The sequence below is a fragment of the Vulpes vulpes genome, chromosome 7 (assembly GCF_048418805.1).
Source record: "Vulpes vulpes isolate BD-2025 chromosome 7, VulVul3, whole genome shotgun sequence".
In the NCBI taxonomy this organism is placed as follows: Eukaryota; Metazoa; Chordata; class Mammalia; order Carnivora; family Canidae; genus Vulpes; species Vulpes vulpes.
In genome coordinates this window covers 104,725,029-104,797,117 of record NC_132786.1, presented here as the reverse complement: position 1 = coordinate 104,797,117, position 72,089 = coordinate 104,725,029, and the positions used below count along the sequence as shown (strand labels likewise).

The 72,089-nt window shown below is 42.7% G+C and overlaps 1 long non-coding RNA gene across 1 annotated transcript; it reads right to left on the bottom strand.

The window, feature by feature from the left end:
- Positions 1-38,583: 38,583 nt before the first annotated feature.
- LOC140599739 (uncharacterized) lies at positions 38,584-68,811 on the bottom strand. Its single transcript, XR_012002727.1, has 3 exons — positions 68,468-68,811; positions 45,869-45,956; positions 38,584-38,963 (listed from the first exon to the last, which is right to left on the bottom strand). It is a non-coding gene; the product is annotated as an uncharacterized lncRNA (long non-coding RNA).
- Between the last annotated feature and the right edge of the window lie 3,278 nt (positions 68,812-72,089).

The window sequence follows — 72,089 nt, the reverse complement described above, 5'->3', positions numbered from 1 at the left end:
GGAAAGCACGACAGCCTAACTTTAGCTTTAGCCCTCTCCTCCATCTTGCAAATCTCCCTGGGCTTTGGAGAATCCAATTAAATCATAACATTGGTCTAAACAAGATTTAATTCAGATTATTACTCTACCACTAAAAAAGTTGTTATTTTGTATATTTCAGAGCCAGCATTATCTATGGATTACTTGCTGGTTTTTGTGATCTCTGTGCATCTACCCTCTTCTAGTCCCCTCAAAATGTCCGTAAGCAACTAGAAGAAAAGGCTGATTAACCCACTAGTGTTCTTTCACTGGTTACCATCTGTGGCTCTTTTCCTCTCCAGCCTCCAAGCCTGGTTTACATCAGCTGGTTCATCGCCACCAAGATTTTCTAGAATTCCAACAAAATCACTTGAATCTTGAAACATCTTTATAAAAGACATTAATAAAAATACTTTGCTTGTCTAATTTGGTAAATATATTTTGAATATGATAGGAAAACAAAAAGCAAAAATGCTTGGTAGACTGCAAACAATTTGAAAAGAGAAATCATATCTTTTATTCTTCATACCATTCACTGTTGTCCTACATTCATGAATTCTCTGATAAATAAGTGCTCTGTAATTGGTAAATTACCAAGAAGTTAAATTGCTTTGTCTAGACAGAGAGAATTGATTTGGGCGGATGAAGTTCTAGTTCAGATTCTATGCGCAAGTGGTAATAATATTTTCAGACATTGAAACTTGTATATAATCTACCATAGGTCTTGAACTAGCAAAAAGGAATCAACTGAAGCCTCGCAGTTGGAGGTTCTTGGAAGTTGTACAAGCTCCAAAGTTGAGGGGAGGGTGCATTTTGTACAATGGGCTTCTGGCTTTAACCAAGTTTAGGAAGGGGTTTACTGGCTCATAAGAAGACAGATAATAGCCCAGTTTCCTAGATAATGGAGGCCTAGTGTTGAGCTGTTGTTGAGCGGTGTAATCCCATGGAAGCAAATGTGAGGGAAAGGGGAGTAAGTCGGGGAAGTAGGGAGCACAAGAAGGTGAGACATCAAGCTGAGCTCTGCTGAGGTACCAGCACAACTGGCCACTCAATGGTACAAGATGGTCTTGGGAGAGGCCACATGAATTACTCCATTCCAGATGGCCTGCTGGCACTGGTGGGCCCGGGAAGGTCCGGAAGAATCACTTGTCCATGGGCTCCCATACCTCAACGGGCAAAGTTTGGTATTAACTCCTCATGATGAGTTATTTTATGTGTCAACTTGGAGGGTGTTTTTGGATGAGATTAACATTTAAATCAGTGGCAGCCAGCTGGCCTTCTGATGAGCTGCACCATGGGCTCTCCTAGGTCTTGAGTCTGTCTCAGATCAGCCCATACTGTGGATGCTGGACTTGCCTCCATAATCAGGTGAGCCAATTTATTAAATGGACATATGAATATATGTATATTCATTTTATACATACAATTCGTTATGTATTTTTACATGCAGTTCATATATACACAAGGGTGCATGCATGTGCACACACACGCCATTGGTTGTTTCTCTGGAAGATCTTGACTAATGCATACCTGTATTTCCAAACTGCTCATACAGAGGTACAGACTGGGGTTTCAGGTAGTCTCAGGCATCAGTGTCCAGAGGGTTCACTGACAGTCATGAGGTAGGCACCACTGGGTTATGCCTATAAAAGGCAGTTGCCATGGTGACTTGGGAGAAGCAAGTGGCCAAGGACTGGGAGGTAGGTCAAGCCAGAGAGTGTGAGGTGATGCGTGAGAGTCAACAGCATGAAAGGGAATGCCTAGACCAGGTTTGGATTCTTAAAAGGCGCTTACAAAGTCTCCTACAGTAGGCTTATGAGTAAGGTGAGAAAATATGTGCTCACTTTACAGTGGGGTAAATTTTCAAATAACGAGACAGCATATACTCCAGAGTACCCATGGTTGAATGCCACTATCTAGATGCATGACCTTCGGCCAGTTATTTAGCCTCTCTAGTTCTTGGTTTATTGGTTTTAGAAATGAGAACATTCTGGATTGGTAATGTCCAAGCCTTCTCTCAGCTGTAAAATTTATATTTTTCTCTCTGACTTGGATAACACTTAGATAACATACAGATCATATAAATCTGACACATTCAATGTCAGAAGCAGAATTTTTAAATATTTCATTAATAGAAATAAGGGGCCAAAATCAACAGGATGAAATTTAGCAAAACTAAATGTCAAGCCCTGCATTAGAGACCAAGCAACCAATTCTACAAGTATGGATTAGGGGAGACTTGGCTTGAGAGTCATCTGGATTAAACAGCAACAGCCAAGCCTGGGATTTCTGTTGACCTCAAAGTCTAATGAGTCAACTGCTCAATAAGAAGGTCCTAACTGGGGTTTTTTCACTGAGTCAGGGGTTGGATAAGATGGATCAGAGGGCCCGTAGTGATCTATCTGAAGATTCTAAGCTTCATTCACACTTATCTCATCCCTTTAGCCTTTGCCTCAGTACAATTACATTGTGGTACAGGGTACAACAGCCACAAGGTCAAGTGTTCCTATTGGATTTTAATGGGATTATTGAATGGCACAAGGTCACTCAGAGAGCCTCCCAGCTTTTCCTTCCCTTTACCCTCAAGGAGCGATTGTTCTGGATTGTGGCTCCCCTGCCTGGTGTATAAAGTCACCTAAACACAAAACTCATAACCAGAAGGCAGTTTCGGGAATCCTCGCTCAGCTCTTCAAGAGTTATAGGCATTAAAAGGTGGTCCCCTGGAGTGCTCCGCCACTCTGCTGACTGGAACCAAATCTATCTTAAAGTTGGAAATATGATCCAGGTGGGGATGGACTGTGATTTAATGCCACTCAAGTACTATAGGGCACACTTCTTAAAGAAACCGTTGTAAATTATTTGTGGCTAATGCTGCCGGTGGATGGAGGGCATGGTATATTCTCAAGTACAAGAGCCCAGCTTGTATCTAATAATTGTTATATCTTCTCTGAAATTTACTGCCGATGTCTCAATTTTAACAATTTAAATAACAAGATTAACCAAGCAGAACGAAGCTGAGGCAGCCTGGCGCTCTTGATGAAAGCAGGACAACTCTTATGTCTGAGCGCATTTTTACTTTGACATGAGCAGTGACACACAGAGATGAAATCTGGTTAAAGCGGCAGCCTTCTCAACTCCATGACAGCTTCTTAGGCTGAGCACAACAATTTCAAGAGAGTGCACGCATACACTTGTTAACTTTACTCAAGAAGACTGATTAGGGACAATGCTTATGAATATGATAATAAGAGGTGGGAACCGGAAAGGTAAGCTAAAGCAGCTGGCTAATTGGCATGCTGCTTTCTTCACTTCTAATGGAGCTCTCTGTAGTCTTAATCTTTGGGTGCATCAGTTTGTTTAGAAACAAGGGGGATTTCCTCCAAGCACCATATATTGATGATGATAGCACATTTTTATTTTACCTGCTGCTGACTTGCTGTTGATACTGTGAGTGGTCACATGTGATTTCCTGTAGATTATCATCTCATGACCCTTTGGATGCTCTTCACTCCCTGTCCTGAAAAAATTCCCCCAATTTCAAAAAATGTTTCATGCCCAAATTTATGTAATACATGCAGAACGAGGCCTATTCTGAAGGATAGCTGTGTCCTTGGCAGCCATACACAAGGTGATGATGGAAAGTGGCAACACGACTAGTAGAATTTCTCCCAAATTGCAAGATCTCACAGAAGAGTAAAGAGACTAGCCTGTGAGCAACAAGAGCTCCTAAAAGCCATTTAACCTTTCTGGATCACTGTTCTCTCTACAGTAAGTCAGAGAACTGGATTGTGATATCAAGTTCCTTCTAGCTCCACTGTCCTATGAGTTTATGCTCCTAATCTAAGGGCAATTAAAACAAACTCAAATTTACTTGCATTATTTTAAACTAATTCTCAAAAGTCTTAATAGGGTACAACCACTTCATTGAAGAGTTTGGCAGTTTCTTAAAAAGTTAAACATATCCCCACCATACTATTTAGTCATTATACTTCTAGGTATTTACCCATGAGAAATGAAACCTGAAGTCTACATGAAGTCTTGGACATAAATGTTCATGGCATCTATATTTATAATAGCCCCCAAATGAAAGCAACCCAAATATCCATCAACAGGTGAATGAAGAATTAAACTATATTCTATGCAATAGAATACTACTTAGCAATAAAAAACAGTGAAGTGTTGCTACACAACAACATAGACAAATCTCGAAGTACGCTGAGCAAAAGGAGCCAAACAAAAACAGTACATATAGCATAACTCCATTGATATAAAAGTACAGGAAATCAAAACTAACCTATGATAATAGAAAAGCAGATCAGCGGTTGCCCGAGGACAGGGTGGAAAGGGCATGAAGGTAGATTTACAAAGGAAACTCTTGGGGTGACAAATATGTTCTCTCTCATGATTGTGATGATGGTTCCATGGGTGCATATCTATGTCAAAACCTGTCAAAGTATACACTTTAAATACATGCAGTTTATTATGTGCCCATTATATCTCAAAAAAGTAGTTAGAAAAACAAAAAGTCTAAATATTATGTATAATCCTTAATATGAGTTCTAAGATTTATCACAAAGAATCAGAAGTGCATACTAAGATGTGAAGCATAAGGATGTTCAGTGCAGTAACTATTTATGTACATGAAGCCTAAATGCCTAAAAGAAGAGAATTGATCGAGTATATTAGGGCACATCTTTACGTTGGGAATTCATGAAGTGATTAGAAGTCATGACAAAATTGAACACCAATAAAAAATAAATGTATTATTAAAAAAATTTGAACACCAGTAAAAAATAAATTTATTATTTAAAATAAAAGAAGTCATGACAAAATACTCTCATGAAAAACTGTTCATGATCCTTTTATGTGTGAAAAAAGCAAGGTACAAAGCAACATGTATAGTATGATGGAACTGTATATTTTTTTTAAATCTGTGTTGGGGTCTGATAATTCAGCACCCTTCTCTCTTCTCCTCTAATTGAAGAGTGGAGTAAAGAGTTGGGTGGATGGAGAGCAAATTATGACCTCTGTTACTAAGAGCTTTGATTGGAAAATGTACCTTGGACCTAAGTCAGAGCGGGCTCCCTACTTTTCCTCTGTGAATTATCCTGAGCCATCGAGAACCACAGCTCCTCACTGCCAGGCAGGGCCAGCCCTGGAAAGCTTATCCCTGTGTGGCACTTTCAACCCCACGCTCTTGGTGTGTTCGGCAGGGCTGTCTGACATGCTGTAGGTTGTTGGCATCCCCTAGGCGTCACCCATGAGGTACCATTGAGTCAATTCCCCAAGCATTGTGACAATGGAGTCTTTCCCATATGTTCCAAATGTTCCCCCAACCGAGGGTGGTGAGCTGCCCCAGCTGACACCTGGCAGAGGAGTCAAGGATATGCTGAGGTGAAACTCATGGACAATGAGTAGATGGGGCACCCTTATATAATCCCCCTCATCTCCCTTCCCTCCACAAATCCCTCTTCCCAGGGGCACAGGGGAGAAAGTGAGGCAGAGAGGGAGAAGTGGAAGTACTCTGCTTGGGGCTTTGTTAGGAAAGGAAGTTCCAATTAAGTCCTAAGTAGGAACATAAGGAGAAAAAAAGGAATGGTTCCCCTTGCAATCTGCATATTTCTCTTTATTTTTAAGATTATTTATTTATTTATTTATTCATGAGAGACACAGAAGGAGAGGCAGAGACACAGGCAGAGAGAGGAGAAGCAGGCTCCGTGCAGGGAGCCTGATGTGGGACTCGATCCCCGGAATCCGGGATCACGCCCTGGGTCAAAGGCAGACACTCAACCGCTGAGCCACCAACCTGCTTATTTCTATAAAGGTAAAAGAAAGTTCTGGCAGGACATACGCCTAAGCCCTGCTGCTAGAATGACTATCTTGCCTGGCTGCATAGTGGGGCTGAGGCACACAGGGAGCATCATGGGTAATTATTTTTCTTTGGCTCTTTGTATTTTTGGTTTTCCAAGTTTTCTGAATGCATGACTCTTGCTACTTGTGGAGTGAGGGGTGGGGGAAGAGACTCTCGCATATAAGAGAAAAAGTAAAGTAAAAGGCAAAATTCCTGAGCTGTTCAGAACTACAGTGCTAAGCAGTATTTGGCCTGAGATGTCCCCCTCCCCCACTTCGTGATCCCCAGGGCACTGTCATATACTTCGTGAAGATGCCATTTGGGGACATGTTGCTCATCATCTGTGGTATTCAGTGTTGCCCTGAAAGTGTCCAAAGTGCTCTGTAAATGAGATTAAATTCCTCTTTCACCTTTCCTTAGTTGATAAAGAGAGTGGCATGAAGTAATTTTTCTAGAATGGCCTCCATTTAGCATCCTCATGGGATTGACATTCAGGCATGCCCTGGATCAATCTCCTCAAATTGACCAACCAAAGCCCTCACAGGCTTCAGTCTATTGCAAAACTAAAATTACAAGGAGTTGTTGGCATTCAACTACCTAAAATTTTTAACACCAAAATATACAGTGCAATCTAATGGTGCCACTCATAATATAATTACATTATTTGTGTTAAGATACTAATTTATAAAGCCTTATCCGTAGCTTCATCCCATGATAAGAAACAATGTTGTGCGGAAACCATCTTCCTTCTGGCCTGCTATCCTGCAACTCTACCTGTAGCCTCATTTGAAGGTAACATCACAAAGTCTGGGTTGAGGCCCTTTGAGTATAAGCCTGGGCCCCCTATCTATTCATGTCCCACTTGCCCCAGTGTTGTCCCAAATGCAAGTTCCAGCTGCCATTCCAGACTCAGTCTCTACGATGAGCCTGCCTAGAGGGAGGGGTGGGGGTCAGGCCTTTGGAAACATGTGGCTCAGAGAACAGGTCAATGACTCAGGTGGCAGAGACTCAGGTAGCAGATCAACCAGACGATACTGGGCTTGCATCATTTCAATCCAAGGGTCTCTGTCTGAGTGAGACACTTTCACAGAAGACACATAGTGCCTGGTCAGTGAGATCCCTGTGGGGTGAGCTGGCCAAAATTTCTGAAAGCATCACCTGTAAAGACTGTTCTCGGCTATTGGGTAGCTTCAGATGGTCTCTGTGGCATTGGCTACAACCACAAATGGAACAAACATTCATGTAAAGAAACTTCCATTTTTTTCTCATTGCAAAAATTCTGGATTGGTGTATGATTACATGTGTACGTGTGTGTAAGTTTACAGAAGAGCTCCCCTGTGCTACTTGACTGCATTTTTAGCAAAGTATCCCAAATTTCCTTTGGGCTCTCTACCATTTCAAGTGACTGATCTGCTACCTGGGTCTCTGCCACCTGAGTCATTGATCTCCTTCTTTCTGAGCCACATGTTTCCAAATACCGGACCCCAGCCTCCCCCTCTAGGGAGTCAGGCAGGGAAAAAAAAAAGTTAAAAAGCACACCCTGCATCCTGCCAGGCAAGCACTGGGCAACCAAGAGTGCTTCGTTTGAGAACGGAGGCTCTGGTTGGCAGGTGAGAAACATGGAGTCAAAGGTGGATGGGGAGGTCTCAGATCTTGGGGCATGCTGGGAACTACATCAGGGAATTCCCCACGATCCTTCTACACCAATCTGGGCTAAGACACACATTTCATGTTGTGATCCGGTACACGTATAGCCAGCTACAAGGGGACCGAGATATAAACATGTAACTCAAACTAGCTCCCCAAACTGCCTGCTGCAGAATAGCTATTCAGTAAGTGTGTCTCAAATGGAGAAAGCAAAACCAAACCTTAGGGAACCCTTACCTCACCAGGTGTGATGCACTCGGCTATTTTCTATTCTTTTTCATTTTTTACAAAAGTAACAAGTTGCAACCCGTTAGAGTGACGTCCCCACCACTAACAGGTAGTCTGTTCTGAAAGGAGTTTCATGCACTGCCTGCCTGGCCCTCACTGAAGATTCCTGAAACCTGCCAAGCAGAAAGCAGGGGCTTTGGGGCCCTGGAGGCACGCAGGCTGGCACGGCTCTATCTGGATCAGGCGAGGCCATCACGGGGCAGCGGGAGAGACCTATGTTCTGTGTCTCCCTTCCAGTCCACACTGCCCCACTGACCCTCACATGAAACCATTCATCAAACCCAGAAATGGAGTCAGAAGTCAGGCTGGCGATCACTTTGCTTCGCTATCTTGTCGAAGGATCAGGAAGCGGGGAGGAGACAAGGGTTATTGAAGCAGTTGTGAAAATCCTGGAGCAACGTGGCAAATGAAAAATCCACTCAGACCCACAAGCAGCACAAAAGTGAGGAATGAAGCAACTTTGTAAATAAAGGGATCATTACTTTCAATGCATTAAGACACACTTAAGACCTATTGAAAACTTCCCATTTCAAGATAAATGAAGAGCATTAGCCGTTCATTTCCCAAGCCAGATAGGCTGTTGCCGCAGCCCAGGGCTGGAGGTCTGAGGCCTGGGTCAGCGGGGCGGGCTCAGGTGGCGAGCGGGAGGGTTGGCATCGAGGACCCGGGAGGGCCGGGTGCCTGCATTTCTGCTCTGGTGAAGGTTGTAACCGCGGCCCCGTTTTTTCACTAAAGGGATGTACGCAGCGCACACCTGATGAAGTTGGGAGGAAAGTTCTACGCCAGTGCATTTGCCTCCTCCGAGTTTCATCATCCTTCACCAAATAAGCATAATTGCTCCGCGTTGAAGAGGTGCTGGGGACAGAGGCACTGCTGGTAATTGCCTAATGGGCGGGCGAAATGAGGTGTGAGGCACATCGGTGTGAAAAAGGCAATAGCCACAAGTTTATTAACATTGAAAATTAAAATAAGCTCGGCCCCAGCCAGGCAGTCCTTGCTGAAATGAATCCCATTATCCCTCTAATAACTGCACGGGGGCTCAATTGGATGCCACCCAGGGGGTAGAGAGGCCTCAATACAGGTCACCTCTCTGCCGGCTTCGGGGAGCTGAAGAGGCCTGCTTCACTGAGGACTCTCACCGAGGAAATGCAAACACCCCTGCCCGCCCCTGCATCGAATCCACGGGCGAGCGGGCAGCTGTGAGCGGGGAAGCCTGAGCATGTGCCGTTCTCACCCGGGGTATGGTTAGGGCTCCAGAACAAGATCTTTTTTTTAAGACTTATTTATTTATTTATCCATGATAGACATAGAGAAAGAGAGAGAGAGAGAGGCAGAGGCACAGGCAGAGGGAGAAGCAGGCTCCATGCAGGGAGCCCGACGTGGGTCTCCAGGATCGAGCCCTGGGCCAAAGGCTGGCGCTAAACCACTGAGCCACCCAGGGATCCCCTGGAACAGGATCTTATCAGGGCCATCTGAAGCAAGTCAGGAGTCCTACCTGGGGCTCAGCAGCCAGCCTTGTTTTGTTTTTCACATCTTGATCATATAGTAGCAAATGTGTCTAGATGCCCAGTGCTGCAAGAAGAGTTGCCTCGGCCTCAAGCACATCCAACTGATGCAGGAAAGAAGGGTCTGCCAAGGAAAATCATCAGAAAACAATCCATGCATGCTGTGGCCGATAGTCTAATGAAAATGCAGAGACAGAAATGCTGAGTGGTCAGAGAACAACAGGAGGACGCCTCGCTTAGGTCAAGTAAAGGCAGAGGGAACCTCTAGAACAAAGACAAAGGGAAGGCACTGGGTGGAATAAGGGGCCTGGGCAGGCAGAGGGCAGGCCTTGGGCAGGGAACTAGTAGACAGTAAGCCTAGGAGGATGGAGAGGGTGGCACAGGGAAAACCACAGGGGGGAGTTGGGATTTAATGCTGGATTTAAAGGGAATCTATTTGGTTTCAGGCACAAAAAAATCATGTGATTAAAGGAATTCAAATCACTTGACATTGAATTTCTTTACAATAAAAAAATATGCTTGGGGGAGGCCCGGGTGGCTCAGCAGTTTAGCGCCTGCCTTCCACCCAGGCCATGATCCTGGAGTCCCAGGATCAAGTCCCACGTCGGGCTCCCTACAGGGAGCCTGCTTCTCCCTCTGCCAGTGTCTCTGCCTCTCTCTGTGTGTGTCTCTCATGAATAAATCAATAAATAATCTTTTTTTTTTAAGTATGCTTGGGTTTCAAATTTTAATTCACCTTCAATTTCATGAATTTCATTCACTGTCATATTCAAAGCCACTTACTTCAAATGGGCTGCAGTTCTGCCCGGAAATCCAATTGTATTTCCCTTGTCCATTCGTTCCCTTTGTTTCAGAGTGAAAATTTTGTAGCTTCTTCTCTCTTCTCAAACTTCCAGCACCTCTGCTTGCATCCTGCTCTCTGCGCCCAGCTCTCCTCTCCTTCCTGCTCCTCCCACCTCTAAACCCACCAGCCTGCCTTTGCCCTGGTGCTCTGACCACTCCCGTTTCTTTTTTTTTTTTTTTTTTTTTTTATTTATTTATGATAGTCACAGAGAGAGAGAGAGAGAGAGAGGCAGAGACACAGGCAGAGGGAGAAGCAGGCTCCATGCACCGGGAGCCCGATGTGGGATTCGATCCCGGGTCTCCAGGATCGTGCCCTGGGCCAAAGGCAGGCGCCAAACCGCTGCGCCACCCAGGGATCCCCCCCCTCCCGTTTCTGTGAACACCTCCACCTATGGCCAGATCTCCCCTCCCCTACTCAAGGATGCTCCTCCCACTGCCACTGGTACACAAACAGCAGCAATTTCTCTCCTTTAAAAAAAAAAAATTCTTTCTTGTCCTCAAAGTTCAGCGCTTGTCCCAATTCTCTGCTCCCCTTTGCAGGACAATTGCTCTAAGAGCTGCCTGACTACACTGGCACACTGCACTGTTTTTCCTCTTATTCTCTCTAGAACCCACTCCAAGAAGGCTTGACCCAGCCTCTCCAAAAAAACCACTCCTGGCTCAGGTTATGGAAGACTTGATGACCCATGGTGTTGTTAGATGCAATGGTCAACTCTCTGTTCTCACCTTCTCTGAACCCTTGGCAGTTCCCAGGATGCTGCTCCTTTTCAGTCTTCATCTGATCCCTTCCCATTTTTTCAACCTCTAAAAATTATAGTGAGTCTTTGGCCTCTTCTCTCTCTAAACTCTATGCCTAGTTGATCTCATCTGGTGTCAAGGCTGGAAACACCACCTGTTTGCTAACAAGTCCTGCATTTATATCTCCAGTTTAGACCACTCGCAACTCTGGAGAGGCCTCTGCTTGGATGTCTAACAGGCATCTGGAACTTAATATTTCCAAAAGTGAATTCCGGTTCCTGCCCCACCTCCCATCCCCCTGCCCCACCCCCCACACTCCCATGTCTATACACATGCACCACAACCCCCCTTCCCAGCAGCCTTCTCAATGGCAACTCCCTCCTCCCCTTTGCTCAGGACTAAAACCTCAGCCATCCTCATCTGCTCTCACACCCTCCATTCCAATCCATCAGTAAATCCAACTGACTCTGTTTTCAAACTGTACCTGGACTGACCACGTCTCACCACCTCCATTGCCATCTCCCTGCTCCAAATCACCGTCCTTCCCAGGATGACTGCAACAGCCTCCCAGCTGGTCTCCCTGCCTCTCTCTTTGCCCTAATATAGCCTATGCTCAACACAGCAGCCAGAGCGAAAGTATAAGTCAGAGCATGACACTTCAGCGCTGAAAGCCCTTGAATGACTGCCCAGATCACTCAGGATAGAATCTGATCTTCTTACAATGGCCTAAGAGGTCCTACCCTCTCTGGCCCCAGCTACTTCTCTGGCTATCCTCTCCCTCTGTCCATCTGGCTCAGCCACACTGGTCCGCTTGCTGTTTCTCAAACACACCTTTGCACATACTATTCTTGCTGGCTACAGTGGAATTGCCCCAGAGGCTCACATGGCTGACTCCTTCAGGTCCACCAGACCCTGCTCAGCATCACCTACCTGCTCGGTGAAGCCTTCCCGATCTCCCCATACAAAGCACACACACACACACACACACACACACACACACATCAGCCCTGTAGTTCGCTTCTTGCACTTGACTCCTCTCCATTCCACTTATCACCAGCAGTTAGACCAAGTCCTACTCGGTAAGCTTTCATTGTGTCTCACTAGAATAGAGTTCACCTGGGCAGCAACTATGTTGTGCTGGCTCCTGTGTCCACGTCTAATACAGAGTAGGAGCTCAATAAACACTCACAGAATGAACAGCACTTATTTGAACCCACTCTTTTAAGCACCTGCTATATACAAGGAGAACACAAAACCCCCCTCTGCTCCAGCCATCCATTGCCAGGTGGCTCCACATCCAAGGCATGGATTAACTCCCACAGATGCCACCAAAACTTCCTGAATACCCAGTCCCGCTGGCCTACCATCCTCTGGCCCCACACCCCTCAGGACTACCAAGAGGACTGTATTTCCACCCTCTGTTCCCTTGCCTGGGAAATGAGTTTTCTGATGCCAGCTGCTGCCTGGGTGCTTCTCTCCAAAACAAACATAATCGACCGTAACCCACAGTTTCCTTCCATTAAGCTGAGGGAGCCGTGGCCAGGATGCCAAGTCTCATCTCTTCCACTTCTTTACCATGTAATTTTGGCCAAGTTTTTTTTTTAATCTCCTGAATCTCGGTTTTCTCAAAAATAGGGTAGGAAAAAGAAAGCTGACTTCTGGAGATGCCATGGGATTCAATGAAATGAAAAGTGAGTAACACTTGACACATAGCACTTGCTCACTGAATGTTGGTTTCCTTTCTCATCCCACCAAAAGGTGACCCTAGAATCACTCCAAAGTTATGATGTCTAACCTAACATTCAACTGTGGCCCTCCTGAGACATCTGGCTAGGGCCCAGCAGTGGCAGAGACCAGCAGAGGCTGGCTGAACCTAATGTTTAGGCCTTTCTTTTCCTCCCCCTCCTCCTTCACACAAGCCCACAGAGGAACAGACTGCCCTTGGCATCCTTCCTGCATTTATGGCAGACCTTCTCCGTCCTGCAAGGGTGGTGAACTGAATTCAGAAAAATGACAGGTCGTTACAAAGATATTGCATGTTGTAAAATAAAAGAATGTCCTTGTTAGAAAGCCAAATGACTTGCTTTGGGAGTAACTTTAAATGATAGGCATAGGATATCACGAGCGCAGAGTGCACATGTTACACTTTGGTTTAATACTTTAAATACACACGTGGCACTCAAATATCAATACATGTGGATGTTGGCATTAATCCTTTAACTGGAATGATCTCTGACGGTAAGTCTCCATTACTCAGCTCTATTGATTTGGGTTCAGACCGGGAGAATAGTCAGGCCAGGTCTCCACTGAGGAGAGTGGCATGGAGAGTTGGTAATTATCCAATGAATTCCAGTAATTATGCAATGAATTACAAGTTGTCTATACCAGCGTTTCCTGGAATGTTTCATTCAGCAACATACCTGTGAACTTTCCAGGACTCGATTGGGGGAGTGGGTTGGAGAGGAGGGGTATCCAGTGGGGGGACGCCTGTCCCCTTCCCACTGCCCTAGTACTTGTCCCCTACATCCCCACACCCCAATATATTCCTATAAACACAGGTAATTCACACAACTTTGGCTTCAGTCTGCCACCATCCCTCCTGCTTCCAAAGCAAAAACTCTAAAGTAAAAGAAAAAAAAGAAAAAGCTAAGGAACCCCTAACTGACTGTGTTCACTGACATCGAGCAGGTACCGTCTGCATTAGAAGGCTTAACTAAAATTCTGTGGCTACTACTGTGAAACCAGGACATTGAGACAGGTCATGGACCTCCTTAGGTATTGGCAAATAATAGGCTCTACCCTCAGAGCTCAGCTTGGTCTGGGTACATCTCTGCTCCTCCTCAAGATATATTTGATTGCCGTGCTTCCCAGATTCCTACAAACCTACTTATTTATGAGCCCACATTGGCAGGGTTCAATCCAACATGAGTTACATCTGTCTTGCTGGAAAAATCATTTTTATGCTTATTTTCAACAACAAACTTATCAAAGTGAGTGACTATCAGAAGCTGGGTAGTTTTGGTTATGAATGGGGAATGAGGGAGAAACCTTCCAAATACTTCCAAAAACCTAGCACCTGTCCCGTTTTCAATGGTCCTCTTCTTTGTAATCTGCCATAACAAGTATTCATTGCACTTTCTTCCAAATAAGATGATGACAATACTAATTGAACTCCTGAGATTTCATTTTCCCTTCTGGTCCCTGATTCATGATTAGCCAGATGAAAGTAGGATGTACCTATGGTTCTTGTCAGGGTAACCGCAGGGCAAGAGGAAGCTTGTTAAAGCTCTCATTCCTCCACAAGTTCAGGTTTTCTTCTGGTGCAAAAATGGTAGGTCCAGGAGCATTTCTCTCTTCAGCATAATCACAAAGGCACTCACCACTGACATAAGGAGTGTGGAGTCTGATGCGGTCAAGTAGTGGGAGATGTTATCACATCTACTTTTGTGGGTTTCCATGTCAATCAGGAAATTAGTTGGGCTCCCTCAGGAACCTCACAGTGGTCTCTGAGACCCTCTCAGGTCCTCAACCAAGGACCATTAACAAACGTGTTCCACTGAGCAACTCTGCAGCACTCATTCTATTGGCTATTCAGACAAAGGGGATGGAATTCATTCAACAAATGTTTATTAAGCACCTGCTATGACCAGCACTGCGCTAGAACATGGGGTACAATAGTTAAAAAGGTAGACATTACTGCTGTCCTCAGAGATTACTCTATGATTAAAAGAGCCCTGGGCTTATGGTCAGAAGGCCAGCACTTAAATCCAGGCTCTCTTGCTTTATCTCTTTGAGCCTCAGTTTACCTTAGGCAAAATGAAGGAGATAACTTTACCTACCTCCCTGCCTATCCACCTCATAGGTCAAAAAAATATATTAACATACTCTGTGAACTTCTATAGTCTACATTATGGAAAGATAAGGTATGACTACTACAAAAATTTTCAATGCTTTCTTTCATTCTGAAAAAAAAAAAAACAGAAAGCAGGGACTTAAGGAGATATTTATACAACCACATTCACAAGCACCAGAAGGTAGAAACAACCCAAATACTCACCAATAGATAAACATTAACAAAATGTGCTATGTCTATACAATGGAATATCATTCATCCTTAAAAGAGAAGAAAATTCTGACACTGGCTACAACATAGATGACCTCTGAAGACATTTCGCTAAGTGAAATACATCAGACACAAAATGACAAATATTGCATGATTCCACTCATATGGAATAACTAGAGTAGTCAAATTCAAAGAGGCAGAAAGTAGAATTGTGGTTGCCAGAAGCTGTGGGGACAGCGAGGGGAGGATCGTTTACTGGGGACAGAAAGCCAGATTGGGATGATGAAAAAGTTCTAGAGATGGCCAGTGGTGATGGTTGTACAACAGTGTGAATGTACTTAATTCACACTGAACCATACACTCAAAAATCATTAAAATGGTAAAACAAAATGCTTTCAGGAATGCAACTGTATGTAAGTGCCAAAGTGACATGCTAGCAGCTTTTCCTGGCGGAGGCTCCTTAGAACACAACATCGTGGTATATTCCCACGGCCTGGGGTCTGGTCTGCAGCTGGAAGGCTCAAGATACTGTCTTTGTCAGCACAAAGAGAACTGACCCAAGTATTCATGGGCACACAAAGGAGTGCGGCATGTGTGCATAAGACCAAAACATATCATTAACTTTTTTTAGCAAGAAGTGACTAGCAGGGATGTTCTAAGTCAATGTCCCCCACGCTCTCTGCTTTCTGTTGGTAAACGTTTGCGGAAAGCAATCTGGAGGCTGTCTGGTGAACACTGAATCAAGACAGGGAAAACTAAATGTTTAAATGGCACCATGAGGGCAGCCCGGGTGGCTCAGTGGTTTAGCGCCACCTTCAGCCCAGGGCCTGATCCTGGAGTCCTGGGATGGAGTCCCACATCAGGCTCCTTGCATGGAGCCTGCTTCTCCCTCTGCTTGTGTCTCTGCCTCTGTGTGTGTTTGTGTGTGTGTGTGTGTGTGTGTGTCTCATGAATAAATAAAATCTTTATAAAAAACAACAATAATAATAAAAAATAATAATAAATGGCACCATGAGAGGATGGGATGACCTTACCAAAGGCACCTGAATCCTTGAAGTCTATTACACACATGTAATGTCCATGGCTCCCATCACTGTATTGGAGATGCCTCTTCCAAGAAGATCAGAAACCATTCACCAGTCAGCTGACTGCTGCTCCCTGGAGCAAGGTCTGGATGGGTCCTGCTAACATCTGCCTCTGAGACCATCTTTTTGTCCTGCTTCCAGGGGTGAACAACCCTCCCCCTTTCTGATCAAATCATTCTTTCTTTGGATTTTCTAACAAAATGTTCAAACCGGTTGTATTTGAATTGTATGGGTTCTGGGCACTCTTTCAGCTCTTCAGTCAACTTCTGGGGCCTCCACTCTAGTGTATTCTGCATTGAAGGTTTAAATCTCAGAGAATAATAACAGCCCCTCTTTACACAGTTCTTGCGGACACCTCCTGGAGCCCCCAAGTACTCTTACTACTACTATTACCCATCCTTTCCAGTTTTCTCAGCCCATGGGTGACTAAGTAGAAACTAAAAGAGCTCTTTTCTGTGTAGTTGAGCTGGGGATATAAACCAGAGGTGTCTCTAACAGTGACTGATACGAAAATGATGATCTTGCTGGAGAGGGAGACCTTCCCTCTTGCAGTTCTCCTTCAGCTCTGTGTGCCAGTAATTGCCCGCTGTCCATGACAAATTGCAGGTAAATCCCAGGCAGAGAGCTCAAAATGGACTTTGGATATTTCTCTTTCTGGCAGGCTCTTGTGCAAAGAGATGAAGGGTTGCTGGCACCAAGGGTGTCTCCACTCAAATCCACCCGGTGGAGGTCAGGGATGAGGACCTCGGATGGACTTCACCTTCAGCAGACTAGATCTGCAGATAAACAAAGGAAACCACGGTTTTGAGCCTAGTCAGTTTCTTAATCCTCTAGAAGCACACACATCACTCACTGCAAATTCTTATCCCAAACTGGAATTCACTGGAAGAAATCAATTTATGGCAGCAGATGTTTTCTTTTGCTTGTCTTCTCTTAAGCAAAATAAATTGCACAACTAGCAAGATTGATAGTAATAATATTAAGTCCATAATAATGCAAATCAATTCTTAAGTGTGAGACGTGGGAAGGTAAATTGGGGAGAAGTTTGTGACAAAGGCACAGTTCTTAGGAGACATTATTGCATTACGCTATGTACTACCTTCAATATAGAGAACATGGATTTGAGGGTCAGCCCAACCTATGGTCAAATCCTAGCCCTCCTCGCATGTTGTTCTGGGTCACAGTTAGGCCATTTCATAAATCATAAAGTGGAATAAGGTTTGATGGGAGAATTAAATAGGAGAGCATGTATCAAGAACCCCGTAGAGTACTTCACACATAATATAGGGGCTTAAAAAGTGGTGGTTCCTGTCTCCTCCCTTTCTTCAAATCCTAAACAAGCACAGCCTAGCTTGTGCATTTAACAAGTAGCTCCTGCCTCAAACTTCATGTCCTTAGAAGATACAGCAAATCCATACCTTTGATAAATAGCTTTGTAATGTGCTGTGCTTGTGCTGTATAGCCCCAAATCAAACGGACAGGCAAGCATCTAGGAAATCTAAAAGAAGCAAACTTTGCCCATTCCCCTTACCCTAGAGCAATCACAGTGTCATGGGCTGAGCTGACAGGAGCTCTCCCATCCACTTCCACCAGGAGAAAAGCTCTGCCTCGATCCACCCAGCAACTAGTCATACAGGGAAGTTTGGTGTAGAGGAGACCAGGAAAGAAATCAAGAAGTAAGAGGTCACCAGCTTGCCCTTGACCTCTGACCTCATCTCAGTGCCAACTTTAGGGTGTCCCAGCCCCTTTCAGCTATCAGAGATTGAGAACTTTGGAGATCCAGATGGTGCCCGGGCTCCCGCAGGGTAGGCTGCCCAGGCACTGAGGGAGAGAGGGGAAAGTGGAGAGGTTGGGGATCTCCTTGCCCCTCTTATGCTTCCTCAACAGCCCCCTTGAAGATTATAGATCCCCCAAGACCAAATCACTTCCTTTTTAAGCCACCCTCACATTTGGAATTCCCATAAAGACAGCAATAAAATGAGAGGTCCCCTCATATTACCATTTGCAGGTGTTCCAAGATGCAGCAAGCCATTTGAATCCCCCCTTAGGCCAGTGGATTCACTCCATCTGTGCTTGCAATTCAGCCACGACCAGTATTTTCTGATGTGTGGCTTTCCCGAAATATCTGTTTCCCACCCCCCCCCTTTTTTTACATACCAAAGAAGAAAAATCAGCATTTCCATCCACATTATTAGAACCCAAAACAGCCTCTTTTCTTCCCAACCCATATCATTGCTGCATTACAAATACATTTTGTGCATCAGCCTTAACGGTTGTTGTGTTTCCCTCCTGCTTTCTCCTTTCATTATACAAGATTTCCAGTTATTCAGTATTTTGTTCTCATTAGAACACTGCTTGTCACATGTTTTCACCAGAGACATTCATCACCAAGGTCAAAGGGTGAATATCGTGATCTATTACGCTTAGAGGAATCTAATGAAAAGCCACATAATTATCCAATTTAAAGAGAAGCATGTAAAAAAAAGAAGGGGAGCGCTTGCTATAATTTAAATTGTTTTGTTTCCCTGAAGCAAAATTCAGCACCTGATTGACAGGACCTAATGATAATTCTTATTGATATGGTGATGTTAATTGTGGAGAGATATTTAATAAGTCTCATATTCTGGAGGTAAATGTGTGCTCTTAACCTGCACCTGAACCTGATTTTTGATGCAGCGTGGGGATGAGGTACAGATACAGATAAGTGAGCACAAGTGGATTTTCAGTCTTGTGTGGCAGAATGGAAATTGGAATCTTCAGAATCTATTAGAAGAACAATTCCACAGTTGCTCACACTTTTATAAATTATACTGTATGCTATAGCAAGACACAAAGTCAGGGGAGGTTCAAGAGAGGATGTGTCGTGACTTTGCACGGAAGTTTCTAGGGTGGTACTTGATGGTGGCATCGTGTTGTTTTTAATCAAAGACGCATAGCAAAGACTGGGATCCGTATTCATTTTCAGACAAAATGGACTCATGAAATCCATTCCCTGTATTACCTGTCTCCCACTCCCAGGCTTACCTTGCAGAAAATGAGACTAACTTTGAAACCTAGGTAAATTCTTAGAAGAAAATGAATTCTTACCCCATGAACAAAACCACTTGAGAAGGCCTTTTTAGGCCTTGCTCTCCAAAGGAAGTGATGGATGGGGGCTGAAAACAGCAGCTAGATCTCGCACCATCATGAGATCTCTGGGCTCTGGGAACCAGCTTCTGGTGCTGTGGATGGAACCCGGGTCAGCACTGACTTTCTGAGAGGCAGTTTCCAAATCATTACCCAGGCAAGAGAAGATGGCTCTCCAGATGTGGCTGCATGTGACTCTGTAAGCTACAGCCCATCCTCACTGAGAGTCTTTGCATTTTTTGTATTTTTTTTTTGTATTTTTATTATGTTCTAGTAAAGCTTTAAATATTAGAGCTTTAAAACTGCCTCCACTATCCTAAGACAATTCCAGCACTCAGGAACTGATACTCGTATAGCCATCTCTGGGCAAATTACAAGGCAAAAAAAACCAAAACTTACTCTAAAGACAAAGAGACTTGGAAAAAAAAAAAGTGTTGTACATCTGAAGGAGGGAACTTCAAGTCATGAAATGGAATTCAAAAAATTTTTTAAACTCCGTTAACTCAGTCTTCCATTTTCACTTATGGAAAAAGAGTGCTCCATGGTTAGCATTTTAATATGATACCCTGGTCAATATAATTATGCATGCCAAAGTATATTTAATTCCAAAATAAGCAAGCCAAAGGTGGTTATAAACTGAGTCACAGTGGGTTACTGTCACCAGAAACTAAGAGCTGTCAATTTAAAACTAGAAACGTGAGAGTTAAAATGTAATCATTAAAGAGGTGTCACAGAAGACAAGAGTAATTGTTAATGAACAAATATTTAAAATATTCAAAGCATTCCATAAGATTCTTTTGAACATAGCATCTGGGGTCTGAGACACAGCCAATGATCAGTAAATGAGCAATGAGCAAGAAATGCTGTTTTTCTTTTTGCTTCATTATTTTTGCTTTTAATACACACACACACACACACACACACACAGAGCTTGAAGTATTCCAGATATAAATTATATTGACTTTGAGCCATGTACTCACCTTAACTGAAAAAAAAGCCAAGTTAATTGGAGACGACAAAATTGATCGCAGGTTATGATACCAATGGCAGTTGAAACAACTGCTATGATTTTCAACTGCCTAGGCCAAAGCATTACATCATGCACAGGAGATTATAATTTCTCTGCACACTTCTGGTATCTCACTACCTGAAAAGCGATATACCGGCAAACTGAAGAGAGTTCAGAGAAAAGCTATAAAGATAATTAAGCAGGCCCTCAGATTGACTGATGGAAAGAGATGAAAAGAATTAAGTGTGGGTTGTGTGGCCCAGTGATGACCTGGTGGTTCTAGGAATGATATGCAGCTATCCGGAGAGACAGGATTCCCGTCTGTGATACACATTAGTCCACACAGAATCACAATGAAATAATAAACACAAAGAACCTGGTGCTGGTCCAGGTTAAAAGTCTGGGCTATACCTGTGCTGGGCAGCTGCCGACACCCACCCTGAGCTTTTGTGCCTCTCAGTGTGGGATTGGGGTAACACTGGAACTAGAAGAGGGTGGAATGTTGCTGAGGTCCCCCTATTTACACTCTAGTGTTTGTCTAACCATAGGGTCATCCTATGCCGCACGCCTAGGTCCTCGAAATGGCCTACACCCCGAAAGGGAGGTTGTAAGAGTTGGTTAACATCATGGTTAAGTCTGGGTTCAAATCTCAGCTTCAATGATTCGCAGCTTAGTGGTCTTGGGGAAGTCACTCAACTTCTCTGAGTGGCTCTTTCTTCACTTGTAAAGTGGAGATAATAATGTCCTGTGGTTGTTGGATAATATTGTTCACATAGAGCCCTTCTCAGAGTGCCTCGCCTATAGCAAGCACTCAATACACAGTAGCTATTGTTCTTGTTTGTTATAACTAGCAGCAGTAGCAGAGAAAACCCTGAAGATGGGGATGCCTGCATGGCTCAGCCAGTTGAGCACCTGCCTTCAGCCCAGGGTGTGATCCTGGGGTCCCAGGATCGAGTCCCACATCGGGCTCCCTGCATGGCGCCTGCTTCTCTCTCTGCCTGTGTCTCTGCCTCTCTCTCTCTCTGTGTGCCTCTCATGAATAAATAAATAAAATCTTTTAAAAAGAAAAAAGAAAACCCGAAGATGAACAAAGTTTTGATCCTCCCTAATAGGGATTCCAGGCCCTAAACCATCCACCTCTGGTTTGACTGGCCTGGGAGATTGTGCCCGAGTCTGAGCACATCCCACAAAACTTCACATGCTATTGACAACCTCCCCCCAACAGGCCAGTTTCCTTTGTACCTATTATAGGTTGGGGACCAAATGTCCAATTTGCCCAGTACAGTCCTGGTTTGTGCATGTGGACTAAGGTAATTATTAATAGCACCTCCTTTCACTCATAAGGGTCACAGTTATGATGAGGAATGATATGATCACCCTAGTTACAAGTCTCTTGACATTTTTTCTCTACATCTTTTCTATCCTGTGCCACCTCTTGAGTTTCATTAAGTATATTAAAGTACCTTTTCATCAGTCCTTACCTCATCTGAGTGAGCACTTTTCATCAATCCTTACCTTATCTTGGTCAAATGAGGGTTGCCCTGAATTTTACCTGAGGGTTTCCCTCCATTTATTTCAGGATCTGGTGAATGGATCCATGTTTACCCTACTCGCATGCTATCCGCATTTTAAGGTGCTCTGGCCAAAGAACCTGGTCAGCCAGCCCATCCTCAATAAGCTTTCTCTGTCTCCATTTTCATTTTAGTTAATTTTCTCTGGAAAATTCCAGTGCCACTGGAGCTCTAATAAGGAGCACAATTGAAACTTAACTTTGTGGCATTTTTTAATTGAATGGAATAATCCCTCTTCTTATTCCGGTGCTTGAAGTCAGAAAATCTAGGTTTGAGTGCCAGCTTCATCCATACTGTCTACAAGAACTCACACGAGTCACTTCTTCTCCCTGAGCCTGCTTCATATCTCTGCAATGGCAGTAATATGCAGGCAGTCAGGTTATCTACAAATGCATCTTCAAAATACCTTTACTTCTTCCTTTCCAATCAGTTTTTTTTTCTTGCCTTAGTGCACTGGCTTCCAGTACAAAGTTGAAATGAAGGGCTGAGAGTGAATATCGTTGCCGTTGCCTTATTCCCATTCTTTATGGGCAAGAGATTTAATGTTTTATCATTAACTATGATGTTATCTGGAGACTTTTCATGGATGTCTTGTATCAGGGGGATGTAGTTCTCTCCTAATTCTAGTTTACTCTAGTTGAGTCTTGTCAGGTGAGCTCTTCCTCTTTATTGAGATGATCTCATGATTTCCTCCTATATTCTATAATTTAATACATTACGATGATTAGTTTTCAAATATTTAAAGGATTTTACATTCTTGGGATAAATCCCTCGTATTGTCAGACTCAAATTGCTAACATTCTGTTAATGATTTTGTGTCTACGTTATTAGTGTAATACTATAAAAAAGGTATTTTTACTCTCTTCCTATATTTGAGAATCAAATGAGATTGCAAAGATTAACATGTTTTGAGAATTGTAAAGTGCAACCCACAAATAGCCTCCAAAGATGCTGTACCTGCTAGAAATGATGACAATGCATGGCACAAAGGTGGCCCCTGTCGTGGCAATGGCCCACAGGCTAGTCAGGAACCAGGCTCAGTGACTCATTCGTACTCTCTCACAAATTTAGTCATAACCCATAACTCAGAACCCTCAGCCCATGAGTTTGGCAAAGATGTCTCCTGAATCCCTTAAATCCAGGGAAGCCCTGATTTAAAATACTCTGTTCTGTTGTCAAACCTCATCACACCATATTTTCTTATTTAGAGTTTAGAGTAGTTTTCCCTAAACACATTAACTCATTCCTACCTTAAAAGAAATTCATCTGTCACTTGCCTGACTACTCAAGTGGACTCAAAACATTTTCCTACAATCTGTCTAAACATGGGAAATGGTAGAGCTTATGATACACACATAGTTTCGATACATCTATAAAGATATCAGTTCCCACTTGGTAGTTTAAAATCAAGTAAGTTTCCTCAATTTTGACAAAGGTTATTAAAGGTACCATAATTTTTATATCCCTTGCATAATCCTGCATGTTCTTTCTGTCATTTATTTATTCAGCAAATACCTACGGGTCTTCTGCTATGTGCTGGGCATTGTGCAGAAGATATAGCAGGGAACAAGATGGGCAAGGCCACGCCTTCCTGAGGCTAGCGTTGTTCAGGTGCTAATTTGATGCTGGAACCCTGTAGTGAGTGCCAGACAGTACACCTAGACCCCTCTTGAGAACCATGACACTCATTCACCTAGTTGCAAGGAATTTGAGCTACTTCTAACTCACATCTTAGGCTCTCTCTAGGCCTTGCCCTTGGCCAGGGGAGCTGCCTCACCAGAGGTTACTTTCCCTTCTAGCCACAACTCATGACAGGTGGAATGGGAGGAAGGAGCAATATAAAAGCCCGGTCCCCTTATCTTAATATGGGACCACCCTGAGGAGCTGTTCTAGCTCTAGAGCCTAGCTTCAATGCAGTTCAATTCCTCCTCCTGAAAAGTATTATTTCCAGAACATTCTCCAATCAACTTCCAGCACACAAATCCCCATCTCAGAGTCTGTTTGTGGCAGGAGTGGCCCTAAAACAAGCCTAAATCCTGATAATTTCTTAAATGCTCCCTCTGGGAAGAGGTAAGAGATTAACTGAATGGCTACTAAATGACTTTCTTCGAAAATAGCAAAGCTTAATAATATGCTCGACCTCAGTAGAAAAGTTCATTGAGAAAAGGAAAACTTTTTTCCATAATTAAAGCCATAACTGACCATTCCTTTGGGAAATCATGACTCCCAGCTGACATACTTCCCAAAAGTTCAATAAGCAAACAAAACCACCCACCAACGTGGAACAAGAGTTTCAGGAAAAACTCGTCTAACATTAAAGGTTCAGGTATGAAATGTCACAGACATTAACTGCAGAAGTCACTATAGCACCATTAAATGGGCAGAACTCTTCCCTGTGATGTGGGTCACAGGTTGCCACAAGCTGTGAGATGGCATTTCTGTCTCACACAAGAACTTGTATAACAGAGCGACCTAGAATCTTCACGCACGCTGCATGGTTTGTGACATTCTTTCAAGTCTGGTTTCTTCTGAAAGGCAGAGCGAAATCTGTCAACAATGTGGTGAGATACTGCAAGCCACAAGGGAAATTCTGGCCAGGAAAAGATGAATACACAACCAGCATAGGACAGTTCATGGTGTGTATTTTTTTTCCAGTGCCTGGCAGGTACCTAGTGAATGATTCCTGGTGCTGACTGCCCCCCAGTGAGGTCTTGCCCGTGTGGTATACTGTACGATAGCATAGGGTAAAAGGGAGAGCCCCTGATGATTCAACAACTATTTATTCAACAGTATGTTAAGTCAGATTGAAAACTAAGCTGAATAACAAGGAGACCACCAAATACAGTGGCATTTTTAAAAAAGATTTATGTATTTATTTAAGTAATCTCTACACCCAACATGGAGCTCTAAGTCACCAACCCTGAGATCAAGAGTCACAGGCTCTAACGACCAAGCCGGCCAGGCGCCCCAATACAGTGGCTTTTAAAAGCACAAGTTTATTTCACACTCATGTAACTTTACAAGGCAAATGGTCCAGGTTGGGGGAGCTCCACCGTGTATAGTCATTTAGGTGCATGTTTCACTTTTCATCCAGCTGCTCAAGCTGAACATGAGCACACCCTGCTCCTACCTCCAGGAAGGTGAATAGTCCAGGGGCTAGGGCTTGGTTTCTGAGCAAATGAGGCAGGAGTTATACACATCACCTCCTCTCTCACTCCTCAGGTGATGACTTGGGCACCTAGACACCCAGCCACATGGGACGCTGCTAGCATGGTCTAGCTGGGCACCAGGCAATATGTGGCTTAAATCCTATGACTATCGGAAGGAGAACAGACTCTGATGGACAACTGGCAGTCTCTCAATACCAGCTTTGACCCTGGCATCTGCCAGGCCTGGATGGATGGCAGTGAGACAGTAGACCTGTAGTGTTTGCTCCCATGGAACTCACAGTAAATAAATAATAGATAATAGATAAATAAAGAAATGATTACCAAACATAAAGATCCAAGAAGAGAATGAAGATGGTGCTGACAGGGACAAGAAAAGAGTAGACCTGAAGAAGGGTGGGTGAAGGGCAGAGGCAAAGGCATCAGCTAAGGAGGGATGTGGAGGGAGCAGCACAGGGTCCTGAAGGACCTTGTAGGCTATGGTGAGGAGTATGCTATTGGAAAGCAATGAGGAGGTGGGTTACCAGATATGATCTCTGTGGCTGCTGTGGGGAGAATGTAGCCTTCTGTGTAATCAATCTATTACTCCAAGAAGAAAATTCTAGGGTTAAGAGAGTGAATCTTTAAACACTGTCCCATAAGAATAATTTTAAGACAAGAAATTAATGTCTTGGCAGATGAAGCTTCTCTGGGTTTTCAGAGGGTCCTCTGAGGCCAGCCACATAGGACAGCAGCCTGAAGCCAGGGCTAAAAATCCAGAGATGTCAAACCAGTTTTGGTGGAAGGAAGACCATCAGGAAGTGCATTGTGGGAAGGGATAGTGCTGGGTTTTATGCCTGAGTCACTTCTTATCTCCAGTGGAAGGGCTCCTCACTTTGGATGGCAAGAATATTACCTGACTTGAAAATGCAAGTAGCTGGAGAGCAAGAGTTAGTTTGTCTTGAGGATACAGAGAGATATGAGGGGCACCTGGGTGGCTCAGTCAGTTAAGCATCTGGCTTTTGATTTCAGCTCAGGTCATGATCTCAGGGTCATGAGATAGAGCCCCATGTCAGGCTCCTCACTCAGTGCAGAGTCTGCTTGAGATTCTCTCTCTCCCTCTCCCCTAACCCCCACTCATATATTTGCACGTTCTCTCTCTTGCTTTCTCTCTATAAAGTAAATAAATAAAATCTTAAAAAAACAAAACAAAACAAAAAGTAAAAATACCTTCTCTGTTTTATTTATCTTAAAATGGAAAATAATAAAGATTTATTTGTAATAGAAATGCTACACAAATATATGTAGTGTGTCCCCACCTTTTAAAAATGCAGTCTGGCCTGTGCAACGACATGCAGACATTAATATAATACCCAAAAGGTACATAGTTCTCACTGGTTTACACAGTCTTTGCCCACATTACCCTATATAGATACTTTAGTGAATTGAATTTTCTATAAATGGCTCTTAATAAGTAAATGATACCAACTGACTAAAATTTGAAATTTGTAATAAGCCCACAATACCTATTCATGCATCATAAGCATTGAAGTCTTTCAAAATAGTAGGTAAGGGGATCCCTGGGTGGCTCAGCTGTTTAGCGTCTGCCTTCAGCCCAGAGCGTGATCTTGGAGTCCCAGAATTGAGTCCCACGTCAGGCTCCCTGCATGGAGCCTGCTTCTCCCTCTGCCTGTGTCTCTGCCTCTGTGTGTGTGTGTGTGTGTGTGTGTGTGTGTGTGTCTCTGTCTGTCTGTCTGTCTCTGTCTCTCACGAATAAATAAATAAAATTAAAAAAATAAAATTAAAAAATAAAAATAAATAGTAGGTAAGGCCTGATCATTCAGGATGCCTTGTTTTGCTGACCCCTTGGTTTATAAACTGGTGATGACCTTGGATGAAATTCTGCACATTTGTATGTAAACTCTGAAACTTTGGAGATAAAGGGTTATTTCAAATCTTATGAGAATATACATGAAAATTGTGTCTGTGTTAACTCAAATTCTAAATTAGTTGCAGGGTGAACTAATCATTTCAAGCATTAAAGCTTGGCCTTGGGATGAAATTAAAGGAGAAACATTTAGGTGAAATCATTGGAGAATTACCCTCAAGGTAAGATGGTTAGATCCATAAATATTTTCCTAAGGGAAAAAGTGAAAGTATCATCAGTTTCTAATTCTAATAGAAAAAAAATTAGCCTATGGACCATAGAAAACAACCTTGTGTCAGAACACTGAATTATGCTTCTCCTACCTCTCATTTTCACTGTGACTAATATTTCCTAATATATTCAATGAAGAATGGTAAAGTAGAAATCTGCATTAGAGATCACTGATTTATCAACCACAATAGCTCTTCCGGTGTGGAGAGATTATGCGGGTATCGATGTCCCAAATCCACAAAGCCCAGCATAACAGGTATTTCTAGAGAATTAAGGATGCATAAAAAATGGATGTGAGAGCAGCAGTGCAAGAGGGGGAGAATTTTTCAAAAAGCAGGAGAAAAGGAAGAAGAGGGTCCCATTTGCCATTCTTAACCTCTCACTCTTCTCAGAAAATATTCCCTACATCTTTGCCAGAGAGCACACCCCCATCCCCATTGCCCCCAGGCATCCATTCTTCAAGCATTTACTGAGCACCTACTATGAGCCAGATCTACAGCTGGACCCTAAGACTACAGAGGTGAATCAGATGTGACCCCGTCCTCAAGGAACCACAGACTTGCTAAGATATGGGCACAAAAAAGAACAATCTGGAAAGAGCTCTTAGAGAGGACAGGGCCAACTGCTAAGAATCCAGAAGAGGAGATGATTCCCCCTAGTCTCTACTGTTGGAGTAGGCATTACAGAGAGTGGGTTTTAGCCAGCCCCTCCATAATGAGTATGCTTTCCTCACACAGCCAAGAGGAGAGAGCATGGGGGTGCTGGGGAGAGTGGGGTGGCTTAGGCTACAGGGAAGGTGAAGGACCATTGTAAATAATCCCTAGGCATCAAGCCAAGCAGTTTAGGTGGATTCTGCAGTCAGAGAGAAGCCAAGGCAGTTTTTAAATTGGGGGAGGGGCATGGTTGAGTCTGGGGTTTGGAAAGGTCAATGGCACAGCATGAAGCTGTATCTCACATTTGACCTTGGGATTTACCCAGAGCAGAAGACTTCTCCAGGGAAGCTCGCCAATGAGAGAGCCCCCTTGTGTTCTAGATCAGTGACTTCATCCAGGGACACAGCAACTTCCTGTGCTCACAGATACTGTGGGACAAGGGACTGATGGTGAGGACAGCTTGTCTCTGGGTTTCCCTGATGTCAGGAGGAAGGACAGACATCTCAGCTAGGAAGACACAATGCCCAGGCTGACTTCATGACTGGGAGATGGACTCCTCTGGGGCCTGGAGTGAAAAACCGGGTGGCTCAGTGTCCTCTGTATCTTACAGCTCACTGAGGAGATCTATAAAATGACTCCTTGTTGCTCAAAATATTGAGGACAGGTCAAAATATTGACCTATTTTCCTTTTATTTCTTACTGTGCCATCTGGCTGTGACCTACGATAAAAAAAAGGCCTCCAATATGAGCCCTGCTCATCCTCCCTCTGCTCCCCTCCTCCCTCACACCTCTATCTGCAGCAGACAGTTGTATGGAAGTGCCCAACGACACTCTTCACTTTTCACAGACTGTTGCCTCCACCTGGAATGTTCCGTGTGTGGCTGGCAACCTCCCACTTCCCTTTCCAGATTCAACCCTAATATAGTCTGGTGCCTGGAACCTTTGCTGAAGTCCCCAGCAGGATGGATGCCCTCCTCTCTGCCCCCTTACACAGTAGATTCTATTCTGTTCTACGCTGAACACATGGCTGTAATAAATCGTCTCACATCCGCCTCCCTCACTAGCTGATAAGCCCTCAAAACCCTTGAAGGGTGGAAAATGTGTTACTCTCATCTGTTGTCTACTCAGCTCTCAAACACCTCAGCACACAGGAGACGTTTAGCCAGTGTGGACTCTTCAATGACTTTGAAGCTAACCCTTCACGTTCTTACACGCACTTCACAGAGCTTATATTTTAAAAGCCCTCTTAACAGTTTTCATCTTTTACACACAACAATCTTACATTGATTAGCCCCATTTAGAGAAAAGACAGAGGTTCAGAAACTTGTGGTGATCTGCCCAAGGTCACCTAGCAAGAAAATGGCAAGAGGTAAGATGTGTCCAGGGCGTTCTGGTCTCCTCAGAACCCTCCTGGCTGCAGAGTAGGGGAGTGGCACCAAGCTCCAGGTCTCAGGTTCAAAGATGTTCTTCGGACACAATCTCCGTCCACTGCCGAGGGCCACCCACAGCTGCTCCTCCACACCTTTGGTCAGTTGTGGTCTGAGCCCCCTGGAGGCTCTCCTGAGAGCCGGCCTGAGGGATGGCATGGTGCAGGAGGTTACCTGGGTTGGCCTCCAGCAGGCTGACTCAAGCTCAAATTGTGGTCAAGTCAGCAAGCTGAGGCTGCAGCCAGGACTGCAGTGGGAGGGTGAAGGGCGAGAGTTTGAATTACTTCTCCTACAATCCTATCCCTAGCATTGGTTTGCATTTAAAAAAAAAACTTACATTAGAGTTCGTGTCCTATCAAACTGACCATAAAATTGAAATATCAGAACCCAAATCAGTGAGATCTTTAGGTGTTTATGAACTGTCTTCATTTTAATTTCGTTATTTTATGAATGAAAAATATGTTTGGACAGTTTGCAATTCCAAAGGCACAAGAAGGTAGAGCGTAAAAACTGTCCTTCCTATTCTTGTCCCCATCACCAATCTCCTCTACCAGAGGTATTTCATGAATATGCAAGAAAATACACACACACACACACATATAAATACACACACATATCTTTTTTTCTCCAATTTTTATATGATGGGCAACCTATTGATACTCTGTTCTAAATCTTGCTTTGTTTTTCACCTGACAATATGTCTTGGAATTCCTTCTGTATCAGCACACAAAGAGATGCCTCCCCCCCGCCTTTTTTTTTACAACTGTACAGTATGCCATTGTATGCCTGTCCCAAAATTTGTTTAACCAGTCTTCTAGTGAGGAACATTTAGTTTGTTTTCCATCTGTTGCTGTTATAAATAACATTGCAGTGAATAACCTTATAGATACATCATTTTGTTCACATGGGAATATATCCATATAACAGATTCCTGGACTTGGAACTCTGGGTCAAAGTGTGTGTGCATTTGTAATTTCAACGAGGGGTGTTACCAAATGGCCTTCCACAGTTTGTCCTAATTTAAAATTCAACTCAAAGTTTATTAGTAGACCTCTTTCCCCGTGGACGCCTTTTTAACATGTCAGTCATTAGGGATGGTCTGAGAAGTCAAAGAAGCCTGGGAGACCCAACTCCTCCACATTTAGAAAATAAAGGTGGGAGGAAATGCAAATGAAAACCACTTCTCATCTGCTGGGATGGCTAGAATCCAAAAAACCAGAAAGTAAATGGTGGCTGTAGAAAAATCTGAACTTTTGTGCATTGCTGGTGGGAATGTAAAACTGTGTGGCTGCTGTGGAAAACAGTTTGGTGGTTTCTCAAAAAATTAAACATAAAATTACTTTATGACTCAGCAATTCTACTCCTAGGTATATAAGCCCCAAAAGATTTGTTCGTGAATGTTCACAGCAACGTTATTCACAATAGCAAGAGGTAGTAACAACCCAAATAGCCATCCACCGATGAATGGATAAACAAAACATAGTATGTACATACAAAGGAGTATCACTCAGCCATAAAAAAGGAAGGATGACATGCCACAACATGGATGAACCTCCAAACCCAGGTATGGGGTTTTGCTTAGGGTGGTGAAAATTCTTTGGAACTTGATACAATATAATAGCACAACACTGTGAGTGTATTAAATGCTGCTGAGTTGTACATTTTTAAATGGCTAACTCATGTTACATAAATGTCATCTCAACAATAAAAAAAAAAAGGAAAATGATGGGGTGCCTTCTTGTCACTGTTTCTGATATTCTTGGTCACTAACTTTCTGGACCCCGCCCCGTGAAATGCTTCTTTGTGCCCCCCTCAGGCCGCTCTATCTGTAGGACCAGACAGGATGCGCAATTGCCCAGTGGCTCAGTGATAACAGAAGTTCACAGATACCAGTCAATACCATATGCCAGGCAATGAGCTTAGTGTTTTACATGCATTTTCTCATAAAATCTTCACAGTAACCCTGCAAATTTGGAGAGTGTAAGTACCTTGCCCAATGTTACTCAGCTAGAAAGTAGCAGAGGGGGACTCCAAAGCCAAGCGCTTCCCATGAAGCAGCCAGCCTCAATGTTTGACCTATCTCAGCAGGCACTGGGGACAGCCGGCCCTTGCCAACCCCAAAAGCCTTTCCTAATGACTCATTGCTCTGGGCCTTTGGCCAGGCTGCTCCTCTGGGAAGCATCGAGCTTCTCCTCCTCCTGAGGCCTTCTATGTCCAGCCTACTACAAACATTTCTTTGAAACCCCTTCTCGCCCTCCCATTTAACATAGTGAATTGAGTTCATGGCACTCCATAAATACTAAGTGAATTACATTGATCTCAGTAGGATGGAGCAGAAGAACAAAATGAATTCATAGTGTTCTGGCCTAATCTGAATTAGGTTGTTGGAATAAAAAAAAAAATCTCACCTTATTCCTGTGATATGAAGAGTGAGGACTTTGGTGTTAAACAAATCCTGGGTCTGCCACTTTCTCGCCTTGAGTTCTCTAAGCCTGGGTTTGTGCATCCATAAAAATGGGGTTATAAAGCTGCAATGAGGATTGAACAAGACATTATAAGAAAAGCCAATATACTTCATTCAAAAAATAACTGTTGGGACACCTAGGTGGCTCAGCGGTTGAGTGCCTGCCTTTGGCCGAGGGCGTGATCCTGGAGTCCTGGGATGGAGTCCCACATCAGGCTCCTTGCATGGAGCCTGCTTCTCCCTCTGCCTGTGTCTCTGCCTCTGTGTGTGTGTGTGTGTGTGTGTGTGTGTGTGTCTCATGAACAAATAAATAAAATCTTTAAAAAATAATAATAATAACTGTTAAGGTCCCACTGTTTAACAGGCAGCATATTGGTACAGGGGATTCTTCTTTTAATGTGGTTAACATAATCCTTGAACTCAAACGACATTCATTTTAATGGAAGAAACAGACATTAAATAACTAATTGTGAATTAGGGGTCTTACCTATTTTATGTGCAGAAGGGTGTCTGAGAAGGCTTTCTGAGGAAGTAACATTGGGGCTGAGACTGAAAGATAAGTAGGTGTAGTTGGAATGTTCCAGCAAAGGGCACAGTGGGTGCAAAGTCCCAGAGGGGGTAATGAGCTAAGGAAGTCTGAGGAACTAAAAGGAGACCAGTGTGATAGGGCCCAGATATCCAGGGGGAGTGGGGCAAGAGATGACCACCATTCATTGCCAAACAGAGTAACCCATCCAGTTCTTCTGTCTCCAAAGTCACCTTAGTGTCTCTCACTTCCCTTCCATCTGTGGCCCTCGAGCTCACTCTCCAGGACACAGTCACAGGGGCCATGTAAAGAGACAAATAGTCAGATCATCCTCCTCTTAATGCCTTTGAACGGTTGCCTATTGTTTCTACAACACTCTCTGACCAGCATCCATAAGGTGTTTACCTGGTTGAGCCCCTTCACCTCTTAGCCCCAGTAAGGCCGCAATAACACAGCCTCTTCTGGGGAACCTGCCCCACCCCCAGCTCTGGTCACCCAGGTGTCCGTGTACTGTACAACGCAATACAACATGCCCCCAGTCCCCAATCCATCATGGCTGACTAGACCAGGCATGTACACCAAACTCAATGGGTGCCAACCTAGAAGCTTCCTAATGCCCCCCTGGTATAAAACCTAAAACATAGTGGAGAGAGAGAGAACTGGATCAATCAGAAGGTATTTGTCAGGTATTTGAAGTAAGGAAGTCCACGAGAGTGACCAGAAGTTGAAAGGGTGCCATGAGATCCAGGCAAGGCCATGTCAAGCCAAAGCTACAGCAATTTGACATAAATGAGGACAAATGCCATGAGGCAGCAGAAGCCAGTCAGCAAAGAGAGAGAATGGAGCAAAGCCCCAGAGAGAAGCAGAGATGCAAAGGCAGATCCTGTGACCCTGTAGAGAGATAGGAATTCCTTGACCTGGGGTGCCTTGGCTCTTTATGGCTCCTTTCTCCTGCCCCAGGTCGTAGTCTGCCTCATTCTGGCCCCGATTGGCCCAGATCCCTTTTCCATTGTCACCCCGGGTGAATCTTGACCATTGAATTCTTCCTTGCTTGAACTACCCTGAGAGATCTCTGTTCCTTGCATCCATAGGATCCAAGCAGACAGCTACTCAACTAGGTCACAACTTCTCGCTCTTGGGCATCACTCTTGGAATACAGGGCTTTCATGTGCTCAGTATATACCTGTTGGGAAAAAAATAAGTGAATGAAATTTACATCCAAAACAATGGCTGGTTTGGTAATTGGAGATTATTTTTCTCATTCATAACAGTTTTAATGGGCACATTCTGCACCATGGATAAGAAAGGGCATTTTCACAGTTGTGAGCCTGGAACAGAGTTGAGCCTGGAACAGAGTAGAGTCATGGAGGAAGGGGGTTGAAGGGAGGCAGAACAGGGCAGGTAGCGAGGTCTGTAACACCCATTCGTATATACCAGTTACCTATAAGCAAGTATCTATAGGCACCTGTCAGTCACTACCTTTGAGTGAAGACAGTAGCATAGCACACACAAAGCAATGTGCACCTGGCTTAAGAGTCTACATTTTCTCTGTTTAGTTAGTGGTGTCCATTCCTTAGATAGAACTTCTTGCTATAATGTATAATTGCAATGGCCTGATATACCATTGATATTTTTTTTGTTCTTACTATGTTAACTGTGCAGGCCCCAAGGAGTGTCCCACTCCATTCTAGGTGCACCCTCAACTTGTAGCAGCCAGAGGTGGACCCTAGATATGATAGAGCTACAACATCTTTAGGCACAGACGTGAGATGATTCCCTATGCCTCCAATTCCAACTGTCATAGCCACGGAGCCAAATACTTGACCCACAGTGATCAGTTAGGCCACTGGGGTTTTGCCATTAACTGGAGAGAGGGGGTAGAAAAGACAGCAGTGCGTAGCAAAGCAAAAAAAAAAAAAAAGAAAAAGAGGAAAGAAGAAAGAAAAAGAAAGAAAGAAAGAAAGAAGAAGAAAGAAAGAAAGAAAGAAAGAAAGAAAGAAAGAAAGAAAGAAAGAAAGAAAGAGAGAGAGAAAGAAAGAAAGAAAGAGGAAAAAAAGGCAGGAAACAATCTGGTTGTCATTTTCTTATTCTATACAAATAACACAATGCAACCTTCTCTCATGTTGACATTCAGGAGGCAATGTTGTGCAATGAAGAGCAGCTTTAACAAACATCATGCAGCTCTGTGTGACAGAGACAATTCATGCTCACCAAACAGCCACATGTCCCCTCCCGTATCCCAGCCTCCCTTGCTGTCGTGGAGTCACATTACTAGTTCCAGCCTGTGGACCCAGGATCATGCCCTGGGCTGAAGACGGCGCTAAACCACTGAGCCACCCGGGCTGCCCTCCCCTGTGGTATTTTTTAAATAATCTAATAACCAGTCAATAGTCAGAAGTCCCCAGTTGTCTCAAAAAAAAAAAATCTTTTCACAGTTAGTTTGTTCAAATCAGGACCCAAACAAGTTCCAAACACTGGATCTCACTGGTAGGTCTTTAAAATCTGATTTCAACCCTGATAGCTTACCGTTGCACACATTTTTAAGTGCCATTTATACACATCAACTTCACCAATATAAAGTAGTGCATCAAGGCCCTGCCTACTCTGCTGTCACATAAGAGGAAAAAAAATTAAATAAACATCAGCTGAAATATTGTGGGCCACATAATCATGTTGGATTTGCAGAGGCCAGACAACAAAATGTGTGGCCAGAGCATATACACAGCAAACACATGACACATGTCCCACAACAGGAGTCAGTTCTGGACCCAGAGGTCCAGAAGGTGCCTACCAGAAGAAGAAAGGCCACAAGGAGTGTGTGTCCATCTTCGTAATCACTGGGATACACGGAGGTCCCATTCTGAGACTTGAGGAACTACAGGGAATGTTGTATTTTATCAAAGTGGAAAGTGGCCGTGACTCTGGTCCCTATCTTTGGCTTTTCACTAAGAATAAGTGACTCCTGTGAGGCAATGACCAAGAAAGGTGATCAGTGGATGATTCTGGAAGGAAGTGACGATCAACCCAGGTTTCAGCCTGTGCCTTTAGCATAACTGCAACCCTACCAACCAGGAGAGGAAGTGTGACCCAGAAGTTTCGTGGTCAAATTCCAAACTCAGATGATGACTATTTACTGTTATTACAGAATCAGAGAGGATTTTAGAATCTGAGAGGGAGAGAAAGAAAGAGACAGAGAGACAAAGAGGGACAGAGACAGAGACGGAAAGGAAAAGATTGAGGAAGCCACCATCCATCCATCCATCCATCCATCCATCCATCCATCCAAAGGAGAGGCAAAGGCAGCAAGAAGGAGCCGAGAAAGGGATAGGCAAGAACAGGTGTGAGGCAGAGAGAGGAACGGAGGGAGGCAAACACCATTTCTTCAGGTCTGGCAGTTTCCTGAGGAAATCTGCTCCAAAAACGGCAGGAGAAACGAACAGGTAAGCTGCAGCCTGGGCCTTGGGTCTCCTGCAGAGCCCGCTGCCCTGCCAGCTTTGTGGAACCACCCGCACTGCACTCCCTGCTCCCTGCTGGGGATGAACAGCCGGCCTTTGTTCTGTGAACAGGGGCAATCAACACAACAGCATATCCGATGTGGAATATTGGTTTAGAGGGGGGCCGGGATCCCAGAAACCCCACCAAAGGGATAGCAGAAAGGTCTGAAGAGAATGCAGAAGGCTGCAGCCAGGGTGACGTGCCAATTAAGAGGGCTTGTTTGGAGCTACTTGGAGTGGCAAGGCGAACGGCGCATGTAAATGATCAAAAGCAGGCAGGACCCTCTCCCATCAGTCACAAAAGATGCTTAAGGCCGGTTCCTTTGAATGCTGTTTTAGTAGTGGTCTCATACAATACATCTTAAGGAACATTTATACTGTGTTCACTGTGCATTCAACTGTGGCCACTTCAAAGGTTTAGCCAAGTATTTTATGGCCATGGTAAAGGGTTCTTATTGATTTAAATTACAAGCTTGGCTCCCGTCAGCTCCACTTGAGGGCAAAAATGCAATAAAATATCCCACAGCACAAGAGACAGACATATCGCATTGAAAATCTTAAGAGATCCTTTTCACTATAATCACTCTCAGTGATATTTATTTATATGGGCAAGGTTATCAGAGAGATTTGTCTACGATCTTTAAGCTTTGGAGGTTTGTCTTGGTTTGAGGGCTTGCTTTTCAAAAAAAAATCTAGTTCCAACCTGGGCCAAAGGAAAGGTCAGAAGTGCATTCCGTGTCCCCCGGCTTAGCCTTCCAATGCTCCCCGACTACTAACAGAATGGTCGTTCCAAAAATAGTGACATTGACATACTGGCCATCACGGCTGAGGGATTATGGTTTTCAGTCCTCTGATCATTTGCATATCCAGCAGGCCAGACTGAAATGAATGAGAGGTGTCAAGGCTTGAATGACAAGCCTATCAAGGCGATGGAAGGCTGTCCCAGGATTAACTGTCACAGAGACAAACTCCACTCTGGAGACAGAGATACGAGAACGCTATTGGAAGACTGTAAAATTGAGAGGGGCGCAAAGCTGTCAATACGAAACACTGTTTATGAGACTCACTAAACCCCGTGATCATCAGCACAAAGGAAGTCACCTTATGCTCAGAAAAAGAGAGAAAGCCGAGGCAGCAGGCTCTGGTCTGCTTCATTCCTGGTTCCTTTATAATAATTTGCCTGAAACATACCCAAGACAGAGCTAACCCCTGGACATACACAGAAAGTAGCAAATGACTATTATGTGTCTGACATTTGAAATAACATGTTTCTGGAGGGTTGGCATTACAAGAGTCATTTCACTTCAAAATGTTATTCCTAATGTAATTTTTTAAAATTCATAAGAGGCACTTGCCAGAATTCAGTGTAGCACTAAAGTCACTCAAAAGACAGAGGTCAAATTCATTTCATTTCTTTTATGTTTTCTTCTCTCTGCTAGATGAAATAAATGATTAAGCCTAGAACACTTGGCAGTTCAGCGAATGTGCTCCGTGGCACCATTACAAGATCGATTTTCTCAATACAGGAGTCTTTCTAGGGTGCACATTGCTTAGCTGACATCTGTCGCCGTTGTCATGGTAGCGCTCTCTCCAGCATAGTGAGAGGTCAGGCCTGACAGGGAAGGCCTCGCCAGCTCTACCCCAGTCACTTCAAGGTTAACAGCCAATGGACCAAAGAAATAGGCAATTATAGTACAGTCAATTCCGGTTAAGGAAATATCTGAGAAGTAAATATGTCTGATAAGTGAATGGAAATGAAACAGCCAATGCTATTGATGCAATCCCATAATATCAATATCATTTTGTGGTGTGGTTTGGTTGTTCCCTGTAAAATTTCCCTGCTCAAAGAAATCTAGCAAAAGCGAGGATACGCAAAACTTCATTATGCTGCCATTAGCCTCTGTGTTTGAAGAAGAGAATCCCCACAAATGGACAGATGAGTAGCAGAAGAGCAACACTTCTTGAAGAAAGAAGTGCCAAGAGGATCCCCTGGGTGTCTACCCCCTCTTGGTATAGTCCTCTGATATTGCCTGCTGCATGTATGCCTAGAGAAGTTTCCCAGCCTCTTAAAGGAAATCCACTTTAAGACAATATTTCTCAGTGCTACCTCATATTTACCAAATTTATTATTTATCAAGATGAAAGTCTTTTCTCCAGTTTCAATGAACCTAAAAAACATCAGTATTTCCAAATTACCAACAAGTTGGAATTAATAATTTCTAATGATATGTATTTCTACTAAAGCTTAACTTTTGATAGACAGAGAAAAAAGTATTACTGTAATAGACATTCTTTGAATAGAATTAGAAAAATGACAGGTGGAACTAAAATGTAAAGATTTTCAATTACAAGTCGCATACCCCAGGAATTCAGTCACTGACAACCTCTGCAGGTTGCAATACCTAAAATTCATTATGGTACACACATTCACATTACCCACTGCTGATTAAATCCTGCAGTTAGTATAAAGAGATCTTCAGATTTCATCAGACGTCTGAAAGAATGGCAATGACTTCTCTTCCGCTGTGAGATTTTGTTACTCACAAAGAAGAATGGCAAATTAAGAGTAAAATAAATAAATATATATATAAATACATATATATAAATACATATATATATATAGTTACTGTGGTCACTTGTTACAGATTTTGTCAAATATCCATGGCTTATGGTTGGTGTAGATCTTCTTTGTGACTGCTGAGGTCTTTGGTCAACCCTGGGCGCCTCGAGATGGAGTCCCATCCAGCAGTGTCAAGTTGTACTTGTCAACTTGTCTCCCAGAGTCCTCACTAATAAACTGAAGCAATTCATGTCTTCATGGTGAAAGAGGATTTAGCTAGCACCTGCACTGGGAAACTGATGATACTCACTGCAGCCTGATGGTCTCTAGGAAATGAATGGCTCCATTTGAAAATTCAACATTATTTTAGAAGGGTTATGTGTGGATGCAAGAGAGAGTAACCCACTCAAATTAGTTTACACACAGAGAATTTTATTGTAAAGATGCAACAGGCAATCCTAAAAAGAATGGAAAGTACAGACAGGAAACAAATGAGATACAGGCCAAGTCATAACTGGAACTGGAACTGGAACGAAGCCCGGGTTATTCTCTCTCTGTGGGTTTCATCTTGGCCATGCTCTTCTTCTTTCTTCACTTTGGTCTCTCAGTAAGCTTCCTCTGCTTTCCACATGGTCTCACTTGGAACAAACTTTCAGTTCCAGCACCATCTTCATCTTACCCACTGAGTTTCTCAGTGCCTGAATTTCAAATCCCCATAAGACAGAGTCTGATTAGCTCAGCTCAGGCAATGGATCAGTTCGCCCACAATCAGCTGCTGAGTTGGATTTAACCTGTCGGGGTGAGGGTAAAAGTGAGCAGGATGATGCAGTTTAGACACAACGGCCCAGGTCTACTCTGTCAGCAAGGGTATGTCTCCCGTGTCTTCTCCAAGGATCAAAGGTGACATATACATTGAAAAGTCCCCACATGCCCAACAGTTTTACTGATGAGCAATAGTTCTAAAACAAAATGATACTGACACGGTTATTCAACAATAGGACCATCAATTTGTGTTAGTTGTAATGTTGTCAGACTCATCCCCATCGGAATAAAATGACCAATCTTGAGACACACACACACACACACACACACACACACACACACCCCTACCTCTTCCTTTGCCTAAATACAGAAAAAATAAATATACACTCTTGAGCCTTGGCCTTCACAATAGACTTTGCACCTTTGGTCTACTGTACCCTGCATCTGCCCTGCACTCCAGCCAACCTAAACTGTTTTCTTTCCCCTCTGCAAGCCCCACCCTCTCCTTTCCTCCATGGCTCCATCCACACACTGTTTCTACTCCATCTTCTCTCTGGGCCATACCATAATTAAATATAACTAACACATTGAGCCTCTCAAGGAAAACCAGGAAGTAATGAATGGCCCCTGGAAGTGGGGCATTTTCTCAAGCAGATAGTTTAAATGGACACTTGATGTCATTTGTTAAGAGAAAGCATGCAGAGCCTGTCCTTGAGGGCCAGTTCGGACGCCAGCTCCCTCATAAAACCTTCCCTTGACTACCCAGATGAAAAATCAATAATCCCTCCTCCGAGGAAGCATTTATTGTCTCTATCACAGTTTTCTAAATGTAAGAACTTGTGGATCCTTCAAATTACAAGCCCACAGACCTCAGTCTGAAAAACATTGCATTAGAAGCTAAACCCTGTCACCTGAGGGGCCATTTGAGCCATCTTGAGTCATGAACTTGAGACCTGATATTACATGGCAGTTTTAGGTTGTTCGCTTGACCTCCAGATGTTCCAGAGTATTTTTCTACTATTATCTAGATGACCATTGAAATAAAAACACAAATCATCATCATCAAATCTCAATTTTAAATACCCAATTTTCCAGGGCCTGTATAGTCTGGCATAGCCAAAAACTCATTCCAAATTACTGGGTCCACATGGAATTAACCAGATACCAGCTTCGCCATTTTGATTTGACTTTGTAGCTCCGGCTTCTAAAAAACGTCAAACATCCTCTATAGCTTAGTAAATTATATACCTTCTATTTACACTTGATCAAAGCCATAAATCCAGAGCTTGTTTTGGATGGTGATAGATTTTCAACTTGTTCACCTGTAAACCCAAAACACCAATCCTAGTCTTTTACAGACCCCATGATTTCAGACACACCATCTGAGCAGGAATGTCTATCATATGCCAAAACAAGAGAACTGTTTTATATGCTCACAAACTATAAAAATATATATATAGTATTGACTTCATTTGAAGGTTTTCTGCTTTTTTATCGTCTCTGGTCTGAACTGAGAATTACTGTGGGGGAGATAGAGATAACTCTTTTTTATCCTTTGTCTTATCCTCTGAGTGATTTTTTTTTTTTCAGATTTAGGCTGAGGCTATTTTTTAAAATCTTTTATCTAATATATAAAATGTCAAGAACCATGCCAGGCATCTGAGAACAAAGTATCTCATAGTTTAATGGGGAAGACAGATATATAAATAGATAATGCAATGGGATAAACTATGCAAATCAGGTATATATTAAAAGTTATGAAAAAGAAAAAAATATTAATACTTAGGAATTTCAGAAGAGCAGCTTTTATAAAAGACCCATGTAAGTACCAGTTTTTGCTAACCAAAATTAGTACCTTTTTTCACTAACCTAAAGAAATCTGAAGATTTTCACTTTTATGAAGAAAGCCATCAGTGTACTAATAGCCTTTCATAAAAGTGAATTGACATAAACTTTCAGAAAGCAGGGGATACCTATATTGCTGCATAATAAATTACCCCAAACATGGCAGCTTAAAGCTAACTCTTTTTTTCCCTCACAATTTCAGTGAGTCAAGAATTGGAGAGTTAAGGTTTCTCATTAGGTTGCAATCAAGATCACTCACAAGGCTGTTGGCAAGAGGCCTCAGTTAATCACACTGGACCTCTCTGTCAGGTTGCTTGAGTGTTCTCATAAAATGGCAGCTGGATTTCCCAAGAATGAGTGAACTAAGAGACTGAGACGGAGACAGAGAGAGAGAGGTCCTAATCTTAGACATCCCACACTGTCACTTCCTACATATCCCACTTTTTTCAAAGTTACTCAGGTCAGCCCACACTTAAGGGCATGGCAATGAGGCTCCATCTTTTGAAGGAAGAAATATCAAAGACATATTTTGAGATCATGAGTATTGAAGAATGAATAGGAGCTTTCTATAGAGAAGCTAAGAGATCAATCTGGGCAGAAGGAAGAGATGTACAAGTGTGGGAGAGTGTGAGTTCCAAGAAAAGCAAGGAGTTCACTGAAGGTGTTCAAACTTATCTCAGCCTTTTAATTGGACAAAACCTTACAAAGAAGCCCACTATGCAAAACAAATAAAAGTAGCTCTGATACGGTTGAAGCTAGGTGAAGGGGGGAGAGAGGGAAATTCCACTACAAGACAGCCTTTATGAGAACTCCCTGGAAGCACCAGTACTTGATAGAGTTGTCTGAAAACCATCCCTATATGCAATCGCTAGTAGTGCTAAGCTAAAGTGCAAGGCATAGTCTTTGTTAATCTTTGTCTTATCAGGTAACAAATTGTGTACTTGTCCTATCACTGACCTAGAACTGAATTTTTAAAATTCTCTTTAAAAAGAGGATAATGATCTTGTTGCAACACAGGAAAATTCATATTCCAATAATTCACTTATAAGAGGGTTCTTTAGAACTCTATGTATCAGTTAGCTATTGCCACAAAGATTCTGTGTAACAAACCATCCCAAAACTCAGTGACTTAAAAACCAACTAGCATTTATTCTCACATTTCTGCAAGTAAGCTACACATCAACAAATTTAAGCTGATGTTCAGCTTGAACTTTCCTTCAAGTTGCAACTCAGCTAAATGGGTAGCAGCTATCCATGGAAAGATCATCCCATAGAGAGAGCAGAAGTGCATAAGGCACAAGAAGGCAAGCAGAAAAAGACAAAGCCTCTAAAGCCCTAGAGTCAGTACTGGCACACTTTGCCCACATGCGGTTGGCCAAAATCAAGTTCTATGGATGACCCCCAAAGTCAAGGGATAGTAAAATACACTCCTCCTACATGAGCCTAAAGTAAGGGAGTGAAGAATTAGAGCTAATCATTCAATCTATTAGCTTCTGAATGCATTTTTCCTTAAAAATAAAATTGTAAATCATAGTTTATCATATTAGCTCACCAAAACTGATTTAATGCTAAAAAGAATAACATCAGTGGCCTAGAATCAGGTAGTTCTATGATGCAGTCACATTTTTTATTTTCCTTTTTTTTTTTTTTTTTTAGATTTTATTTATTTATATTGAGAGAGGAGAGAGAGTATGGACAGGGGTAGGCAGAGAGAATCTCAAGCAGACTCCACGTTGAGATCAGATCCCTGAGATCATGACCTGAGCCGAAATCAAGTCAGATGATTAACCAATTGAGCCATCCAGGCACCCCTATAGTCACATTTTTTAAAGTAAGCCAAATTTGTCTTCCCAGTTCACTTCCTTTATCCTCTTAACATTGTTCCCATTTCTCCCTGTGGACTCAGCATCATCATGGCTTCCCTAAACCCCTCACCTTGGTGCTCACTCATCCTTCATGTACCTCCTCCTAATTACTTCAGCCCCCAGTTTCAGAACTTTGAACTCCACATTGTAGACCCCTCCCAATTGGTTGCCAAAAGGAAAACCATCTGATTGATCCAATTCATAGTCACAAATGAATAGCCCATTGTTTCTTAACAGTCTCCAAGACATTTGACTTCCTAAAGGGGCCTGTCCCAAAGCCCAGTGATTCTCCCACTGGTAAGATTCAAGACAGTAAATACATTGGTAAAAGTCAAACCATCTGGAATATTTTCAGAAAAGGGGAATATGTCTTAGGCCTTCCAGTTACTCTCATTTTGTGAAGGAAGTGTCATTCACACATGCAGAGCCTGCTGTATTCACTTTATTACTCTAAGTTCCAATATTTTCTTTTCCTCTCTATGCTGCTACAGGGAATTGAACTCACCAGGAGAAGATAAATATCAGTTACAGGACCAGTATTGTTTCCCATTTTGAAATTTACTCTATAGGCCAAATCTTTAAAAACTTTCTTTTCTTTCAACATTAAAATGACATATTTCAACATGAAATATGCCTACCCTGATTTAGGAGGAGCTTAATAGTTTAGCCCTTGTACTGGGTTTTCATATAAACATCCCTATTTTAAACAAACAAACAAAAATAGAAATCATTGTCTTGAGAACATTGCTGTTAATCATATGTGAAATAATGTTTACTTTTAAAGACAGATCATAGAGAAGGATTCCAGGTATTAAATTTCAGCAACATCACTTTTCTGTCCTGTTCAAATGTCTGTGTACAGACAAAGGGAAGTGGAGAGTTGAGGACTGAAAATATCATGCAAAAGAATAATCTGAATAATTTGGACCAAAAAAATACAGCTTTATTGATCTTAAGGTATGAATTTATGTATGGTTCTTCATTTCTGCTGATGTTTTCATGACAAAAAATAGCAATGCCTATGTGCCTTGTGACAGCATTATTATGTCATATTTTAGCCATTTTGAGCAGCCTTTGAAATAGTCAATATCCTCCCCCTTCACTTTGTCATGCAAACTACAGTACCTGGGATGGGCCAGTGGCAGCAATTATTTCTCTTCTTGTCTAGCCAGGTGTCGATAACCATAGCATCAACTTCAGGTAGGCTATGCTAAGTTAGGATTTGGGGTGTTGGGTTTAAGAATTCCTTCTGACATTTTTTCTGACATTAGCCAAAGAGGTCATCCAAATTCCATGCTGTCCAAGAAAGAATGGTTTTCTTTGTTTCCTAACAATCAAATTCTGATGAAGTCGAAATACAGTCAAAGCTCTCAGCGAGGAGAACTGCAAAAGGCAGTGTGTGATAAGGAGTATGACTGGAAAGGTAAGCTCCATCCTGAATGGCAAAGTAGCCAATCACTCATCAGTCGTGAAGCTGCCCTTATTACTGGCTCATCTAGAGTGAACTCATAGGTTAATGGCTAAAATGAGGCATGGGGTTCAGAGCAACAGTTCAAATTCCAGATCCTACATTTACCAGTGAAATTAATTAACCTTTCAGGGCTCAGATTTTCTTGCCTGCAGGTGAGGATAATAGTACATACTTCTTAAAGTAATTATAAAAATGAAATGAGTCCCCATGTGCGAAGTGTCGAGGACAGTGCCTGGCCAACGTCATGTCACTATCATCATTATCTGAGGATTCTTCTTAGCCGTGCTGGCTCTCTTTCCTCTTAACACAGATATTTGAGAACAGCTGAATCAGCCCATGGTTGATTCACATCCTTGAGTTTCTTCTTAAACAGCGCTATTGGGAGTGCAACTTGGACAACCACTCAGATCTTGGCATGATCTAATAAAGTTGAAGCTGCTCATTCCCTATGAGCTAGCAACACTACTCTCGGGCATATATAATGGAGAAATTTTTAGACCAAGAGACTAGATTGGATTAGAATATTCATGGAAATATGGCTTGTAATAACAAAAAAATGGAGACATCCAGATGGTCATCAAGAAAAGGATGGATAAATAAGTCTCAGAGTATTCACACAACGGAATAACAAACAGTAGTGAGTATGAATAAAGTATGTTACATGTATCAACTTAGACAAATCTCACAAATATAATATTGAGTGAAGAAAAGCAATTCATAGAAGAATATAACAGTATGATTCCATTTACATATGGTTCAAACATGGAAAATTTGTTTTTAAAAAGCAGGAGCATGAGAGGAGTTTAAATAATGAGGACTTGAAAATGAAGCCATAATAGAAAAAATCACATCATCAACATACAAATAGAGGCATATCTGGAGCATAACATGCATAAAATCAGGATAGGGGTTACCTCTGGGAGTAAGAAGGGCATTATTGGAGTCTCAATGGTGATAATAATGTACTATATTTCTTAATTTGGGTGGGTAGATGCAGAGACATTCATTTTATCACAAAGTCTTCCAATGCATACCTATTATGAATTTGTAAGTATTTTAACCTTCTTTTCAAAAGTTCTTCAATGAAGAAAAAATTAATATAGCCACTATCTCGCTTAGTTAGGGTCCCTCCCCATGTCTCTCAGGTGACTCACCCAAACATTCATGCCAACACATACTGAGAAGGCCCCAGCTCCCCCTCTTGAGTGTGCCAGGGGCTGTTCTGCGGGTATGCAATAGAGTCAGGTCAGAGGGGCACTCGGCCTCTATTTACATATTTGTTTGTTTTCTTAATAGAAAAATTCATTATCTTGCCAAAATTATCTGACACCTCTTCTCACAGAGATTTCTGTACCTCGTGCTTCACAGGGCAGGAGGTGGGTTTGCTTTTCCTATTTTGCAAAGGAGGAATGGAAGCACAAAAGCACTGCGCTCCTACTGGCCAACTGTTACAGTCACTGTCTTCCTTCCCGCAGCTTCCATTCTGTTTTATCCCCAAAGGGGCCTTCATGCACTGTTTGCCTCTATATAACATCCACAAGTTCTTTTGGAAGTCAGAAGCTCTAACTCTTAAATGTAAAAACAACAAGGGAATGGCACATCTGGGGTTAAAACCCAACTTTCCTGATCACAAATTCCATAAGGGAACATCCTCTAAATGGGATTTAAATCCATACGTGGTGCTCATTATCCACCATCAGGCCAGATGGGAGGGGGAGAGAGAACAGAACCACGGAGAGCTCCAGGCACTCACCTGCAGTAATGGGGACCAGTCCCCAGCCGCTGGCCCCTCCCTGCAGCCACCAAGGCTTCTCTTTGCATTATTTATTTATTTCCAAGACCTAGGGGTGGGAGAGGAAAGAGAAAAAGGAAAGGAAGTGATTTTTCTTCTTAATAGGTTTGCTCTTCTCGCTCTGGCTAGAATCAATGCAAGCGAGTGGAGTTGAACACACTCCTTAGCATCCCCTCCCCTCCAAACTGCTTCCTTCCATCGTAAATAATTCAGACAAAATAAAATAATCATGTGCTGGTAATTACCACCCCTCCCCAAAAACAAACGATCGCTGCAATGCAGTCCCCCTGGATGTTGCAGGGGCCGTCAGTGGTGCCCCTGCTGATGGCAAGTTGAGGCCGGGATGAGGGGTGGCATCTGAAGGTGAGGGCAGAAGGGCTGTTGGTTGTTATTCCCACGCAGAAGAGCTATGAAATGATGTCACTGTGCTTCCATGGAAATGGCTGGCTTTCTGCTAAGGGGTCTGGAAACAGCACACATTTAAACTGGCTGCTCTAAACAATAAATGTTTATTTTCATTCTAATTCCCATCTTTCTGCATGAGAATAAAGTTTGTAAGAGAGGCTTCCAGGCGGCCCCTCCTCAAAAAAAAAAAAAAAAAAAGTATGTCTTTTCTCCCAGCCTCACCTTTCATAGAGTTTTTATTTTGTGGGTTGATTTCTTCATGTAAACACCTTGCTCAATTGTGTGGGCCTCACTGATAAGAATTTTTAGGCAAGGAGTAAGTGGTTGTTTTGCTTCCAAACATCAAAAAAGTTCAGGCAGACATGGTACCAGTTACAGTATGAAAATAACATTCTCCATCCCATAAAACAAAATGGTAGCAACTCATCACCAAAAAAAGTCTCTCCTAACAAAACTGTGCATGTGAGCAGTAGGAGATAAGGACAGGGTGGTAGAAGACATCTCATTTGGACACCAGTAATTTACAGGGAAATCTCTGCTTACTCTACTTAATCATACTTATTCTCTGCAGATTCATAGTCTTCGGGGAGAATTAAAGAAGCTATGAACAATAACTTTGAAAACAACATAGACAGAACTGTTATGATACCAACTTAGTAATGCTATGTGGCATGTGGGCTTTAAATAAATAAAGCTGGACAAAGGTAACCTAACTCATAAACACATAGAATCCTGGCTCTTCTTCTTGCTCTCTTTCACTGCTCTGAAGATGCTAGAGAAACCCTTCTGGAGTGGAGACAAGTGGCCTTCGAAACCTGAGTTTTCCCCAGGCTGCCCCACACAGTGGGAGTAGAAGTGGATCCCTTCTCTCTGACACCAGAGGTGAGAAAGGCCATGAGGCCCTAAATATGACTTGTCCAATATAGTAGCCACTAACCACATGTGTCTACTTACAGTTATACTGATTAATTTTAAATAATTCAAATAAAATTTGAAATTCAGTTCCTGAATCACACGGGCACATTTCAAGTGCTCAGTGGCCACACATGGCTAGTGGTGCCCTACTGGACAGTGCAGACATAGAACATTTCCATCATCTTAGAAAGTTCTACTGGACAAGGCTGTTCTAATGTCGGCACGGCACACTGTAGAAGATAGATAGATAGATGATAGATAGATAGATAGATAGATAGATAGATAGATAGATAGATAGACAGACTCACTACATGGGGGAAAGTCTTTCAAAAGGGAAGAAACAGAATCTCCAACTCTAAGTCACTTCTGTATTTGGTGCAATTGTTTAAATAAGTAAATGTAAATATCCATGAGAAACAAGTGCAACCCCTAGTGTTTTAAAAATCCTGCTTCTACCCAAATGAGCCTTAAGATATAATAGCAGGGCATTTTTAGGTGCTTAGTAAAGTTATCCCTCAGTTTGGTTACTTTCCCTCTTCCATATGATGTTCTTAATAAAACAGTTTTGGAAAAGAAGGAAGAGCACATGTCTGGAGTAAAATGATTTTTTTTCATATTCTAAAAGAATAGTGATTCCAATGATAATATGAAAATTTTGCAATAAAATACTTAGCAGGCTAGATAAGTCAAACATTTGGTTCTTTGCTCACTCAGTCCTTTTCCCAAGCAGTGTTTACACTGAGGATTGCCATGTGCCAGGCACTATGCTGGGTCTGATAAGCCTTCTTTAAAGATTTTGCACTCACAAAGGAGAGAGGAACAAACACTATAATAAAGACACTGCATGACAATGGCCATCAGAGAAGTGAAAGAGCAGGTTCAGGGGTTTGAGAAACAGGGGAGCCCACTTCCTGCTGGGGAAAGAGGGCAACTTCCAAGAAGAGCTGCCTTTGAGCTGGATCTTAGAGCAGAAAGTGATTGTAGGTGTGCAAACTTGGGGAGACAGGGGAAGAAGGGGGACTGTGTTCAGAGAACCCTGGATGTCCTAGCTGAGCTGGGTGGTAAGCTAAGTAAAGGGAATTGAGGGAAGAAAGCACCAGAAATGCAGATCATAGATGCAACAGAGGACTTGAATGTTAGACTGAGCCAAACACTTAGCACCCTAAAACCATCCCACCCACCAGCGACATGCAAACTCCAGCACCTGCACCTGCCTTCATTAATGAAGAGTGCTCATTTTATCCATACCTGAAACTACTTAAGAGCCTCTGTCCATTAATCTCACCTCGTGATTGCTGCTCCATGTTATGGGAAGTCATTACGTTGTCAGTCAATGCCAGGTAGCTACCCACACCAGAATCCTCTCATATTCCAACTAAGCTCCTTTCCTTTCCTAAAATGTTTACCTGATAGCTCAGTTCATCTTCAGAATGATAAATCTTAAAAAAAAAAAAAAAAGCTACAGAGTTACCCCAGGAGGGTGAAAGAAAGGACTTATCCTCAAGGAACAGAGATTTGCAACAAGGGTGGTGGGAAGAACCCTGGCCCTGAAGCCGGGAGACAACTTAGGCCTGGTTGCATCCTTTAGCAGCCAAGATGCTGGGCAAAGCATATATGTGCTGTGACCCTCGGTTCCTTATCTTCCTATTAAGTGGAGAGCAATGAATGATGTCTGCCCTCGCTCAGCTAATAAAATACTGGGGAAACAGAGCCTATTACTGTATTTAGATAAGAGTTTGGAATAGTTAGTATTGATTCATCATCTGACAAAAATAAAGCCAGAATAACTTTTTCTTTGTGAATAATGTTCTTTTTGTCTTCAAAGGACCACTTTTCTTTCTAGTTGAAAGTTACTATTTCTTTTAAAATATTTAATATCCACATTGAGGTTATTTTCTCTGATCTTTTTTAATCTGCTTTCCTCCTTAGCTTTTGTCTGTTAATGCAGGAGAGAGTAAAGGGCTTATTTCGTGGTTTAAATTTTGAAACTGGTAGTGAATTTCTTGAAATCCTATTGTGTGCTTAAAATCATCTTCCTGGCCAGGGAGGATACAGAAGCAGTATCGGGGGGCTCTGCCCACAAAGACATTATAATCTAATTAGTTGCTGAAGATAATTTATGTTGTTATATTTTGCATGCAATTACAAAAACAAAACAAAACAATTATTAAAGGTCAAGCTGTAGTTGAAATTACGTGTGTTTCAGAGCATAGAACAATGGAGAACTCACCTAAGACAGGAACAGCAGGGGGAAATGTGAGTTCTGTGTGAGCCCTGAAGGGCAGGCAGGATTTGCAGGCAAGAAGGGAGAGGTAGGGTCTAGACTGAGAAGTCTAGACAGTGGTTAGGCACTGTGACCTTGGAGCAATGAGAAAAGTAGCCAGATTGAGTGGATAGAAAACGTTGAAAAATCAAAGGAAATAAGGTTGAGTCAGATTATGAAAGGTTCAGAAGGTTAGCTCCTTTGAACAAATGCTTTTTGATCATTTAAGTTACGTGGGGTCACGCGTAACTCACTGCAACGGGTAGAAGACAAATAAGATGGTCTTTCTGGTTCAGGACACTAGAATTCTGAGACAGAGGACTAAGTCTCCTGACAAATGAGTATTTGCACCCACTGATCTGGGGGAGGCATGGAGCCTCCTGGAGAAACCCAAACAAACAAATCAATAAACCTTATTTCTATTTATAACTGTTGGTCAAACAATCTTGTACCTTCTTGAGAAGCGAGGGCATTGGAAGCCAGATTGAAGGGAAAGGCGGACAGATGGCAGAAAAGAACTTACTGTGTAGGCTGGGGTCTGGTAGGGCAAGCCACTCCATGAGGAGAGCCAGTGGTGATCCTGGATAACCAGCGGAGCCTGGTACATGGAGCCACCTGGCCCAATTAACCTGATGGTGTCTATGTACCTCTGTAGGAACTGAGAGGAGGACCGCAAGACATTCCTTTAACACCATAGCACTCAGGCAATAATGCTCTGGGACCCCACTCTTACTGTACTGTAATGGAAGAAGCATTTTCGCTTCTGAGAAACCACCAAGCAGTCATAGCACCCGTGGAAACTGATCCTATCCATGGGGCAGGTCAATCTTTCCATATCTGCACTTAAGCAAAGGAAGAAGGTTCTGTGGAACAGGCCACAAGTAGCCATGTGGTGGAGGCAGCAAAGGCCATAAATATTATGGTTGGATTAGCTATATTACCAAAAATATATACTTTATCCCCTCCTGCCACAACCTCCATGCAGAGTGTAGCTCCCCACTCCTTGACTTTAGGCATGGCCAGGTGAATAGTTTTGACCAAGAAGCATTAGATGGGACACAAACTAAAGCTTAAAATGTCCTTGTGTGGTGAGACTTGCCCTCTTGTATTTCTGCCACTACTCTGAGCAAACTATGTCCCAATTAACCCCTTGGTCCAAGTCGGAGCAGATCCAGACCCACAGGATGAAGCAGAGCCAACTGCATCCAGTCTGCAGATCCCTGAGACTAGACAGCATAATATAATTCACACAAACTGGAAATCCAAATCACACAAATCTCAGAATATGACATTCCACAAACAGACTGTCTTTGACAACCGTAGTGAATGCACCTTTCAATAAACAATAACCCTATTGTGTTATTCACAACAAAGAACTGTGAAGAAGGGCCCATGCAGACTTTTGTTTTGTTTTTTTTTTCCCATTGAAAGCAGTGGTTTACCCCCAGCTTTGACTACAATAAGGTACAAAGGTGAACAAAACCTAAAACCTGTCCAGGCTAAAGCTGGGTTTTACAATGGCAGCTTTTGGAACTCAGGCTATTCTTTTCTTTTCTTTTTTTTAAGATTTTAATTATTTATTTATTTAGGAGAGAGAGAGAGAAAGTGGGGAGGAGGGGTAGAGAGAGAGGAGAGAGAATCTCAAGCAGACTCCCTGCTGAGTGTGGAGCCAGACGCTGGGCTCCATCTCAGGACCCTGAGATCATGATCTGAGTTGAAATCAAGAGTCAAACATTTAACCGACTGAGCCCCCCAGATGCCCCTGTAATTCACACCATTCTTTTTTCATTCAGTGCATCATTTCTTTTTATTTCTTTTTTTCTTTTTACTTTTTATTTTGAAATAACTTGAGACTTAAAAAAAGTTGCAAAAATAGTACAGCTAGGTCCCATATTTCCTTCACCCAGTGATAACATTTATTTGGATTTCATCAGTTTTTCTACCAATGTCCTTTTTCTCTTCTAGGATCCAATCCAGAATCCCACAGTGTTTTGTCTCCTTAGTCCCCTCAAATCCATGATAACTCATTAGTCTTTTGAAGTGAATTATTTAAAAGTGAATCACACTTTTGAAGATTGCTGATCAGTTACTTTTCAGAATGGATTTGTCTGATGTTTTCTCACTGAGGTTATGCATTTTTAGTAAGAATATCATCAAAACTATGTTGGCTCCCTCTCGGTGCATCATGAGGGTAGGGGAGTGGAAGGAATTCATTACTTGAGCACTTGGTGAAGGGAATATCTTCTGGGTTTCACCATGTAAAGTTACTTTTTTTTCCATTGGGATTAATAAAATCTTGAGAATGGTACTTTAAGACTATACAAATATCCTGTTTCTCCTCAAACCTTCACCTATGATTCTAGCGTCCATTGGTGGATCTTACTTGCAACATTATTACCCTAGCATTTGCCAAATGGTAGCTCATCCACCTGAAGCTAGAAGGGAAGCAGCTAATGAATCATCCCTTTGCTTCCCAACCTCAACCCAACCAATAATGAGATTTGAATTAAGTGTGCAAAGGGGTAAGGAGGTCCAGTTCCTGAAACTAAGGAGTCTCAGCCACAATTTCTGGGCTGCTTTGCAGAGTCGACTGAACAGCAATTGACAGATCTTGCTCAGAAGGCAAAGAGGAGAACAACCAGGGAGCACAGCCAACTTCCATGCTAATCAAGGTGAATAAAGCCATGACATAGAACAGAACACCACAGGACTCTGTTTAACACAACCAGGAACTCAACTTATTCAGCCAACTACCTTGTTTTCTATTTGTAATTAGAGTCACAAAGAAGCAGCTTCCTTGCGTGTCGCCCACAAGCAGAGCCCCAGACAACATCCTCATTTTCAATACTTCTTCCCCTTTATCTCACTCTGCCTGATGCCTAATAAGCTGATTGCTATTTACTTTGGACCAACAGCTAATCTGTTAATGATTGATTTTGAATTTTTACAGCCATTTGTCTCTGGCAGGACCTGAGACTGCAAAAGGCAATCCTCTCCTACCTGATGAATTGGCTTTTTCTTAGAAAGAAAAGAAAGAAAAGAAGAGAGGAGAAAAGAAAAGGAAAGGAAAGAAGAGAAGAGAAGAGAGATTGATTTAAGTAAAAAGTCTTCATGGTTGCATTCTGCTGACCAACAATTGATATTTAATGAGATACTTCAATGCAAAAGAAGAAACGGTGACTTTCTCTAAAATTCATCTGCCTTTGAAATGATCAGCAAATAATAAAAGTGGATGTTTTGCTACTGGTGGCATGGGGTAAAGACCCTCTTCCATATGAAGCAAATTGTAATTGTACTATAAATTTACAGAGCCTAAAATTCTTAATTAACAAAATTTATGCTCATTGCCCAACTAGAATGGGCTAGCTAAACTAATGCTATTACTGTCTTTTAAAAAGATCTAAATTGCACACCATATGATATATGTATTTTTTGCAGGATTTATGCAGAAAAGTGAGTTTTGCTTTCCACACACACAGACACACAAAAACTGTTGTATAGACAATGGTTATTTTAATTGGTACCACACAGCAGTGCTCTGCAATCTAATCAGTGCTTCTAAAAATAAAACCATGGATCACCACGTTCTGGAAAGTAGAACAAACCCGGCACATGAGAGTACTGCCATTTCTAAACACTGCTTCTTCCAGAAAGTTAAGCCTGCCTCAGAGACACCATCCCTAATTTTGTAAATAAGAATGACCCCCAAGGCTAGCATTCCCATCAACTATTTATTAAAACGCACCCCAAGACCTCTCATCTCAGAATGGAATTAAACTCATCCAAGTGTCTCTGGAAAATGAGAGTGATTTAAAACGTGAACCAGCACTAGCACAAAACGAAAAGGAAGGACCCTGGTACAAAGTGGTCTTTTGGTATGTCTAAGTGGTGGCGGGTCTTCCTGGAGAGCCAGTGTTATAAATTAGCAGATTAGACATTTTTGCAGAGCCTCTAAAAGGAAAGGCTAAACTGTTTGAGGGATAAAAGCCCTAATCTTATTAATATTTTAGATCCTGCAAGACATTGAGGCTCCATCTGCTGTCAGCACCACCTGAGAAAGAATTGAGGCAGCTGAGGGGCAGAAACCACGGCCCCCCAAGTGGTCTGCTGACCTTCCTGAGAGGTAGATATCATGTGACAGCAATTGCCTATCTCAGCAGACACGCTGGAAACGGGAGAAAGTGTTAAATATAACCAGGTAGACAGTGATGAATTGACATACTGAAAAATCGAACACTTCAGTAATCAGCCTAAGGATCTGATATCAACAACATTTTTCAGTTTTGTCCAAATTCATTGAAAGGTGTACTTTAGCAAGTTCACTTCTCATTGGTAAGACCTTTCATCTTTATGCTGCTTTTCTGATTGGATTCTGTGTCATCATTGGTTTGGGTGACTCTGTGCAGGAAGCAGACAGACTGTTTGCCTGGAGAGAAGAAGGACTGGAAGGAGCACAAATATAAATGAGTTTTACTCCAACATTAATTAAAAAACTATTAAATATCTATCAAAGTGGTTATTTAGAAAGAATTATTAAAGCCACGGTATATGAAAACACATCAGGTACAGTGTTCTAACAGCACAGTAAACCTGAAATATTGAAATATTGCCCTCTATTTTACAGTAGGAAGCTTCTATAACTATAATTCTAATCACAAAACTCTAATTAATGTCTACATGGCCTCAGATAACTTCATTAAATATTTGGAATATTTATATTATCCAAAGACAATCTCTATCCATTAGAATAAGGAAATCCTTTAAAATAACTTTCTAAAATGCTAGTGATATGCTTTTCTTTTTATGAGATACATAAGTCATACAATTTACTCTAAGGTTTCATGCATCTCTACAGCAGCATTGCAAAAATTCTTTAACTAAAAACCACTTTTGTCCCTGGTATAGACAGAACATGGCTTTCAGCTGAGGTCACTCCCTCCTTTGAGATTTAAATAAATAAACTGGCTCAAGTGTTCACCCCACATCCTGAGAGAAGTCAGATGTTCTCCCCCAGATTTCTGAGAATTCTGGAGAACTTAGAGTTTCCTAGTCACTTCTCTCTCCAGTGACTTCTCTGGGCCGGATTCTTGATCTCACTGTCTCTCACCTCCTATGACTGCCCCATGTCAACTGAGAATTTGAAGGTAACCCCTTTTACTTGATTTCTGTAACAGTATTTGTGTGGAGCAGACTCTTTATGCCCTTAAAAGTCTGTCATCAGGTCCATCACGTGCCACCATCTTGCTTTGTCTCTTAGTCTCTCTCCCCTCTTCTTTCTCCTCTGCTCTCCCCCATCACAATACCCGTAAACTTCTCTCACAGAGCAATGTGAATTGCCCCTTCTGTAGCTCCAGACCGTTCAGGCTATCTCTGGAGGCCTTATCTTCTTAGCCAAATGCTTCCATTAAGGTGGTAGACAGTCTCCTCCCTGAAAGGAATTCCTGCCTAGCTCTTAAAAAAATGGCACTTTCCTCTGGGCTGTTCACATATTACAAGAAAGCTCTGACTCATTCCGGCAAATATTCGGGAAAAGAAACACAAAGGACAACTAATTTTGTGATAAGTACCATAAAAAAGCATGGAAGGTCTACAATAGATAGGAATGTTGAATCACAATTTGGAGTCACCAGAACTTGGGGGTAGAACTTTGAGGAGATTCTGCTTTCAAATTCACCCTGGAAAGGGTCAATGAAAAGATTGATTTGTAGACATCCAGAGAGCCATGTGGAGCTAGAGATGAACCTCCATGTCAGTATCTTCCTAAGGCCCTAAGCTCCTGGCTTTTCTCAGAAACGTCCACCATTTATGGTGTTCTGTGTGTGACTGATTTCCTCTTGCAAACTATGCTGGAACCCAAGATGAGATAATGCTTTGCTGTATGGATAGGTAGAAAGAATTTCAGAAACCGACAAGAAGTCAATTGCTTTCCCTTTACTCTCAGCTTGAATATAGGATACAAAGCATCTCTCCAAAACCTATAAGCTTCAGGCCACTCAAAACTATCTGGAGAATGACGTGTGACTTACATGCCCATGTTAGATCAACAGCCGTAGCAGAGTATTAAAGTCCTAGATCCATGAAGACAAACAGAGGATGACTCAATTTGTTGGCAAATTCAGACATATCCTAACCCCAGCAGGATAATTCATGTAGAATTTTTACTTTAAAATTGGCTTATTCAATGAATTTTTTTCTGGCTTTCTGGAAAAGTAATGATAATTTCTAAGCAGATGACAAAAGTAAGTCAACTAGGTTCAAGCATAAAAACTAATTTTTATCTTAGTTTAATGCTGGAAGTGTATATTCAATGTTTACTGTGTTTAATTCAGTGGGAGGCCATCACTATTATTGGAATTAAAATCATTGCAAACTGCTTGAGAGGTAATTGAGTAGTTAATTTTATTAAAATCTATTGCATCCAATGTCACCCAGGTATAATATGACTGCCCTGAGACATGCTGAACAAAATTTGCCCAGGCACTGAGGAAAATGTTACATTTCAAGGGACCCAGAAAGAAAGTAACTTGTAATTGGTCAAACACTGTCTTTTAAGTCACAATAGATATGATTTGATCTATTCATATTGAATTCATATAGTCAATATAGGATAATAGCAAACATTTTAATAATACTCTCTGTAAACCAAGTACTGCTGTAAGAACTTTATATATACTAATTTACATATTCATCACCACAACACTATAAGATAGGTACTACTATTTCCATTTTACAGATGGGGAAACCAAGAAATGGAGAGATAATATAACTCACCTCCATCACACAGATAACAAACAGCCAAACTGGCATTTGTATACAGGTGGTCTGGCTGCCCAGTCTTTTACACTTGGCTTCTGTGCCCTAACCAGCTTCCACAAAATGTGCACCTATAGCTGACCCTAAGCAACTTTCACAATAGCAGCACCAGAAGCAAGAGCCGGCTTCTTATAGTCTGATTACCACTAAGTATCTAAGCTTTGAAGACACATGAAAAACACAAATCCAACCTAACTGCAAGGAGGGCAATGGCCAAGTTAAGAGAATTTGCATTACAAGGTATGCAAGGTATTATAGAAGGTACTGCTGCGTTAATTCCAAATGCATAGAGTGCCTTCAACCACAAATCATTAAGTGTGTCGGGTATAGGTTCCAGGGACCTGCTTCAATAAACCAATAAATATTATTTGCCTATGAGGCTTCACATGCCAGAATATTAAAAATAATTCAACACATTCCTATACTCCTACTTGGACTATTCATTTCCTTTGCAAACCATTCCTCCCTTGAAAATACCAGAGTAAATACTAGACTGGCCAAGTGAAGTAGTGTGTGCTTTGAATTAATTGAGGATGCATTAGTGAAATTATACTGCAGCAAGAACAGTGGGCCCCAATCTCTAACCTTATCCGTGAGACACTGCAACACTGTAAAATATATCTTACTCTACTTCATCTTGCATTTAAGCACCTCCTTTGACATAGCCAGTTGGTAACTCTAATCATATCTGTACTTAAATCAGGAAGCTAGGTAGGGTACGTTCCTCTAACTCTCAACATGCAACTCTCCACTTATTATTGCAACCCTTAATTTGCATATAACATAAACACTTGTTTGTGCACTTGTTTAATTATTTTTTTGCTTAATCGTTCTTTTTTTTTCCCTAAGCCTCTAAAGACTTAAGTATATCCAACACAGTTGGCTGCCCTCTGTTCTTCCTTTTTGGCAAAGGACAGAATGTGTTTAGATATCTACCGCTCCCACACATAACTCAGGATTAATGCTAACTGATCCAAGCCAGTGATTGGTGTAGGTGTGTAAGGGAGCAAATGCCAACTGAAGGGGTTCTGGGCTTCTATATGAAAGGATATACAAGGAAAAGAGAGGCTCCCTCCATTTCTATTGGATGTTAATGTGTCCAGATATGGTGCCTGGAATGGTAGCAGCCATTTATGACTATGACATCAGCTAGCCTGAGAATGACAGAACAGAAAGATGAGAAGGAGCTGGGCCAGGCATGATGTTAGTGAGCTATCAAATTAACCAACTACCGAACCTCTCTACTTTCAAACTTCTAGTTGTATGAAATAATAGATGTCCTCACTGATTTAGCAAGTTGAGTCAGGGTTTTCTGTTGCTCAGAGCTGAAACTCTCTGAAAGGAGACAGCAGAAAACATGACTATATAATTCACTTTAATTAATTTGTTCAACATGTACTAATTGAACATCCACTAGCCCCAGGCGCTGTTCTAAAACTTGGGGATAGACCAATAAATAAAATAGATAAATCCCTGCCTTTATAAACATATGTTCTAGTGGGAAGTTCCCTTTGTGTGAGGCATCATACACTTAGCACAACACAAAGCGTGAAAAGAGAAGGCATCTAACCCTGGAAGGATGGGAGGAAAGTTGCACTTATACAGCAGAACACTCTTCAAAGGCTATCGTGTTTAGTCGCTGGGGTTGGTATTATGGCCCCATTTTGCAGAGGAAGACACTGGGGCTCAGAGATCATAAGTGGCAGAGTCAGAATAAAAATCCCAATCTTCAACATCAGCCTTGACACTCATTTGGCTCTGGTGCTCTATGAAGCCTGCAGGGTAGTGAGTGGGTTAACAGTTGGAGCAGGATTACAGACCCACCAGATCCTGGTGTGCTGGCATGGATACACATCTCCTATGTGGTCTCACACCAACACAGGGCCATTGTGTGCCCTGTGAGAATTGTAAACAGGACAAGGCAGTAAAATTCAGGACAACCCCAAACAGATGGACATCTGGCAATCGTGAGATAAGCACTCAGAGCTTTTGATGAGTTGGTGACAGTGTAGGAAGGAGGGGAGATGAGTGTTTTGAAGGGTCTGAGATTTCCTGGTCTGTCAGCTCCAAGCCAGGCTGCCCTTAAGGGGATGTGGACCACAAACATTTCCTGGATCACAGGCATACAAAAAGCAGGAGTTCACGTGAGAGCTGTATGTTTTGCAATAATAATGCATAAAGGAACCCTTCCCAAAATTCTGCTTGGGGTGCTGTTTAGTGACATAATGATGGTACCTTCCATTTATTGAGCATTTAATACATGCCAGGCAATGTGCCAAGTCCTTTCTCTGTAGAATCATATTACAAAATTAATCCTACTTTTATTTTTACAGATGAGGAAACCAAAGCACAGAACATTTTAGTAATTTTAGTAATTGCTAAACAGGAGGCAGAACTGGGATGTGAATCAAGTCTGTCTTTTGACTATTGTCCTATCTTCCCTGCTGTGAGGGTTTACGGAGATTTTGAGACCCTGTGTGCTTGCATTCTCCACTCTGATTTAGACTCTTCTCAGCCTATGCAAAGTGAAGAAGTGGTTTGTTTGTTTGTTTGTTTTGTGCAATCTGCCATGGACTGACACAGAGTTCTAATATGCCTATAGATTCCCACCACACCAGACTCAGAACCCAACCTGCTCAATATCCTGTAAGATAATCCTCTGACTACTTCTTGGATGGTGTAGCAATGTCAAATCCCTATGAAATGTTAAGATCTAAACACTTGCTCTCAATTTATGTACTTTTCTCATTGTAGACCAGTAGCAAACGGCTCATAGACATGCACTGGTCCACACACCACGCTTGGAACAGCAGTGATATAGGACACTTTACCTGCAGTCCCATAATCCTGAAAAGGCAAGAGGCCCACTTAACAATGATTAGTGTTTGTATGTACAGGTGTATCTCAGAGAAGGGAAGCCCAACGTTAAAAAATCCAAATGAAAAGGAGGAAAAAAAGAAAGGAAACAAAGACATTTATAAAAAGGTAGTTCACAGACATAAGAGCATCTTTCATATTATAAACCAATAAGATGCAATTGTCTAACAGTAGAAGAATAAAACAATAATTCTGGTGAAGCCATTCATTGGAATAGTACATGGTCATTGGAGGAACAGATATAACATTAAATAGAAAACAAGAGTAAAATATACCCAGTATAATTCCATCTCTAACACATCAAAATCTGCTATCAATAAAGGACTCTAGTGGTGACTGGGTGGTACAATCAGGAAACATCTGACTCTTGGTTTCATCTCAGGTCATGATCTCAGGATTGTGGGATCAAACCCCATATCAGGCGCTATACTTAGCACAGAGTCTACTTGGGATTCTCTCTTCCTCTGCCCCTCTCCCCTACATGCTTGTGTGTTCTCTCTCTCTCAAATAAATAAATCTTTTTTTTAAAAAAGGACTCTATAAACTATTTGGCTTTTAATTATAATTTGGAAGATGATAATTTTTTTCCTCACCATACTTATTAATTAATATATCCTTAACTTACTTTAAGAAAACTATTATAAATTCATTATCACTAAGGTATAAATGACTAACAACTCATAATATTTTCCAAGGAGCATTTGCCTTTTCATGAGAGACAGTTAGCAAAAAGGGACTGATTGTCACATTTCAATCAGCTATGCCTTAGGAATATTACTTTGAAATCAGGCAACTGAAGAGGCTGACTGGAATCTCTGATGTATATGGTGTGTGGCTCCTAGGTTTGATCCCAGCTCTTCTCCTTCCAAATGAAAAAGCAAGAGTCCTTGACTACACCAACAAACTATGAGACCAAAATATAGATGGCAGCCCTGGTCACTCACTTAGGAGGTATATATAGGGAGGCTTTTTAATTATTTAGGATTTAAAACTCATCTACTGCCCAAAAGAATTTGAAAACACTGGATGAAAATATAAATGATTCAATTAGGAGCACCTGGCTGGCTCAGTGGGAAGAGTGGACTTTTGATCTCAGAGTTCTAAGTTAAAGCCCCACATTGAGAGTAGAGATTACTTAAATAAATAAAACTTTTAAAACTATTTAAACAATTCAATTCAATAAAACACAGTAAAAACAGTTTATAATTTCTGAAAAATAGAAATAAAGATAGTGAACAATGAATTTAGTTTACATTTTCTTCCTAGAACACAGTATTATTTCTTACTCAACAAAAATGTATTGATTGTATCTTTCATAGCACTTCCCACAGCAGATGTTTAAAATGAACAAATTTAATCAAAGTGCATCAACTTCAAGGTTTAACCATTTCCTCCTAAGAAACTTGTGGAAATCAGTATATAAATCATGAAGTATTTGGCAAATTCCAAAACAATAGTATATTCTAATTGTTTTATTTTTCCACTTAGCCATTTAAAGCATCTCAGACCTGAAATACATTACGTACATTAAGTGTTATCGCTTTATAATGTATTTAGAACTCAACAGACTCCCTTTCCCCTAACCTCACCATCAGATGATCCACATAGGTTGAATTTGGTGTCAGGTAAATTAAAAGTGTTATTTTATTATCCAAAGTAATTGTTTCAGTATTAACAGGCCATTATGCTGAATTGGTTATGCTGGTGATTATGCCATTAAGAATGTGGGGCTAACTATTGGTTTAGCTGAATGCCCATATTTGTGAAAGCCTTCTTTAAGCTTTCCTATAGATGGCAAATCATTCTTAACTGGGTATTCCAAATGGTCTGTGTACCTCAGATGTATTTTTCTAAGCCATTAACACATTGAAGCACCTCCCTCAATTCCCCAAGCAACCATTAATTAATGGTGTAAGAAGAAAGAATCAGGCCTCCCATTGCGATGCGGCTGGGACCAGACCTGCAGCAATGATCCTGCTCAGAATGAGACAGTCATTGGATGAGATCTCTTATTCATATCCAATATGTTGTCACAGGTGTTAGAAGAGAAGGGTGTTAGAACAGTGTTTTATTAAGAGCATTTTCTAAAAATCTGCTGAGTATGGGTATGTTTTTGAGAGCTTCAAGGTATCTCAAACTTGTAAGGAATTTTGAAATGAACCCCTTAATCTGGCCCTCAAACAGTGCCCGTATCTGAGAACTCACTAAGTGCTAAGCCCTGTATTAGGTTAATTAAGGTATCGTCACTGATGCTCACAAATTCTTGCCAGTTTCCTGTTTCACAGATGGGGTTCTGAAGAAGCTTAGAAAGCAAATCTACCCAAAGCCTCATGGTAACCTGGAAGTTATATGAAAGATCCACTTGGTAGGCTCCTATTACATAGCGGCTCCCTAAAACATCACAATCCAGCTCGTAGCTTACAGTCTCTGCCAGAGGATAGCACACACACCTAAGAACCATATGATTAATCATAAAACCAGGGGCACCTGGGTGGCTCAGTTGGTTGAGCATCTGTCTTCAGCTCAGGTCATGATTCTGGAGTCCTGGGATCAAGCCCACATTGGGCTCCCTGCTCCACAGGAAGACTGCTTCTCCCTCTCTCTCTGCTTGCAGCTTGCCCTGCTTGTGTGTGCGCTCCGTCAAATAAAATATTTTTTAAAAAATCATAAAAGCAACAGAACCCACAAAAACACCCAGAAACAACCATTATGAGAAACAGGCAAAAATCTGTGTTACACATTCCCACAGAGGGACATTCTCACCTAAGACTCAGAATTGTGAAAAAACAATTCTTCTCCCAAATTAGTACATATATAAAATGCAGTTCTAATGAAAATCCCAAAAGGATCATCTTTGAACCTTTGAAAAATGATTCTAAAATCTGTCTGGAAGACTAAACATTCAAATAGCCAGGAAAATTTTAAAAATGAATAGTAATGAGATATTAAAACTGTGGTCCTGGCACAGAAATGCACAGAGTGATCAAATGACCACAGTAGAGCCCAGAAAGTATATATGGACATTTAGTACATAATAAAAGCAGCATTTTATATCAGTGGGAATAAGATAAATTATTCAAGAAATTATCTTGAAAAAACTAGCTAGCCATTTGGAAAAAATAAATAGAGCTGGATCCCAGCCTCATTCTTTAAACTGAGTTAAATTCCAGAGGGACCAACAATTTAAATGTAAAAACTGGAACTGTAAAAGTAATATGGGAAAAAGGAATAAAGATTTTTATTATCTAGGAAAAATGGCAGTCTTTCTTATCGTAAGTCAAAGGCCAGAAGTGAAAAGGGAAAACCCAATACATTTTACTTCATTTAAAAATGTAAAATCTCTGTAATTAAAAAAAGTCAAATGACAAACAGTAAAATATTTGCAACATGATTTGCAAAGTTAATATCACTAGTGTATAAAATACTTTCTTCTTTATATTTTCCAAAAAAAAGTTTGTTTTTTTTACGATGAACATATACCATTTCTCAACCAAGAAAAATAAAGTTATTTTTTATTTTTAAAATGAACTACTTGTTTAACCATGCCTGTTTCCTCCAGCATATGACTTCCAATATTTAAAGGAACTGATCACTTTAGAGCACACCTTTGCAACCCTAACCACAGGAGGTTGCATTAAAGTCGGAATCACTTTAAGAATCACCTGGGAAGGGATGCCTGAGTGGCTCAGTGGTTGGGTGTCTGCCTTTGGCTCAGGACGTGATCTTGGAGTCCCAGGATGGAGTCCCACATCAGGCTCCCCAAGAAGAGACTGCTTCTCCCTCTGCCTGTGTCTCTGCCTCTCTCTCTGTGTGTCTCTTATAAATAAATAAATAAAATCTTTTTTAAAAAAATCACTTGGAAGGTTTTATTGCTGATTTCAGAGGTAAAGGAATTTACCCTTAAAATTTAACAAGCATCTTGATGTGTCTCACCTGTTGGTCTCACCTTGAAAGTTATCGTAGTAGCATCTCCAATCACAGACCATTTTAACCTGTGAAAAAGTATATGGAAGAGACCCTCTTGAATTCAGCAAGAGATGAAGATCCAGTGCTTCTTAAAGCAGCTCCATTGGCCATTGAAGAATTGCTTTCTCTGTCTCCTAGCTTTGGTGGCCTCTTAAGATCTGATGTTAAAATGTTGGTGCCAAATAAAACTTATTATCCAGGTTCTATCCTCAAGATCTCTTACATTTTATGCCAGGAAACCAATTCTGGGTATGACACTATATTTACAGCTCTATGATGTGAAGTATGGGCTCTGTCCTCTGCAGTTAAATGACCATTGTAGGAATTCAATCTTCTGTGTATGGTCCGAATTTCATTTACTGAAGATGCCATATATGTCTCCTAAGATGAAAAAAAAAAATTTGGATTCCTTATTGGAACTTTCCTGCTTCATCTTGACAATCTGTTTTTTCATATATTTGGAATGGCTTTTGCAAGTTTTTATTGGCTCCTCATTCCTTCCTCAGTTTTAACTTCAGTGATAGGTGCTTCACAGGCTTTAAGCGTTGTGACACTACTACAGTTCACAAGGTATCACAAGGTGTGATTTACTCAAATCTATTTTGTTGGTACAGAAGCTCAAGATTTCAAGTCAATTGATGACACGTCTAGATTTAAATGAGGTTTACTTTGAGAGATCTTTCTATAATTAGGTTTTTCAAAAGACACGGTGGCCTTAGAAATTGATCATTGGTTCTAATTTTTTTTTCTCTTCTTTTTCAAGTTTTAGTGACACGCCGTTAGGTCCTACCATATTTAAGCTTGCAGTCATTTCTCTCTTCATACATAGGTATTATCATACTAGGTAAAAACAATTCTGATATCTATCTATATTGTATCTAACATGGAGTCTTTCTTTCTTATTCATCATTTGATTAGTTCCTATTGACCACCTAGCTATGGTCTAGTTACTTTGTTAGATCATAAGCACATTAAAATTGTTTTAACCTGGGAGTAAATCATTATGAAAGACTGTTGTCCGAACAAAGATTGCATGTCCCCAAAGTCCCAGCGGTGATTACTGATTGCTGCCTATCACCTACACAGTAAGAGTTCTCTCTTCATACTCTCAACAATCTTGTGCTTCTGTTTGATATCTGAGAAAATTAGAAATTTATTCTCATCACCCAGGCTTTGTTCCATGCCAATGAAAATATCAAATTTGGTTTTGTCAGGAGTCCCTCTTGGAGGCCACTGCCAAGGATTCCACATAGGAGGTGATCTCATGGGAAACTACGTTGGAAATCCCCAACATCAACATGTGGGGCAGATGGTTCAATGCTTTGAGGTTTCAGCAGAACCTCTCAGACCTCTTGCTTTCATTTGTAAAATTCAAGACACTGAACAGGGACCAGTAGGGCTGACAGGACATCCTTCTTCAATAATTCAATCATTTCATCTAATTCCCTAATCTTAGGCTAGTCACTGGTCACAAGAGATGTTATTGTGCCACTTGTTTGGTCCTATGGGAAGTCTGCTTGTGTTTGTTTTTTTCTAGATAGCCTCAAATACAACATGGAAAACCCTGAGCCTAAAAATTAGGGGAATTACGTAAAGTTCATCTGGAAGTTAGCACAAACTTAAAACCAAGTCACTCATTCTTTTGGGCAAGATGAGCTGGTTAATAATTCTCAAAGAGTAACTGATGTCAGCTTAGAGGGAGGTCTCTAACCAAAAGTCCACAGGGCTCTCTCTGTCTTTAGATGTTGCCTCAATCCAAATGCTTCCCCCTGCCACAGACAAGGACATGGATGACATGCTTATCAAATCCTATGAAATTTATTCAGCATAGGAATCCAAGGAACAGGACACTTGACATCCAACTCTGCAATATACTTCGGAGAAACAATTTAAGCAGTGTCTGTTCAACTTCCAGTAAAATAGGATTTAGTTGCAGATGAAGAGTAATTATCAAAAGATTTATACTGCTCGCTGTTATTTTCTTCTTCATTCTCATTAGTATCTTTGGGGGGGGGCACACTTTTTAGTAGTCTTGAGATCACAGTTAAGTGGCCATGGTAGTTCCAGCAAATTATAATGAGCCTCTTCCTACCATCTTAAAGGAACACCCTGAAATATCACATAGTGCTCCTTGGCACACAGAACAAAAGATAAGGTCCTTGCAAGCAAGTTCAAATCCTGTAGCTCAAAGGCCATAGAATTTTAGAAATATTTTAGAAATTATGTAGCCTATATGTTCCATTTTACAAATGAGGCACTTTAAAGCTACAGGATTTCCATGATTTTTGAATGCCCCACTGCAATTCAGATTTAGAGCCTGAGTGAGAACCTTACTCCTTCCTTATACCTCGCTCCCTTTATGTTCCAGAATGCCCGAGTCAGTGCCTCCCCATAAGTAGGTAGTGCTTCCCTTTCTGCTCCTCTTCCTCCCAGTGAGCCATTCACCCCAGCATTCCCACAAAGCTTCACCCACCTATTGCGGTTTCCTCTGTCTAGAAGTCCTACCCTGTTGCTATGGAAACAGTTCCCTAATCATCATCTGAGACCTAGTTCAAATAAACTTTGAGGAAACTACTCCATCAGAGTTAGTCGCTCATTGTTCATTTTCCTATATTATGTGAATTTTCAGACTGATTTACATCCCCCTGTCTCTCCTATTGTGAGCTGCTGGGAAAAGGGGTGTCAGCCATCTTGAATCCCCAGCCTCAGGTAGATCCAGGTAGAGAGTCAAGTATGTCATGGACAATAAATAGCCAAATTAAAACAAATAAACAGTAACAACAGTAAAAACAGCCTTGGGTGAGGCCCCATTCCATAAATCTGTAGAAGCCACAGAGATAACAAGACAAAGCTTTTGTTCTCAAGGGGCTTACAATCCCAGTGGAAAAGTCACAACTTCTCAGCAAGTATTTCCTGAATGATGGATTAATGTGAGTTAATTCCAATTCTCCCATATTGATATGCTATTATAAAATTCAACTGATGTCGGTGTGTTTTGTGGAGCAATTGCTCTTTATCTTGACTAACAGGACTTCCTACTTTGTAGTCTGACTTCTGCACTTCACTACATTTATCACAGCCCCTAGGGCTAGGTTCTCGCCATAAAGCTGTGCAGAAAACACGATGGGAAAATCCTCTCCCACACATCAGAAGCGTCCCCCATGATAAAACAAAGTATTGGCCTGGAGTGGGAGAAGAGGCACACACACTATTAGCTAGAATATAAAACAGTACAATCTTTCTATAAGGTATGTGATAGGCTCAGTTGGTTAACCATCCAACTCGATCTTGGCTCAGATCTTGATCTCAGGATAGTGAGTTCAAGCTCCATGTTGGGCTCCATGCATGGAGCCTATTTAAAAAAAAAAAAAAAGAAAAAAGACAGTACAATCATTCTAGTGGCCAACTTGGCAATATGTATCAACATTTTAAATGTACATCGCTTGGTGCCAGCATTTCCACTGCTAAAAACTTACCCTATGAACATATTTGCACAAATCTGCAAATGTGTAAGTATATTCATTGCAGCCATGGTTGAAATAATATAAATTTTAAAATGGTTACATCCATACCCTGGAATTCCATGCAATCATTACAAAAAATGTAAGAGATTAAATGTGCTGAAGAGAGACAGTCAATATATTATTAATTGAAAATTCAAAACACTGAAGAGTATTGTTTAATATTATCCCATTTGTGTAAACAAATAATATATACATGTATTTGTATATGTATAAATATTACTAAAAGGATATGCCCAAAATATTATCAGAAATTATAACAATGGATAGTATAAAAGCCAGAAAGAAATAGGAGAATTTTATTTTTTAGTTCATACTCTGGTAGTGTTTGAATTATTTTACTATAAAATATATTATAGTTATGATTTCTAAAAGTGCCTTCCACCTTCTTACCACCTTCTTGTTTTATCTGTTTCAGTTTAGCCAACTCGATTTTCTCAGGACTAAACTTATTTATTCCATATTAACTCTGAAATTCATATGTATCTCCCAAACTCATTCTCTCTAAGCCACTTTTTCACTTTAAGTATGACCTTTCCGAGATCTTTAGCTTATTGTTAACCAGACGAAACCATCAGCACATGGGCCCCCAATCCAGGTACTGAATTACAAAAGTACATTTGGGGGGTGGGGGGGAAGCTTACTCAATTGCATCAGTGAAAACATCAACAAATGTTAGCAATGCCACAGTGTCATGATGCAGGAGGTCAAAGACCCATGCACTCTGCACCAGGGGTCACAGTGGGACTTAACTGGGGCAGTTCTGGTTCTGCGTTAGGACCAGGAGCACTCCAATCTCAATGAAAGTGCGTAAGACACCGCTATTATCCCCGGATCATTGCCATGGTAGACCCAAACAACTCCAGTCTATCGTGTCAATGTGTATTTGGGGAGTCTTTAATGCACGGATCATTGGCAAGCTGCACCATAAAAGCCCTGTAGGAGCCATGGCCGAGCGTGGAGTCAATGCACACTCGGGGACGCCCCCATGCCTGGATCATTTGCAGCGCATCGTGTCAATGCATACTCGGGGAGCCCTTACTCCGCAGCCTGTGCGAGCCGAGGAACAATGTACACCAAAAATCCTTATGAAATAGTAGTTACAGTGCATACACAGTATTCACTCTTCTAAACGGCATGTCAGCAAGTTTAGTGTGTCACAAATAACTCCTAAAAGGCACAAAACACTCCTAGCGGCCCAACTTCACGCACAGCCGGCTGGTCCATGGAATTGTTGCATGACCGTGGCAGGAGTGTGGGGCTCTCTGTACGGTGAACAAAGGGAAAGGGACAGCTAGTTCTTGCAGTCTAAGCCCCGGCTTCTATTCCGTGTTTCATTATCCCAACTATTTTCTAATCATTTTCCTGGGCATCTGCTACTTAAGATTCCAGAACCTTCCCTCCCTCCCTGCCCTGTTCCAGAGCATCTGAAGAGTCAGGTGAGAAGGATGGCTAGAGGCAATCTCCTTGGGACTTAAGGCTCTATCTAGACCACCACCGTCCAACAGAAATACAATGGGAGCCACTTAGGTCATTTTAAATATTCCTTGTAGTCACACTTTTTAAAAAGGTAAAAAGAAACAGATTTAACAGATTTTAATAATATATTTTACTTCACACAAAATACTATCTTGTCAATATCCAATCAATATTTTTAAATGATTGGGAGTTTACATTCTTTTAGACTGGCCACATTCCAAGGGCTCAGAGCCACACGTGGCCAGTGGCTGCCCCAGGGACAGCTCAGCTACGGAGGCCCAGGAAAATGAATCCCAGTAGCTGGGGTTCGCAGGCAAGTACCTATTTCCAAGCAGGGGTGCGTCTCTCCTTCCACCTCCTTGCCGTACCAGTGCACCTGCTGAATAGCCTTTTCTTAGCAGCCTGAGCGGGCGGCCCTGTGTTGGTTTTGTGATCATAAAAACGACCGCAAAGATGCGCTCGGGAAGGGGAGAGAACTACTCTAGGCCCAAATGATCCTGTCCGCAGCAGGTCCTCCTCGGAGACGGTGACGGAGAGGAGGAGGAAGGGGGAGCTGCCGGGGGAGGGGAAAGGGAGCCCAACGGTGCCAAGCCCGAGGGCGGCGGCCTCACGGCCACTAACTTCGTCCGCAAACGTGCGGGCCGCGGGGCTTGCGGGGTCGCCGACCGCCGGCCCGGGGGCGGGGGGGGGGGGGGGGGGGCGTGCACTGGTATCCGAGGCCGAGTCTTCCCGGGGACACAAAGGGGGAGGGAGGCGGAGACAAAGGCGCAGGGAAAGAAAAGGAGGAGGGCGGGGGCGGGATGGGGGGGCGGCGGAGGCGCAGGGCTGCGGAGCGCGGGGCGGGGGCGGGGTGCGGGGTGCGGGGCCGAGGGCGGTCAGGGTGGGGATGAGGCGGCGGAGGCCTAGGGCTGCGGGGCGCAGGGCTGCAGGGGGCGGGGGGCGGGGCCGGGGGTGGTCGGGGTCGGGGGGGGGCGGCGCAGGGCTGCGGGGCGCAGGGCTGCGGGGGGGTCGGAGGGCGGGGCTGGGGGCGGTCGGGCTGGGCTGCGGGGCGCGGGGCTGCGGGGGGGTGTCGGGGGGCGGGGCTGGGGGCGGTCGGGGTGGGGGGCAGCAGCGCGGGCTGTGGGGGGCGGGGCCGGGGGCGGCCGGGGTGCGGGGTGGCGGCGCAGGGCTGCGGGGCGCAGGGCTGCGGGGGGGCTTGGAGGGCGGGGCTGGGGGCGGTCGGGGTGGGGGGTGGCGGCGCAGGGCTGCGGGGCGCAGGGCTGCGGGGGGCGGGGCGGGGGCGGGGGCGGCGGGGCAGACAAAGCGCGGGCGGGCGGCCGCGGGGCGGGGGCGCGCGCTCATCCGGGGACTGGCGGGCGGGCCGGCGGCGGGAGGGGGAGGCTGGGCGAGGCGGGCAGGTCTATTTGAATATCAGGCTCTGCCACACTCCGGGCGCCGCTGACAACTTCATTACCTCCGCGTGTAAAAATGACTGCGGGCGAATGCAAATGGCTCGGCCGTCTCGCCGCCTGCCTCCGCTCTGCCGCGGGCTGCGGGCCGAGGCCCCGGGAGCCGCCGCCGCCGCCCGACCCGACGAGCGGCCCGCGGCAGCCCCGGCTCCTCCCCCCGCGCCCCGGGACCGGGACCGGGACCCCGGACCCCCGCCCGACGCCGGCTGGGAGGCCCGGGCGCCTGAGAACGGCTGACCTAAGAGGTGCTCGGGAGTGTTTAGCAAACGCCCTGCCTCATGACTGTCACCTAATTAAAGTATGGCAGTGCCGGGAAAACAGCCCTCGGTGGATGGGGGATGGGATGCGTAACCTTGAACCCTGATGGAAGAGGTTGGACCCCACCCGTCCCGGACCCCGCGGGCCCGTGATTAATTTGGACGAAAGCGTCCCTAAGGCCCCATTTGCGCCTAGTGAGCAAGCGGGGAGGGGCGTGTGCTGCTCCCTGCTCTCCGCTCCCCAGGCCTTGGGGTGTGCCTGCCTCGGGGAGACAGGGTGCTCCATCACTGTGCGGGACCCCTCTCCCAATCCATGTGGGAATAGAGGCGAGTCTTGGACAGAAGGAAACACGGTCCTTAGAGAGCCTCCCTCCCTCCTTGGGCATATAGAACCAGAGGAGAACTCATTCCCTAGCAAGAAGTCACCTCCTGCCTTGCGACAGCTCCAGTTATTACATGTGGACTCCCTGAGAGCTCCTCGAGGGCAGGGGCTAGGTCATTTTTATTGATAACATCAACAGTAGTAAACATCTGCTGAGGGCTTATTATGCACAAGACATTATGCTACTCCTTTATCTAGATTATCTTGGCAGCAACCCCCCTTTTGCTCCCCTGAAAACCGAGGCTTAGGGAAGCCTTATAAGGGGCCCAGGGTAACCCAGCAGGAAGGAGTGGAACAGGCATGGGAAAGTAGGCCTGCCTCCCTCCAGAGCCTGTGTCCTGGACCATTCTGCAATATTCATTTTATGAGCCTTGCAGCTGGTTCTGCTGTTCTGCACCCCCTTCCTTCAACTCCCCATTCCCTTCAAGACAGTTCCTAACCTTATGGCCCAGAGTAAATCCCAAATCTGTTACATTCCACCACTTCTTTTGTCTGGGGCTTGGTTCAGAAAAGAACATGTGACCAGTCCTGGCCAATGTCATGGGAGGGGACATCTCTGGGGGATTCTGGAAAGTGCTTCCTTGCCCCAAAAAAGGGACACACAGAAGCAATTCTCATCTCTTCTGCTGGATGATATCTTGGTGCTCTGAGAAGTCTGATGGTGTCTACCACCTAGTAGCAATGGAGGAGCCAGCCAACAAAACTACTTTTTGTAGAGATAGATTTGCAGGATTCAGTGATGCAGGCAGGCCGAGTCCAAGGCCTCAGAGGGAGGGTCCTGTAGGACCAGCTAAAAGGATCCTTGGCTTCATACATGATAGAAACCAAACAAGCCAGAGAAAGTGAAAGCAGTTTATTGAATAGGGAGAGTGATCGGGGGTAGCAAACAGGGTGTCTGGGAGACTCAGAAAGGAAAGGAGAGTGAGTCTCATCATCACCAGGGTTGAGGGGTTTATCCTGGAAAGGAGTCTAGGGTATGTGTTCCTTCAGGAATCAAGGATAAGGTCCAATCAAAGGCTAGTTTCAGGTGAACAATAGGCATTATTCCATAAAGTACTGAAAGTGGGGGTACTGATGCCAGCGTCAGCTGAGGCTTGTTTGAAGCTAATGTCCTGGAACGTTAGAGATCTGGCTCTTCTTCCGTGTTTTAAAACCTAGGACAAAACTCAGAGAATGATTAACGGCCTTGCTTCCGCCTTGAAGTGGGAACATAGCTTCTTTGGCATATTCAGACGCAAAATATGGAACATGAGTAAATAGGTCCTAGCAGAAAACCAGCAAAGATGGAGCCTTTCTAAAAGGGAGTCCCTTCAGCTTCCCTACCACCTCAGTAAACTCAATAGGAGCTAAAGCTTAGGAAAGTCTCATTTTTTAAAATATTTTATTTATTTATTCATGAGAGAGGCAAAGACATGGGCAGAGGGAGAAGCAGGTTCCCTGCAAGGAGCCTGATGCAGGACTCGATCCCAGGAACCCAGCTTGAACCGAAGGCAGAGTTTCAACCACTGAGCTACCCAGGCGCCCCGGGAAAGTCTCATTCTATCCCCATATCTACTAGCAGTGAAATCATGCTGCCTCATGTATATTCAGGCTATATTTAAGTTCATTCCTTTCTGGAATGAGAGAAAATAAGAAGAAATAAACAAAAACCCCGAAAATTTGGTCATGTCTCTACCCTGTTCTCTTTCCCTTTCTTCATCAGTAAAATGACGGAAGAGGGTCAGCTCCAGATACTGAAAATGGAACCTCACCCTTCCAACTCCTCTTCCTGGGCACTCACCTCCAACCTCATTCAGTCTCAGGGCCCTAAGCAGCTTTTCCCCAATTTCCTTTTCCTTCAAGACAGTCCTTTGCCT